The sequence below is a fragment of the Carcharhinus amblyrhynchos genome, chromosome 16, assembly GCF_965287045.1.
Source record: "Carcharhinus amblyrhynchos chromosome 16, sCarAmb.v2.hapA, whole genome shotgun sequence".
Lineage (NCBI taxonomy): Eukaryota > Metazoa > Chordata > Chondrichthyes > Carcharhiniformes > Carcharhinidae > Carcharhinus > Carcharhinus amblyrhynchos.
The window spans coordinates 7,677,743-7,749,831 of NC_137339.1; the positions used below are offsets into that span (position 1 = coordinate 7,677,743).

The 72,089-nt window shown below is 45.5% G+C and overlaps 1 protein-coding gene across 1 annotated transcript; it reads right to left on the reverse strand.

The window, feature by feature from the left end:
• Positions 1-1,323: 1,323 nt before the first annotated feature.
• LOC145353616 (transcriptional repressor scratch 1-like) lies at positions 1,324-38,470 on the reverse strand. Its single transcript, XM_080204381.1, has 2 exons — positions 38,219-38,470; positions 1,324-3,533 (listed from the first exon to the last, which is right to left on the reverse strand). The coding sequence occupies exons 1-2, from the start codon at positions 38,376-38,378 to the stop codon at positions 2,830-2,832; spliced, it is 864 nt and encodes a 287-aa protein (XP_080060507.1). The 5' UTR covers positions 38,379-38,470; the 3' UTR covers positions 1,324-2,829.
• Between the last annotated feature and the right edge of the window lie 33,619 nt (positions 38,471-72,089).

Sequence of the window (72,089 nt, forward strand, 5' to 3'; positions counted from 1 at the left end):
CCATCTGTCTGCAATGCCAAAGTTATCCCCAGTTGGTCACTTTGTCTGGGTCCAGCATACAGTCCGTTCCGTGTGGTTACTGTAAACTCAGCTGCTCCACCAAAGAGCGGGGTCTAAAGTTCGGAACGCACCTGCACAAGTTATATTCATCTTGACGGTAAGAATTGTACAAGTAATTCAAGAAAGCCGATCCAATTACCTGCTGCGTGACGGGAGAGCTGACTCAAAAGGGCGGCATGGTGGCACAGTGGTTAGCACTGCTACCTCACAGTGCCAGGGATCTGGGTTCAATTCCGGCCTCAGGTCACCACCGCCTGTGCGGAGTTTGCACGTTCTCCCGGTGTCAGTGTGGGTTTCCTTCTGCAGTCCGAAGATGTCCAGGTTGGGTGGATTGCCCCTTAGTGTCAGGGTGATTATTAGAAGGGTGGGGTTAGGGCCTGAGCGGGATGGGGCCTGTGGTCGGTGCAGACTTGATGGACTGAATAGCCTTCTCCTGCACTGTAGGGATTTCTCGTGTCTGCGTGGGTTTCATCCGGGTGCTCCGGTTTCCTCCCACACTCCAAGGATATGCGGATTGGGTTAACTGGCCATGCTAAATTGTCCCTTAATGTTAGTGGGACTAGCTAGAGTAAATACATGTGTTGTAGAGATAGGGCCTGGGTGAGATTGTGGTTGGTGTAGACTTGATGGGCCGAATGGCTTCCTTCTGCACTGTAGGGATGCTATGAAATACCAGAAAACATGGGATAAGTGTTCAAATATTGAAGGAAATTGAATCGATTACTGGGAGGTTCTGCATTTTGGTAGGCGGAATAAGACCACAAACTCTAAATCAAAGTCTACATGGGTTCATGGGATTTAGACATTACTGTACACATTATTGAAAATAGGGATACAAGTTCAGAAGGCCATAAAAACTTCAAACACAGCACTGGAGTTCATTTGTAAAGGGATAGAATTAAAAAGCAGGGACAGTTTGTTAAATTTGCATAGAACCCTTGGGTAGACTAAATTTGACGCACACAGCTCTGATTTCCAGGCTATGAAAAGTTTAAAGTTTATTTATTGGTGTCACAATTAGGCTTACATTAACCCTGCAATGAAGCTACTGTGAAAATCCCCGAGTCACCACATTCCGGCACCTGTTTGGGTACACTGAGGGAGAATTTTAGTATGGCCTTGAAAGATGAATCAATAAAATGTTGAGAGGTATGGATAGGGTAGATTCTCGGAGGCTATTTCCCAGGGCTGAAATGGTCGCTACGAGAGGACACAGGTTTAAGGTGCTGGGGAGCAAGTACAGAAGAGATGTCAGGGGTAAGTTTTTCACTCAGAGGATAGTGAGTGAGTGGAATCGGCTGCTGTCGGTGGTGGTGGACGCGAACTCGCGGGGGTCTTTTAAGAGACTTCTGGATGAGTACATGGGATCTAATGGGATTGAGAGTTATAGATAGGCCTCGTAGGTAGGGATATGATCGGCGCAACTTGTGGGCCGAGGGGCCTGTTTGTGCTGTAGTGTTCTGTGTTCTAGTAAGAGTAATACTGATGTGGTTTGATAAATTATGATTAGAGAATGCTGGTATGGACATGAATGCTGTTTACACCAGCTGGGCTAAATGGCTTTCTCCTGTAACCAAAAGAGGAAATGCTGGAAAAATCTCAGCAGGTCTGGCAGCATCTGTAAGGAGAAAAAAGAGCTGAAGTTTCGAGTCCAGACGACCCTTTGTCAAAGCTTTCTTCAAGGCTTTCTTCTGTGTTGCAAATTCTACGTTGAGATGAATATAACTTGCAACAATATGTCTTTACTTTTACTCCATACCTGTCGCTGACTAATCAACCGCTTAAGTTGCTAGTTAGCTCTGGGTAGCACAGGATTCCAGCACCAACTGTTAAGGTTGTATGCGTGTAGGAGACTCCATTCACTTTTGGCAGCCAATCTACATGGTCACTGTAGATAGATTCTACTGTAGATCAATTCAATGAAATGGCACAAAGTGTTACTTCATGAAAAGAAATGGTCAGCCTTAACACTCACTGCTGGCTGACGGGCCAGTCCTGGGAACACACTTGGAAATGTTGCATTGTCTTCGGATCAATGAAAAAAAGTTACCCTTTCGAAAAAGTCGAGTACAATTCAGTCGCCGTGGAAGATGCAATAAATATATCCCGTCCAGTAGCAAAGAGCAGCATAAAAAATACAGAGGTCATCTTTGCGTGTTTGTGTGTGTATGTGTGTGCATGCATCCGTAAGCACGTGTTGTTGGCATGTTCTGGAAGAGTGGCTATACCTGTGCGTGCATATGTACCCATGTCTGTGTGTGCGGGTTGTATGTGTGGGTGCATACATGCCTTATTTGTAAATGTGCATGTATCTGCATGCGCATGCATATGCCTGCATGTTCATGCACGGGTGCATGTCGCACTTGTTGTTGGCGTGTTCTGGGAGACTGACTATACCTGCGTGTGGCATACATGTCCCTTTTTGTACAGGACTGCGCACAGAGGGGTTCGCCACAGTCAGCAACCATCCCAGTGCTTTTGTTTCATTCCTTCTTTCTTCCATTGTTGGTCGAAGTATGGAAAGAGCAGTCCCACAAAAAAATGTGCATGACGAAAATATAATCTTCATGTCATGTCAACAGTTCTGAAGTGGTTGCAGTTTTCTCTCTTTTTTCGAAAAAAAAGAGCAAATCCAGCATATATTTATTCTTTTTTCTAAAAAAACAAGTTTGTAAGTAATCTCAAGAAGTATTGCTTTGAGGTGGAGAGAAGTTTTTGTTTTCTCGCCTCCCCACCCTTTAGGAGGTTTGTCCGTCTCTCTTTTACCTTTCAGGAATCCCCCTCCTGGGGGCCCTTAAAGCAGGCAGACTCATAGTGCTTGTTCAGGTAGGACTTCAGGGCGAAAGTCTTGTTGCACCGCTTGCATCGGAAGTGCTTGAAGGCGGAGTGGGTCTGCATGTGCGCTCGCAGGTTGGAGCGGTCAGCGAAGGCTTTCCCGCAGTGGGCGCAGCCGAAGGGCTTCTCTCCCGTGTGCGAGCGCAGGTGGCCCTGCAGCAGCCAGGGGCGGCTGAACGCCTTGCCGCAGGTGCCGCACTTGTGCTTGAGGTCGTGGGTGAGGACGTGCATGGCCAGGGCCGGCATGGAGACGTAGACCTTGGCGCAGGTCGGGCACTTGCGGGCCAGCTGGCTGTCCAGGCTGCGGTGGGTCTGCTTGTGGCGGCTCAGGTTGGACGAGGTGGCGTAGGTCTTGCCGCACTCCCCGCAGCGGTGGCGTTGGGCAGCCTGGCGGCCGCCCCCGCCGCTCCTCCTCGACCGGCCGTCCGTGATGAAGAAGGCGTCCATGCTGTAGCCCTCGCTGACCGCCGCCTCGCCGCTGAAGTAGCCGCTGGCCAGCCCCGATTGCGGGCTGTCGGGCCCCAGACCCTCAGGCTCCCCATAGACCTCACCGACTTTGGTATAGACAGGCTGGGGGGCTGCCAGACTCTCCCCTCCGCTCTCATACACCACGGGGCTGATGTAGCTGTGAATGTAACCTAGAGACAGATAGGCAACAATATCGATTAATTCACACAGGAATAATACTGCTAGAAATAACCACAATTCCCGGCTTGGGTCACTGTCTGTGTGGAGTTTGCACATTCTCCTCGTTTCTGCGTGGGTTTCCTCTGGTTTCCTCCCACAGTCCGAAGATGTGTGGTTAGGTTGATTGGCCATGCTAAAATTGCCCCTTAGTGTACTAGGATGCTTAGGTTAGAGGGATTAGTGGGTAAAATATGTGGGGATGTGGGGGTAGGGCCTGGGTGGGATTGTGGTCAGTGCAGACTCGATGGGCCGAAGGGCCTCTTTCTGCACTGTAGGGTTTCTATGGTTCGATGATGTGGAGATGCCAGCGTTGGACTTGGGTGGGCACTGTGAGTAGTCTCACAACACCAGGTTAAAGTCCAACACGTTTATTTGATGTCACAAGCTTTCGGGGTGCTGCGCCTTCCTCGGGTGAGTCATTGTCCCTAAACTGATGAAGGGGCAGTGCTCCGAAAGCTCATGCTATCAAATAAACCTGTTGGACTTTAACCTGGTGTAGTGAGACTTCTTACTGTGCTGGAAATAACAACAGGGAATGCTGGAGACACCCAACAAGTCTGACAACACCTGTCGAGAGAGAAACAGAGTTAATAGGTGAGATTCTCTGGCCATTCACACCAGCAGGATTCTCCAGTCCCGCTGCATTGAACAGAGAATGAGTGAACGGGGTGGCAGAGTGGTTAGCACTGCTGCCTCACAGCACCAGGGACCCAGGTTCGATTCCCAGGTTGGGTCACTGTCTGTGTGGAGTCTGCATGTTCTCCCCGTGTCTGTGTGGGTTTCCTCCGGTTCTCCAGTTTCCTGCCACAATCCGAAAGACGTGCTGGTTAGGGTGCATTGGCCATGCTAAATTCTCCCTCAGTGTACCCGAACAGGTACCGGAGTGTGGCGACTAGGGGATTTTCACAGCATCTTAATTTCAGTGTTAACATAAGCCTACTTGTGACACTAATAAATAAACTAAACTTGACTTTAGATTTGACTGAGCACCAAATTTTCCATCCTCTCTGATAGCGCCGGCAGGGAGTGAATGGCCAGAGAATTCATTCATGTTTCAGGTCGATGACCTTTCATCATCATAGACTTCCGACAGTCTCGCTCCAAAAGGACATCTCACTCAAACCCTCTCCCACACCTTATCCCTGTAACCCATACATTTACCATGGCTAATCTACACATCTAGGGACATCAAGGGGCAATTTAGCATGGCCAATCCACCTAAACTGCACATATTTGGACTGTGGGACAAAACCGGAGCACCCGGAGGAAACCCACGCAGACACAGGGAGAACATGCAGACTCCACACAGCCCAAGCTGGAATTGAACCCAGGTGCCTGGCGCTGTGAGACAGCAGTGCTAACCACTGTGCCACTCAGTACTTCAAAACTGGGAGAAAGTAGACATGTAATAGCTTTTGAGCAAGTGTGTGGGAGGGTGCGGTGGTGATGGTGGTGGGGGGAAGGAAGTGGGGTGGGGGACAGAATGAAGAACGAAAGGGAAGGTCTTTGATAAAGTGGCAGGTTGGTGAAATTAAATGACAAGAGGGTTCATGATGTGAGGCGACTGGAATTGGTAACGGGGCTAATAAAGAGACAAAAAATGTACCTGGACGAGGTGTGAATGGCAGGATATCCTCCCATTGGCCAATCTGTCATTCAGGCCTCCTCAAGACACACTCGGCTCAGTTTTGGTGAAAGATCACGAAAATATCAACTCGGCAGATACTGCCTGAGCTGCGGTACATTATCTCATTTTTAATATTTCACTCATTCACACTGAAACAGGGTTAATTACTTGTGTTTCTGTGGCCGCACAGGATCTCCCAGTGGGCTTGAAACCAACCTTCTAAACTGTTGTAATGTAGGAAACTCAGCAGCCACTATTGTACACTGCAAACTGCCACCACAGCAATGTGCTAATTACAAGATAGTTCTTTTGTGGGGTAATTGAGGGGTAAACATTGGCCAAGGAGTGCTCCCCCTGCTCTCCTCCAAAACAGTGCCCTGGGACCTTATACATCCCCCAAAGGAGGCATACTGCACTCCTTCAGAACTGAGTTGGAAATGTCCACTTAGATTAAGTGTTGGAAGTTCTGGAGCATGCAGTGATTGTTCCTTGAAGTGCAACAGAACAGATTATGGGGTCACCTGGCCAGGGGAACCGATAGGGAACTCCCCCAGGGGGTGGACCCCTCTTAGGCAAGAGACATGTAAGGAACAAGCTGCAGCCAGAAGGTTGCTGCACAATTCTTAATTAATAAATCCTTCCTGTGTTTGTTAATTGAGTGAAAGTGCACTTTGCAGAGTGGGACTTGAACCCAAAACCTTTAATCTGCATATAGATTGGACAAATCAAATTAGTGGCAATGCTACAGAGGAGGAATTCCTGGAGTGCATATGGGATGTTTTTCTGGACCAATAAGTTAAGGAACCAACTAGAGAACAGGCCATCCTAGACTGGGTACTGTGTAATGAGAAAGTAATAATTGGCAATCTAATTGTGAGAGACCCCTTAAGGATGAGCGACCATAACATGGTAGAATTCTTCATCAAGATGGAGATGATGTCGTTGATTCTGAGACTAGCTTAGTTTAGTTTTAGTTTATTAGTGTCACAAGTAGGCTTACGTTAACACTGTAATGAGGTTACTGTGAAAATCTCCTAGTCGCCACACTCCGGCGCCTGTTCAGGTACACTGAGGGAGAATTTAGCATGGCCAATGCACCTAATCAGTACATCTTCCAGACTGTGGGAGGAAACCGGAGCATCCGGAGGAAGCCCACGCAGACACGGGGAGAACATGCAGACTCTGCACAGAGAGTGACCCAAGCTGGGAATCGAACCTGGGCCGCTGGCGCTGTGAGGCTGGAGAGCTAACCATTGTGCCACCTTTGAGGAAACAATGATGGTATGAGGTACGAGTTTGCTATGGTGGGTTGGGAAATATTATTTAAAGGGACGATGGTGGATGGACGACAGCAAAGGTCCAAACAGCACATAGGTGAACGGCAACATTTATTTATTCCTGTTGGGTGCAAAGATAAAATAGGAATGGTGGTTAAATCAGGGCCTACAAGGGAAATTCGTGATAGTGTCAGATCCAAGGAAGAAGCAGACAAATTGATCAGAGAAAAACAACCTATCTGAGAAATGGAAGCAGTTTAGAATTCAGCAAAGGAGGACCAAGGGGTTGATCAAGATGAGGAAACTAGAGTAAGCTTGCAAGGAACATAAAATCTGACCGTAAAAGTTTCTCTCAACATTTGAGGAGAAAAAGATTGTAAAGTTTATTTATTAATGTCATAAGTAGGCTTACATTAACACTGCAATGAAGTTACTGTGAAAATCCCCTAATCGCCAAACTCCGGCGCCTGTTCGGGTCAATGCACCTAACCAGCATGTTTTTGGACTGTGGGAGGAAACTGAAGCACCCGGAGGAAACCCACACAGACATGAGGAGAACATACACACAGACAGTGACCCAAGCCGGGAATCGAACCCATGTCCCTGGCGCTGTGAGGCAGCAGTGCTGACCAGTGCTAGCTACTGGTTGGCACTGGCGTTGGCACCGGTTTCAGTAATACATCACTGATGTGTGAGTTTGCTGATACAGCCAGTTAAAGAATATAGTGAATGTTATTTGGCATTTTGGTACAGAAGTGCAATGTGAAAAGTCACCGGAGCCAACGAGGTTTATTGCAGTGACAGTACAGCTCTCAGTTTAAATAACTCCCACTGTCACCATCATCAACAACTGAGTGTAATACATATCAAAATACTTTCTCCATTGATGGGTGGGATTGATAAATTGTCATCCATCACCTCATTAAAGGGCAAATTAATCAACCTGGTTTTACTGGAAATAACTATTATTCCTTCACAACCGCCTCCTTACTCCCTTACACATTCCGACATCACTGTGTACAAACCAGTACCCCAGTGACATTGCTCTAATTACCAAGTGCTGTCCTGCACCAACTCCCTCCTACTCCAATAGCATCTTCATTTTAACCTTCCTCTGACCCTTCCACTCTCCCATTTGACCCACATCACCAAAACATCACCAAGACTGATACTCTGGACGTTTACAACTGTGTCCACTTAATTAGCTCTAATTTGCTATTGTGTGTCCTGAGGGTGTGAAAGGTGCTACATAAATGCAATACTTTCTTTGGTTCATTTTTTAGTTAAAATCATTATCATGGATTCCCTCTCAATTTTAGTTTTGTAACCGATATTCCCTCCCTCAGTTTCTCCACTTGATGACTTCAACTTATTACCTTCTGACCTATGACCTTTCTGTCATAAAATCATAGAATCGCTACAGTACAGAGGGACACCATTCGGTCATCGAACCTGTACTGACCACAATCCCATCCAAGCCCTATTCCCATAATCCCACACGTTTACCCTGCTGATCCCCCTGACACTAGGGTCAATTTAGTCAAGCAACTTAACCTGCACATCTTTGGGGGGAAACTGGAGCATCTGAAGGAAACCCAGGCAGACATGGAGAGAATGAGCAAACTCCACACGGACAGTCACCCGAGGCTGGAATTGAACCTGGAGCCCTGACACTGTGAGGCAGCAATGTTAACCATTGCGCTATTGTGCTGCCCTCACTATCTCCTTTTACTGAACTTTACTCTTTCCATAACATCTACCACTCTATACCTAAGCACACCCTCACAACCTCACTAACTTGCTGAACTTCTAACTTGCAAGGTCACAATCAAACATGACTATCTCTGTCTAACTCATTGTTGCCTTACCAACCACATTATCCTTTATTCTGCCTCCCAACTCTATCAATGCTCACAATCTGCCCAGTGGGAGAAAACATCAATTGCCCAGTTCCCCTGGAAAAACACTTTCAAACTTGCAGCTCCCTCTCTCCATCCTTACCTCTGGCACCATTATCCTGTTTAATGATCTCTGCTTTGGGAATTCTAGTTTCTGCTCATTGTTCACTGTCTCCCAACCCTGCAACTCACTTCCTACATTCCCCATTTTCACTCTCTTAATCCTGAGGCTTGGCTCAGTCATGCATGATCTGACTTGCCTTAAAACTGAGAGATTTGCACCTTTCGTGACCACACAACCTCCATAAACCTGAGCTCATCCAAAACTCTGCTGCCCCTCTAGTAACCAGTGGACTGCACGGTGGCACAGTGGTTAACACGGCTGCCTCACAGTTCCAGGGTCCTGGGTTCAATTCCAGCCTTGGGTAACTGTCTGTGTGGAGTTTGCACGTTCTCCCAGTATCTGCGTGGGTTCCCTCCGGGCAGTCCTGTTTCCACCCACACTCCAAAGATGTGCAGGTAAGGTGGATAGGCCATGTTAAATTATCTGTTAGTGTTCCAAGATGTGTAGGTTAGATGGATCAGCAGGGTTGTGGCACAGTGATGAGCACTGTTGCCTCACAGCGCCAGGGGCCCGGGTTCGATTCTCGACTTGAGTCACTGTCTGTGTCGAGTTTGCACATTCTCCCTCTGTACGCATGGGCTTCCTCCGGGTGCTCTGGTTTCCTCCCACAGTCCAAAGATGTGCAGTATAGGTGCATTGGCCATGCTAAGTTCTACCTCAGTGTACAAGTGGAGAACGTTGTTAGGAAGGCTTATGGGATGTTAGCCTTTATAGGAAGGGGCTTAGAGTATAAAAGCTGCCGTCTAATGCTTCAGTTATACAGAACGTTGGTTAGACCGCATTTGGAGTACTGCGTCCAGTTCTGGTCACCTTATTACCGGAAGGACGTGGAGTCTCTGGAAAGGGTGCAGAGGAGGTTTACCAGGATGTTGCCTGGCATGGGGGGACTGGGTTACGAGGAGAGATTGAAGAGACTGGGGCTATTCTCCTTGGAAAGACGGAGATTGAGAGGGGACATGATAGAGGTATATAAGATACTGAAGGGAATAGATAGAGTTAATAGTGAGAGACTGCTCCCTAGACTGGGTACGAACACGAGAGATCATCACTTAAGGGTGAGGGGGGGGAGGTATAATTTGGAGGTAAGAGGAAGGTTCTTTACGCAGAGAGTTGTGGGGGTCTGGAATGCGCTACCGAGTAGGGTGGTGGAGGCAGGAACGTTGGACTCGTTTAAGATGCAGTTAGATAGGCACATGAGTGAAACGAGAATGGAGGGATATGGTAGGGGCTATTAAATAGGGTTAAATCTCGGGAGACACCGGAAGGGCAGGCTGTATGATTAATATTTTTTGTCTTTATTCCGCAGGTGGAGGTCCACCTCGTGTCAAGCGAGGGGCATGCACACGGCGGGTCGTGCGTGGGCTGCTCTTGGAAGTCCAGGAGTGGCCTAGTACTTCATGTCGGTGTGTGTGCTTGATCCTGGACCGATAGACGGGCTCCACAACAGCTCAGTGACTAGCACTGCTAGCTGTGCAGATGCATGGATTTGGGCCTGTGTCTGTGGGAGTTTGCGCATTCTCCCTGTGGTTGCGTGGGTTTCCTCCGGGCGCTCCGGTTTCCTCCCACACCCCAAAGATGTGCTCTTAGGCTAATCGGTTTCCACCAAATTGACACTATTTCTTCCCTGAATCTGACTGAGTAGGGTCCCATTCGTAGACATGCAGGGTAGAATAGGTGTAGGGTGATGCGGCGGCGTGGGCTCGTTGGGCCGAAGGGCCTGTTTCCCGTGCTGGGTTGTTCTTTGTTCTTTGTTCTTTGTACCCAAACAGGTGCCGGTGTGTGGTGACTTGGGGACTTTCACAGTAACTTCACTGCAGTGCTAATGTAAGTCTACTTGTGACGAATAAAAAAGCTTTAAACATGTGCGGCTACAAAGATGGGGCCTAGGTGGGATGCGTAATGTTGATGCAGACTTGATGGAATGAATGGCCTCCTTCTGCACTCTAGGGATTCTAACTTGTACTAAATCCTGCTCAACGATCATGTCTGCTCACTGACCTTCATTGGCTCCCAGTCTGCCAATGCCTCACTTTTAACAATTTCACCTTTATTTTCAAACTCTCCCATTGTCTCCTTCCTGCGTTATTCTGTAATCTCCTCCGATCCTACAGCCCTCTGAGATATTGGCACCCATCCAGTCCTGCCCTCTTGAGCATTCCCAATTTTAACCCCACAACTTCAGGTGGCCCTGCCTTAGAACATAGAACATTACAGCACAGTACAGGCCCTTCGGCCCTCAATGTTGTGCCGAGCTATGTCCAATCCCAAGATCAAGCTATCCCACTCCCTATAATTCTGGAGTGCTCCATGTGCCTATCCAATAACCACTTGAAAGTTCCTAAAGTTGAAAGTTCTTAAAATTGCGGGGCTGGCCAGTGATCACACTTGCCAGCAGTTGAGACACCAGGCTCTGGAGTTCCATTCACAAAATCCTTTCCACCTCTCCATCACATTCTCCTCCATAAAGAGGGGGTTAAGTCCAACCACTTTGACCTGTCTTCTTGTTATCTGCTCCAATAACCCTTTATGTGGCTCAGTGTCAAATTTTGTTTGGCCCTGTTTCTGTTGTGTGAAAGGTCATGGGGTCTTTTACTGCAATAAATGGAATGTAGCATTGCTGTTATTGTATTGCAGAAGGATCTAGATAGGCTGGGCGAACGGGCCAGGAAATGGCAAATGGAATTTAATGTTGGCAAGTGTGAGGTGGTCCACTTTGGTAGGAATAATGGTAGGAAGGACTATTACTTACGGGGCGAAAAACTGCAGCAGGCGACGGTGCAGAGGGACCTCGGGGTCCTTGTGCATGAGTCGCAAAAACCCAGCTTGCAGGTGCAGCAGGTGGTCAGGAAGGCGAATGGGATGCTGGCCTTCATAGCGAGGGGGATTGAATATAAAAGTAGGGAGGTCTTGCTGCAGCTGTATAGAGCATTGGTGAGGCCGCAGCTGGAGTACTGTGTGCAGTTTTGGGCGCTGCACCTGCGCAAAGATATTTTGGCCTTGGAGGGAGTGCAGAGGAGGTTTACTAGGCTGATACCGGAGTTGAGGGGGTTGAGCTATGAGGAGAGGCTGAATAAACTAGGCTTGTACTCGTTAGAGTTTAGAAGAATGAGGGGAGATCTCATTGAGACGTATAAGATGATGAATGGGATGGATAGGATAGAGGTGGAGAGACTCTTCCCGCTCAGAAAGGACAGTAGGACTAGGAGGCACAGCCTCAAGATAAAGGGGGGGCGGTTTAGAATGGAGTTGAGGAGGAACTTCTTCACTCAAAGGGTGGTGAATCTCTGGAATTCTCTGCCCGTTGAAGTGGTGGAGGCTGCCTCGCTAAATATTTTTAAGACGCGGGTTGATGGGTTTTTGATAAGAGAGGGGATTAAGGGTTATGGGGAGAGGGCGGGAAAGTGGAACTGAGCCACGACAGATCAGCCATGATCTTATTGAATGGCAGGGCAGGCTCGAAGGGCTAGATGGCCTACTCCTGCTCTTATTTCTTATGTTCTTATGTTCAAACACTTTACAATCGACGGATAATCTGGGTAACATATTGTCTGACCAGATATGATGAAGGTGGTTGAGGGGAGGCTTATGTGGAGCATAAGCATGGACCAGTTGGGCCGAATGGCCCGTTTCTGTGCTACAAATAAGATATACAATACCGCCCTCTCCTTCTCCCGATCATCATTGTTCATGTAACTCCCTGTTATCAATATAACAGTTTAAAGTTTATTTATTAGTGTCACAAGTAGGCTTACATTAACACTGCAGTGAAGTTACTGTGAAAATTCCCTACTCGCCACACTCTGGCACCTTTTCAGGTACACTGAGGGAGAATTTATCACAGCCAATGCACCTAACCAGCACTTCTTTTGGACTGTGGGAGAAAACCGGAGCATCCAGAGGAAACCCACGCAGACACAGGGAGAATGTGTGGACTCCATATAGACAGTGACCCAAGCCAGGAATCGAACCCAGGTCCCTAGCGCTGTGAGGCAGCAGGGCTAACCACTCTGCCACCATGCTTCTCTTCATCTTGTCCTCCAGAGATTCAATAAAGAAAATTGTTTGTGGTTTCTACAGAGTAGATAACAAGAAATCGTTCACAGTGGCAGAATAATCAGAAACCTGAGTACACAGAGGTCAGCACTGCAGGGTCGTGGGGGGTGGGGGGGGGGTGGTCGGCACTGCAAGGAGTTGGGGGGGGTGGTCGGCAGTGTGCGAGGTTGCGGGGGTCGGCACTGTGCGGGGTTGCGGGGGTTGGCACTGTGGGGGGGGTTAACTGTTGGGGGGGAAATTGGGGTGAGTGCTGGATGTCGGGGCGAGCCGGGTCAGGGGTCAGCAATTGGGCCATGGGGGGGCCAGAGGACCAGCGTTGTGGGAACTGCGGGGCTGACCAGTGATCACGCTTGCCAGCAATCGGGAGGCCAGCAGTGCAGGTCCACTGCGCGTGTGCTGATCTCGGTACTGACAGATCAGCACATGCGTAGTGGCTCACTCAGCACTATGCTGCCGGCCTCTCCATCGGGAATAGGTCCTACCCACTAACTTACAATGATATACATGCCAGACACCTCTGCAGTGCACAGAGTTTGGGCGAATCGAGTCTGAACACCTACTGAAAAACCAACATGAATTACTTCAGTTTTTACTAGAATTCGGGGTGGTGTAGACATAATTTGTTGAGGTTGTCCTTCTCCGCTCAACAGTACAGCCTCATATCCACAACTATTGTTGCCAGGAACTGTTCACAAAAGAGCAAAAGGCTTCATCTGTGCAGGACAAGTATTGGATATAATTATACTAGCACAACTGCACCCGATCCAGATTTTATTAATGACCCCACTCAGAAGCCTGAAAAGTAAACCAAACAGCATGATGCTACTGTCAAAGACAGGTCGGACCAGGTGAGGGGATGTAAGAGGTTACTCCCTCTCCATTCCCCTCCCCTGCCAAGTCCATGAGTTAACCTGTCGGATTTTTATTATACTGTGATAATGTTTTTTTTAAATGTTCCTGCCCCTTGCTCACAGTTGGCCACCAGCTGCTATGGTGGGATTTGAACCTGTATTCGTCTGGATTGTTAACCTCTACCAAGAGAATTGGTTCCTGCTTGGACCACAAGATGTGCTGATTGCAACTTAGTAGCAGTATTTTATCCCATGTCTGGTTGTCCTTTCCCTGGCAGTCAGTGTAACGTGGAGTAAAGCCAGGGAACAATCTGCTACTGGCTTGTTTCGTGGTACCTGGAGAGCAGTTTTACCCCTTATCTGAGATTCAGCTTCATAGAATCCCTACAATGCAAAAGGTGGCCATTCAGCCCATTGAGTCTCCACTGATTTTTTTTTTATTTAAACTTTATTCCAATCCAATCAAGTCAAATTAAACCCAATTCAGAGTCCCAACAAGTTGGGACATTCCCGATCCAAGCTGACAAGACAGGGCTCTCACCTCCTATCTTGGGCTTGATCTACATGATCCAAGCTGACTGGAGTAGGTGTAGCTCCTCCTCCAGGGCTTGATCTTATTTGCATCTTAGCCAAATGGCCGAGATGCCGCTTTAAAAAATTGCTTCAAATGAAGCTGAAATGTAACCTAATGACTTCAACCAAGTGCAGCATGTCGATACTACACTTGATCTTAGCCAAGAGTCTCCACTGATTTTTTTTTTCCAAAAATATACTTTATTCATAAAAATCTCAAGTAATCTATTACAATGTACAGGGCTTCGAGTAGCAAAACAATGCGGAATCAAAACATTTTTGCAGATCTGTCCAAACTACAGTGACTACATTTCAGTACTTAAAAAACTATGTACATGTCTCAATATTTACATATTTGTACTAATTACCATGATTACATTTCAATACTTAAAAACTATATACACGCCTCAAAAGATTACTGTGTGCCGTTAGTGCTCAGATTGGCTCACAGTTACGCAGGTTGAGGGTATTCTGCAGTTCCTGGGCCCTCGGTCTGTCTCCGTTAAAAGGCCTCACAGTGTGGCCTTTCCCCATTGTGCCTTTGCGGCGGCTGCCCCAAGCTTCAGCCCGTCCCTCAGCACGTAGTCCTGGACCTTGGAATGTGCCAGTCTGCAACACTCGGTCGAGGACAGTTCTTTCAGCTGGATGCTCCAGAAGACTACCTTACCCAAGTCGACCCCCTCACCCTATCCAAGTAACCTGTGCATTTGCCATGGCTAACCTACACATCTTTGTGACACTAAGGGTCAAGTCCATCTAACCATCTATTGCGATCTGTTACTATGGCAAGTCCATCTAACCATCACACCTTTGGACTGTGGAAAGAAACCGGAGCACCCGGAGGAAGCCCACGCAGACATGGGGAGAACATGCAGACTCTACGCAGACAGAGACCCAAGGCTGGAATTGAACCTGGGTCCTTGGTGCTGCGAGGCAGCAGTGTTAACCACTGTGCCACCATGCTGCCCCCCTGTGCTACCATGCCACCCCACCTTGAACATTCTTAATTGGTTGAATATTTGGCACGGTGGTTAGCGCTGCTGCCTCACAGCGCCAGGGACTGGGGTTCGATTCCCAGCTTGGATCCGTATGGAGTTTGCACATTCCCCCCTGTGTCTGTGTGGGTTTCCTCCAGGTGCTCCGGGTTCCTCCCACAGTCCGAAAGACGTGCTGGTTAGGGTGCATTGCCCATACTAAATTCTCCCTCAGTGTACCTGAACAGGTGCCAGAGTATGGCACTAGGGGATGTTCACAGTAACTTCATTGCAGTTTTAAAGTAAGACTACTTGTGACTAATAAATAAAATAAATATTCCTCATTTAGTTTCAGCATACAGCCACATAGTGCAGTGTGTCTTCATGCTTAAATATTTCTAAAAGACATTAACCCATTTCATAAAAAGAGAGGCTTTCATTTATATAGCACATTATCACATCTTTCAAAGCACTTGATATGCAGTGAAATGCTTTCAAGTGCGATGAGTGCTGTTACGCAGGATTGTGTTATTCACCTGTGAAAGCAACAGCCAAATGAATATAAATATACTGGTTACTAATATCACACTGTGTGATTTAAGCCTCTAAGACTGTATTTAGCAAACTATCAATGTGGATCCCGCTACAGCTCCAGCATCATGATTGATTAGTTTTATTTTTAGCCCTCGTGACGCACGCTGTGTCAAGCTGCAGGTTCCCTCCAGTTCTCTGCGGAAGCATTGTCTTGCAGTTATCCACTTTAAGAGTGGGGCAGTCTACTGCTTGTGATACCAGGGAGTGTGGATTCCAATCCCAGCCCGGCAGTTTGAGCCTAAAATAAGATGGTGTCGGTTAAGGTCCACCGTGAGTAACGTTGGATTGTCATTCATAAACCTGAGTGCTTCACTGATGTCCTTTAGGGAGGGGAACCTGCCGTTCTCACCTGGTCTGGGTTTATATGTAACTGCGGTTTCATACCAGCGTGATTGACTCGTTATCGCCTCTGAAGTGGCCAAATTAGTCACTCAGTTCTGAGCTGTCAAGGGATGAACAATAAACATTGGCCTTACCGGTGAGGTCCTCATAATTAATTTGTTTATAACTGTACTGCAATGGATAGACGTACAGGAACAGTGAAACAACTTGAATTCATATAGCACCTTCAAAACATCCTTAGGCACCTTACGAGTGCACTTTCAGACATTTGACACCAAGCCACATAAGGAGATATCAGAAAAAAAGCCCCAGAAAATGCTGGAAAAACTTGGCCAAGTTTGGCCGCATTTTTGGAGAGAGAAACATGCATCCCAGACATACTAGAGGGGAAATTTTCCCATCCCATCTATGATGGGAATCGTAGCTGGCTGATGGGGGGATGGAGGGGCTGAGGGGAGGGAAACACGAAAAAGTCTGTTGACTTCAGGCAAGATTGTCCGGTTTTGGGACACGCGCAACTTGAAAATCCCATCCGCTCACTTCCACCTTCTTCCGCCGGGAAAAAGATGCAAAAATCTGAGAACGTGAACCAACAGATTCAAGAACAGCTTCTTCCCTACTGTCATCAGACTTCTCAATGGTCCATTAAGCTGATCTTTCTCTTCACCCTATCTGTAACTGCAACACTATATTCTGCTGCCTATCCTTTTCCCCTATATACTCTATGAATGGTATGCTTTGTCTCTATAGCGCGCAACAAAAAACTTGTCACTGTAACCAAATACGTGACTATAATAAATCAAATCAAGAGTTGACATTTCAAGTCCAATGTGACTTCTTTGGACTGGCCCAACATGTCATGTGACTTGGTGTTAAATTTTGTTGGATAACACTCCTGTGAAGCACCTTGGGACGTTTTTCAATGTTAAACCTGCTGTTTATGTACAAATAGTTGTTGCTGACTAATTCCACGTTCCTGAAGGAATGTGGACAAGAGATGTTAAAGTTGGCTTGCATATAAACACATGAATTAGGGGCAGGAGGCGGCCACTCAGCCCCTCAAGCCTGCTCTGCCATTTGATAAGGTCATGGCTGATCTAACTTGGCCTCACCCCCGCGATGCCCTTCATCAGTCAACAATCTATCAAACCCAGCCTCCACTGTTCTCTGGGAGAGAGTCACACAGACGCTAGAATGTGATGCAGCCGGAGGACTTGTTCAGTGAAAGAGCTGCAAGCTCTTTGACTTCCCCAGAAATTAATAAAACCTGGGGTGGATGCTTCCACGCTCTAAATCTTCCCTCATTTTGCTTTGTACGTATAGAATCACTGGGTGTATCTATGATCTCTCTCATTCCGTTTCCCCCATGTTGTTCAGTTTGCGAATTGAGTGAGCTCTGCCAAGGTCACTCAGATAGCGCGATTAAAGAAAAACCTGCAATTATCCAGCACTTTTCAATGTCCTCAGGACATCTCAAAGGACATCACAGCCAATGAAGCATCTTTGAATTGTATTCATTGTTATAATACAGGAAACACAGCAGCTAAATTGCGTAGTCACCTCCCTCAGAGATGAGCTACAGACCAGATAATTGATTTCTTAGTGTTGCTGCTTGAGGGATCAATGCAGCCTCAGGACGCCTGGGGAGACGAGCCCTGCTTTTCGAAATCTTGCCATGGGATCTTTTATGGCCTCGATTGAATATCTCAGCTGAGAGATGGCACATCTGACAGTGCGGCACCCCCTCAGTACTGCACAGGGGAGTATAAGCTTGGGTTATGTGCTCAAGTCCCTGGGATTGTTGGAGAGAACAAATGGCAGTAAAGTGGTGGCATCTTGGATTAAAGTTTATTTATTAGCCAAAAGTAGGCTTGCATTAACACTGCAATGAAATTAATGCGAAAATCCCCTAGCTGTCACACTCCGGCACATGGAGGGAGAATTTAGCATAGCCAATCCACCTAGCCAGCACATCTTTGGACAGCAGGAGGAAACTGAAGCACCTAGAGGAAACCCACACAGACATGGGGAGAATGTGCAAACTCCATACAGGTAGTGACTCAAGTGGGGATGTGAACCCAGGTCCCATGTGCTGTAAGGCAGCAGTGCTGACCACTACACCAGCTCGCCACCTGATCTTCAGTCAGTGAATCAAATTCTTAACTGATAACCAATCCACAGGGGAAGACAATGGCCTACTGGTGCTATTGCTAGACTATCAATCCAGAAACTTAGCTAATGTTCTGGGGACCTGGGTTCGAATCCCACTGCGGCAGATGGTGGAATTTGAATTCAATTAAAAATATCTGGAATTAAGAACCTACTGACAACCATGAAACCATTGTCGGGAAAACCCTTCTGGTTTATTAATGTCCTTCAGGGAAGGGAATCTGCCATCCTTACCTGATCTGGCCTACATGTGACAGCGATGTGGTTGGTACTCAACTGCCCTCCAAGGGCAGCTACTGATGGGCAGTAAATGCTGGCCCAGCCAGCGATGCCCATGTCCCATGAATGAATAAATAAAAGGTTCAATTTACATCTCTTAAAAAAGCCCTTTAAAGAACTGCCTCATCTTTCACAATAAAAGCTTTGGAGGCTGAAATGGGTGGGCAGGAATAACTCAACGTGGAGAGATCATTAGGTTCACTTTAATCTTTGTATAATACTACACAAGTCCAATTTATATAAATCACCTCTTAAAATTGTAGCAAGAAATTAATTTCAATCATTTCAGGAGGACAGGGTTACTATCGTCAGGTGGAATATCCCTAAATTGGTCACTGATGTTTTTAATTTGATCTCGCAAGACCTTGTTAAGTGACAAATCCTCACTTGCTGAAATATCACTGGCGTTTTACAACCAGGGACTTTCAGAGTTTATTTAGAACAGTAACATTCTGCAGTGTGATGCAGCGGTGAGTGAGTTTACGAAAAGAGTTACAGGCATTACAAGTGCTGCTCTGTCAGAGCACTCAACCTGCTGGGTTAGCACCGGACGTGGGTTTAAGTGATGTAATTGCAGACAAATGAGAGAATCTGCATTTATAAAGCAACTATCACAACCCCACCCCCCGGACATCCTGAAGTGTTTTGCGGCCAGTTAAATATGTTTTGGAGTCTGGTCGAGATGGCAATGAAATGTAGTTAAAAGCTGCAGAGTGATTTTTTTTTGCAATAAGACTTAATCTGGATCCCAGTGTCTGCACACTGATTGTTTGTGTCAAGCATCGCAATCCCAGGCAGTGAAACTGATTTCTCTCCCTCACCCGTCATCATCCGAATTCCATGTGCTTACATTGTTTTTTTTTAATATCCTTGTTAAGTGACAAGCACTAACTGCTAAAATGTCGCAGATGTTCTGCAGTCTGGGATCTGCAGTGTATGTTTAACACAGTAATGTACTGCAGTCTGGTGCAGCAATACATGGAATCATACAATCCCTACAGTGCAGGAGGAGGCCATTTGGTCCATCGAGTCTGCACCAACAACAATCCCACCCTGGCCCTTTCCCCATAACCCCACGCAATTACCCCACTAGTCCCCCGACACTAAGGGTAATTTAGCATGGCCTAACCTGCAAATCCTTGGACTGTGGGAGGAATGACTGTGTTGATTTCTTTTTAAGTGAGATGTTGCAAGTTTAGGCAAGTCATGGGGGTCACAGATAGTGTGATGTGACATAGCCAAGTTCCGCACACATGAGGACGGCCTCAACAGGGATCTTGGGTTCATGTCACACTATCTGTAGCCCCCATGACTTGCCTAAACTTGCAACATCTCACTTACTGTCCTGAATGGAGACAATACACATCTCTTTAACCTATGCTTAATGCTATCTCCACTCTCATTGTCTGCATCTTTAAGACTTGATTAGCTGTACAGACTTGCATTCTAATCAGTATTCTGTAAACTGTGTGTGCCTTTATATGCCCTGTTTGCGATCAGAACTCCCCACTCACCTGACGAAGGAACAGCGTTCCAAAAGCTAGTGGCATTTACTACCTAATAAACCTGTTGGACTTTAACCTGGTGTTGTGAGACTTCTTACTGTGGGAGGAAACCAGAGCACTCAGAGGAAGTCCACGCAGAAAACTCCACACAGACAGTCACCCAATGCCGGAATTGAACCCGGATCCCTGGCACTGTGCTAACCACTGTGCCACCTTGCCGCTGTACATAAGAAGGGTATTGTCACTAAAGTGGTGAGGCAGTCGGGTTAATCCACCTGCGAACTTGAGTTCAGAATCTGTTCCTGCAAATTTTTTCTGAGGAAGGGATTTACGGAGAAACCCACCACATGTTTTACGGTGGCAAAAGGCATTGGCCAGTGGTGGGATGTTCTGGTCTCACCCTTGTCAACGGGATTTCCCATTGAATGTACCCCTAGCTGCTGGGAATCCTGTGCACCATCGACGGTACAGAAAGATCCCGTCAATCTGAATGGCCCAGAATTCTTTCTCTCTGTCTTGCCCCATTCTTTTCCTGAATCCCAGCTGCAATGATACGCCAGAGCTGGCATAATGTCCAGGAATATGTACAGGGGATCTCCGAGAGAGAGGGAGAGGAGAAAGGGATAGACAGACGAAGAGAGAGAGAGAAATGGAATCTGTAGATATTTAGTCTATTACTGTACCAAAGATAGGACATTGGAACAAGGGGAGAATTGAGAGACACCTAGAATAACACCCTCTGTGCCTTTATTGCTTTAATTGAAGAACGTTTGGACATTTTTACATTGAATTATATAGAAATTACAGCACAACAACAGGCTATTTGGTCTGTATTGTATTTTATGTCCCATATGAGCCTTCTATCCCTCTTCATCCAACCTCATCAGCTATTCCTTTCCTGTCTCTAGTTTTCTAGTTCCCCTTAAATATATTTATGGTATTCACCTCAACTATTCCCTATGTTGACAAATTCCACATTTCAATGTCTTTCTGTGTGAGGAGGTTTCTTCTGAACTCCCTGGATTTATGGTGGCACAGTGGTTGGCACTGTCACCTCCCAGTGCCAGGGACCCAAGTACAATTCCTGGCGCGGGTCACTGTCTCTTGGGGAGGGTTTGCACGTTATTGTGGGTGTGTGCATGGGTTTCCTCTGGGTGCTCCAGTTTCCTCCCACAGTCTGAAAGATGTGCTGGCTAGGTTCATTGGCCATGCTAAATTCTCCCTCAATGTACCTGAACAGGCGTCGGACTGTGGCGACTAGTTGATTTTCACAGTAACTTCATTGCAGTGTTAATGTAAGCCTACTTGCTACACTAATAAATAAACTTTAAACTTAATACTGGCCTTACATGCAGATGGAAATTATAGAATCCCACAGTGCAGAAAGAGGCCATTCAGCCCACCGGACCTGCATCAATAACAATCCTACTCAGGTTCTATCCTTATAACCCCGCATATTTACCCCACTAACCCCTCTAACCTACACATCCTGGATGACTAAGGGACAATTTAGCATGGCCAATGCACCTAACCCGTACATCTTTGGACTGTGGGAGGAAACCAGAGCACCCGGAGGAAACCCGCACAGACAACATGCAAGCTCCACATGGACAGTGACCTAAGCTGGGAATCGAACCCAGGCCCCTGGTGCTGTGAGGCAACATTGCTAACATCTATGCCACTGTGCCACCCATAGCAGCCATAGTTTGAGGATAAGGCGTATCTTTTAGAACTGAGGTGAGGAGAAGTTTCTTCCCACAGAGGGTGGCAAATGTGTGGAATTCACTACCACAAAAGTAGTTGAGGTCAAAACATAACCTGATTTCAAAGAACAAAGAAAATTACAGCACAGGAACAGGCCCTTCTGCCCTCCAAGCCTGTACTGACCATGCTGCCTGACTTAACTAAAACCCCTTACCCTTCCGGGGACCTTATCCCTCTATTCCCATCCTATTCATGTATTTGTCAAAATGTCCCTTAAAAGTCACTATCGTATCCGCTTCCAGTAGTTTCCTTGACAACGAGTTCCAGGTACCCACTACTCCCTATGTAAAAAATCTGCCTCGCACGTCTCCTTTAAACCTTGCCCCTCGCACCTTAAACCTGTGCCCCCTAGTAATTGACTCTTCCCACCCTGGGAAAAAGCTTCTGACTATCCACTCTGTCCATGCCTCTCATAATCTTGTCAACTTCTATCAGCTCTTCCCTCAACCTCCGTCGCTCCAGTGAGAACAAACCAAGTTTCTCCAACCTCTCCTCATAGCTAATGCCCTCCATACCAGGCAACATCCTGGTAAATCTTTTCTGTATCCTCTCTAAAGCCTCCACATCCTCTGGTAGTGTGGCGGCCAGAATTGAACACTATATTCCAAGTGCGGCCGAACTAAGGTTCTATAAAGTACAACATGACTTGCCAATTTTTAAACTCAATACCCCGGCCAATGAAGGCAAGCATGCCGTATGCCTTCTTGACTATCTTCTCCACCAGCATTGCCACTTTCAGTCACCTGTGTACCTGTACACCCAGATCCCTTTGCCTATCAATACTCTTAAGGGTTCTGCCATTTACTGTATATTTCCTATCTGTATTTGACCTTCCAAAATTCATTACTTCACATTTTTCTGGAATAAATTCCACCTGCCATCTCTCCGCCCAGGTCTCCAACTGATCTCTATCCTGCTGTATCCTCTGTTGACCTTCAACGCTATCTGCAAATCCACCAACCTCTGTGTCGTCTGCAAAGTTTCTACTCAGTCCAGTCACATTTTCCTCCAAATCTTTTATATATGTTACAAACAACAAAGGTCCCAGCACTGATTCCTGAGGAACACCACTTGTCACAGCCCTCCATTCAGAAATGCACCCTTCCACTGCTACCCTCTGCCTTCTTTGACCGAGCCAGTTTTGTATCCACCTTGCCACTCACCTCTGATCTCATCTGACTTCACTGTACAGAAGGTGAAGTCGCATTTTGAATTTCAAGAAGAAATTAGATATAGCTTTTGGGACTAAAGGAATTAAGGGGTATGGAGGGAAGCGGGGATCAGGATATTTAATTCGATGATCAACCATGATCAAAATGAATGGTGGAGCAGGCTCGAAGGGCCAAATGGCCTCCTCCTGGGACTAGTTTCAGTGATTCTATGTTTCTAAATAGAGATGGGCAATAAATGTTGGCCTAACCAGCAACACTTACATCCAATTAAATGGTAGCATAGTGGTACTATCACAGGGCTAGTAATCCAGAGACTCAGGCTGCTGTTCTGTGGCAATGGGTTCAAATCCCACCATGGAAGCTACTGGAATTTAAACTCAATTAATAAAATTTTGAATTGAAAGCTAGTCACTGAAAAACAGAATTGTTACAGTGCTGCAAAAACAATGTTCCCATCATATCTGCACTGGTTCTCTGGGTGAGCATCATTGCTTGGTGCCATTCCAAAACAAAGGAGATTGTCATCGACTTCAGGAAGTGTAAAGGGGAACACACCCCTGTCTACATCAGCGGGGACGAAGTAGAAAAGGTCGAGAGCTTCAGGTTTTTAGGTGTCCAGGTCACCAACAACCTGTCCTGGTCCCCCCAAATGCCGATACTATAGTTAAGAAGGCCCACCAACGCCTCTACTTTCTCAGAACACAAAGGAAATTAGACATATCAGCTACGACTCTCACCAACTTTTACAGATGCACCATACAAAGCATTTTCGGGTTGTATCACAGCTTGTTATGGCTGCTGCCCTGCCCAAGACTGCAAGGAACTACAAAAGATCATGAATGTAGCCCAATCCATCAGACAAACCAGCCTCCCATCCATTGACTGTGTCTACACTTCCCACTGCCTCAGCAAAGTATAATTAAGGACCCCACACACCCCGGACATTCTCTCTTCCACCTTCTTCCATCGGGAAAAATGATACAAAAGCCTGAGATCACGTACCAACCGACTCAAGAACAGCTTCGTCCCTGCTGCTGGACTTACCTTGCATTAAGTTGATCTTTCTCTATACCCTAGCTTATGACTGTAACACTACATTCTGCACCCTCTCGTTTCCTTCTCTATGAACTGTATGCTTTGGATAGCACGCCAGAAACAATACTTCTCTCTGTGTGCCAATACATGTGACAACAATAAATCAAATCAAATCCCCTATCTTTTCCCCATACCCCTGCACATCATTTTCTACTGAAGCAATCATCTAATGCCCTCTTGAATGCTTGGATTGAATCTGCCTCCACCACACTTCCAGACAGTGCATTCCAGACCCGAATCACCCGCTGTGTGGAAAGGTTTTCCATACATCACATTTGCTTCTTTTGCCTATCACTTTAAATCTGTACCCTCTCATTCTTGATCCTTATATGAGCAGGAGCAACCTCTCTCTAGCTACTCTGTCCAAACCCGCCATGATTTTGAACATCTCTATCAAATTTCCTCTTAGCCTTCTTCTCTCCAACTGAATATTCCCATCCCTGGAACCATTTTTGCAAATCTCCTCTGCACTCTCTCCAATGTGTTCACATCCTTCCTCTAGTGCAGCGCCCAGAATGTTACACAATATTCCAGTAACCCCGGTAACGGTGGCCGTGACAATTACCATTAAATGTCATAAAAACCCATTTGATTCACTAATGTCCTTCAGGGAAGAAAATCTGCCACCCTTAGCTGGTCTGGCCATATGTGACTCCAGACTCACAGCAATGCGGTCAATCCTTAAAATGCTCTGAAATGACCCAGCAAACCAGTCAGCTCAGGGGCAATTAGGAAAGGGCAACAATTATCCCATGAAAGAGTAAAGAAAAAAAGAAAGTGTTTCCAAAAGCCTACTCCAAAGTTAAAGTAAAGTTTTATTTATCAGTCACAAGTAAGGTTTACATTAACACTGCAATGAAGTTACTATGAAATTCCCCTAGTCACCACATTCCAGCACCTACTCAGGTCAATGCACCCTAACCAGCACACCTTTCAGACTGTGGGAGGAAACCAGAGCACCAGGAGGAAACACACGCAGACAACGTAAAAACTCCGCACAGACAGTGACCAAAGCTGGGAATCGAACCCAGATCCCTGGCACTGTAAGGCAGCAGTGCTAACCACTGTGCTACCATGCCGCCCAATATGCCACTGTGCCACTCCAAATGTTAATAGGGAAGGCTTCAACTGTTCCTGTGCAAAAAGATTCAGCTATTTTTAAAAATCCTTCTTTCCAATAAGGCCAGCATTTCTGGAAAGCCATCCGACTGAAAAGTAGCAAATATAAGCTCAAGAAGGAAAAGAGGTAGAAAATCGGAAACTTTTTGCTAGTTAGCTTGACATCTGTTGTGGGGAAGTTGTTAGATTCAATCATTAAAGAGATTATAGATGGGTTCTCAGACAAGCCCAAGATAATCCGGAAGATTTAGCATTGTTTTAAAAAAGGAAAATCATGTTTAACTAATTTATCAACATCCTTTGAAGAAGCAACATGTGCTGAGAATAAAGGGGAACCGGTAGATGTACTGTACTTAGATTTCTAGAAGGCATTTGATGAGGTGCCACATTAAAAGTCATTTCATAAAAATAAAAACTCATGGTGTTGGGGGCAACATGTTAACCTGGATCGAAGATTAGTTGACTCGAGTATGCATAAATGGGTCTTTGTCTGATTGGCAGGATGTGACAATTGGAGTTCCACAGGGGCAGCAACATTTTACAATATCAATGATTTAGATGAAGGGAGCGAAGTGACGTTAGCTACATTTGCAAATGACACAAAGATAAATAGGAAAGCATGCTTTCAAGGAGAAAACACAGAGTTTGTAGGTGTGTGACATGGGAAAGTGTGGAATTGTTCACTTTGGCAGGAAACAGAGTACAACTGCTGGAAAAATGGAGAATGACTGCAGAATTTCAAGGTGCAGAGGGATCTGGGTGTTCCAGTGCATGAGTCACAAAAAGGTTAGTATGCAGGCACAGCAAGTAGTCAAGAAAACCAATGGAATGCTATCCTTTATTACAGGAAGAATCAAACAGAAAAGTTAAGATGTTGTGCTTCAGTTATACAGGACATTGGCGATTGGTGTGTGCGGTTTTGGCCTCCTCATTTATGTAATGATTTAAGCGTGTTGAAGATAGTTCAGAGAATGTTTACTAGATTTATGCCTGGAATGAGTTGGTTGTCTATGACGATAGGTGAGGGGTGACTTGACTGAAGGATATAATATCCTGAATGGTATAGACTAGGTGGATGTCGAAAGGATGTTTCTTCTTGTGGGTGAGTCAAGAACTAGGGGGCACTGTTTTCAAATTAGGGGTTGCACTTACAGGACAGAAATGAGAAGAACTTCTTTCTCTCAGAGGGTTGTACAGCTTTGGAGTTCCCTACCTCGGAAAGCAGTGGGAGCGGGGTCATTGAAAATTGTTAAGCTGGAGATAGATACATCCTTGCTGGATACGGAAATCAAAGGTAGATGGGGAAAGTGGAGCTCAACACAAACTAATCACCATAGACTTATTGAATAATGGAACAGACTCGAGGGGCTGAATGGCCTACTTCTGCTCCTATTTTGTATGTTAGTATTTGTTGTCCATCCCTAGAAGGTTGGAGTGAGCTGCCTTGACAGAGGTTTGCAAACTGATCAGAAAAAGACAAAAGCAGTGGGAAAGATCACAGCTTCACCCGTGATTATATACATAGAAAATAGGGCAAACATCTATAAAATGATATAAGACACGAAGAATCTTCCCCAATTATTAGTAATTTCTGGGGAGGTGGTATAACTTACAGTCTTGGCACTGAAAATATTCCTCCAGCTATATCACTTTCCTGTGTCTGCAGAACTCTGTTCCCCAGGGAACAGTGGAGGTAAAATGATAAAAATATTGAATATTTTTAAGGCTGGGTTAGATTCCTGACTGGCCAGATAGTCAATGAGTATCAGGGATAGGAAGGAAAACAGAGTTAAAGGTGTACTGTTTTTATTTAAACTTCATAATGTGAGCAGGAATCCTGGCTGATTTACTTTTTATCACTACTTAGAGCATTGAGACCAACTTCGTAAACTATCACTCACTGAGACCATAACTGGAGGCCATGGTCCCCTGCAAAATATTCGATTGTTAACTTGGCCATTGCACAGAGGATGAGGAGCTGCAAAAGGTCAACAAGAATCAGATGCAATAAGAAAGCCGAGGATGAGAACTGGCAGAGATAAGCGCCCAAGGGTGAGTGGCAGGTCCTGTCTGTCCTTGAATGACCCTGAACACCTTCCTAACAGGAGATCCTTTTACATCTATTTGAAGATCTGTCCAAACCGAAATGCTTCACCACACTGGTGGATATTTCTACAATAGTATACCGGGAGTAACCGTATCTAAGGGCAGGAGGGTCAGTAACCAGAGTACAGAGTGTTGCTGTGCCCCATGATACACTGTCTAAAAGGACTGTGGAATCATAGAATCCCTACAGTGCAGAAGGAGGCCATTCGGCCCAACAAATTTGTGCCATCTCTCCGAACAGCATTTTAGCCAACCATGCCCATACATTTATCATAGCTAATCCCCCTAACCAACATACCTTTGGACATCACGGCACGATATAGCATGGCCAGTCTATCTAACCTGCGCATCCTTGGACACTGGGAGGAAATGGGAGCCCCCGGAGGAAACCCATGCAGACACGGGGAGAACGTTCAAACTCCATGGGGAGAACTCCACACAGACATTGACCTGAGCCGGGAATTGAACCCAGTTCCTTGGCGCTGTGAGGCAGGAGTGTGAACCATCAGATGCAACATTAACTTTCAAAAGGAAATTGGAGAAATGTTTTAAGGGAGAACGTTGCCGGGCTATGGGGAAAGAGCAGGAGGGGGTATGACTGACTGGAGAACTCCTTCAAAGAGCTGGCACAAGCACAATGGACTGATTGGCCTCCTATTGTGCTATCAGGGTCAATGGAGCTACCATAATATCTGCACAGCCAGTTCAATGCAAGGGGAAGTAATCTGGTCTAATCCAGGAAGAAATGGCAATATGAATTTCACTGATGCACCACCCGACCGCCATCCCTTCCTCCAGCCTATAAAGTCCGGCACCTCCTTGTGGCCAGATCAAAAACAGCGTTGCCAGTGCCTCAATCAGAGTTAGCTTCTTGGCTCATGGAAACACTTATTCTTGAAGAGTGGTTTCCATTAATTTTTAAAGTTATTTTTTGTTAAGTTACTGAGGCCTGTTCTGGATTGTCCTAGTTTCACTATTGAAGACTATGCAATGTGATTGGATGTCCCCAGATTAGGTCGATAAGAAGTCAGGGAGTGCAGGATGTATTGGTTTAGTGAAAGGTGCTGTAAAAATGGAAGCCTTCCTTTATTCCTAATGCAACAGTTACCCTATGCTTTCTTTGGTATTAAAAATAGCTTTTAAATTGAGCCCTATTTCCAAAAAGAAAGTAGTTCTTTACATAAATTTGAAACACTCAGCTGTTCAGCCACAGCCTAGGGCTGTGGGGATGAGAAAATGAAGTCAATCAACAGTAAGAGGTTAGAAACATAGGAATTTCTTGATAAAAGTACATCTAATTTGTCTTCTATCATCCTGGGAGTCACAAGGTACAATAATGATGAAGCTGTTGACTAATCATAGAACATAGAACATAGAACATAGAACATTACAGCGCGGAACAGGCCCTTCGGCCCACAATGTTGCGCCGACCAGTCTTATTTTTAAAAAAAAACATTGACCCACTAATCTAAACCACTCCTTTTTCGTCCATAAACCTATCCACCAATCTCTTAAACGCCCCCAAACTAGGCGCATGGCAATTGCTGACTATCAGTGGTGGAAAATCTTGGGAACCACAGGTTAAATCATAGAATCCCTACAGTGCTGAAGGAGGCCATTCAGCCCATCCCATCTACACCAACAGCAATCCCACCTAGCCCTGATCTCTGCAACCCCACATATTTACCTTGGTAATCCCTCTAACATACACACCCCAGGACACTGAGGGGCAACTTAGCATTGTCAACGCACCTAACCCACACATCTCTGGACTGTGGGAGGAAACTGGAGCAGACTCCCCACATCTGCGTGGGAGAACGTGCAAACTCCACTCAGACAGTGACCCAAACCAGGAATCGAGCCCAGGTCCCTAGAGCTGGGAGGCAGCAGTGCTAACCACTGTGCCACTGTGCTGCCCAAGATAGCCATTCCTCCTGAGTACATAACACTCATTGTTATTTATTTCTTCTTAGGATGTGAGCAAGGCCAGCATGAATCATTCACATTTAATTACCCTTGAGCAGGCAGTGGCAATGAGTCATATACAGTGGAGAGATTACTTAAAAGCGTCAACAACATTGCTGAGGACCCAGAGTCAGGCACAGGCCAAACCAGGCAAGGGCAGCAAATTTCCTTTTCTAAAGGACATTAGTGAACCAGATAGGTTTTTAAACAAAAAAATTGCAGTTTCATGATTATTACTTGAATGGGTGTAAATTGAGAGAGGTGGATACTCAATGAGGCCTTAGACCATTAGACCATAAGGCATAGAAGCAGAATTAAGCCACTCAGCCCATTGAGTCTGCTTTGTCATTCAATCATGGCTGAAATTTTTCTCATCCCCATTCTCCTGCCTTTTCCCCATAATCCCGGATCCCCTTATTAATCAAGAACCTATCTATTTCTGTCCTAAAGACACTCAATGACCTGGCCTCCACAGCCTTCTGCGGCAAAGAGTTCCACAGATTCATCACTCTCTGGCTGAAGAAATTCCTCCTCATCTCTTTTTTAAAGGATCGTCCCTTTAGCTTGAGGTTGTGCCCTCTGGTTCTAGTTTTTCTTACTAGTGGAAATATCCTTTCCATGTCCACTCTATCCAGGCCTTGGAGTCCTTGTGCATCAGTTGCTGAAAGTAAGTGCGCAGGTACAGCAGGCAGTAAAGAAGGCAAATGATATGTTGGTCTCCATTGTGAGAGGATTTGAGTGTAGGGATAGAGATGTTTTGCTGCAATTTTGTAGACCATTGGTAAGGCCACACCTGGAGTATTGTGTGCAGTTTTGGTGTCATTATCTGAGGAAGGATGTCCTTGCTACAGAGGGAGTATAGCGAAGGTTTACCAGGCTGATTCCTGAGATGGCAGGTCTGTCATATGAGGAGAGACTAAGACAGTTAGGATTATATTTGCTGGAGTTTAGGAGAGTGAGAGGGGATCACATAGAAATGTATAAAATTGGAACAGGGTTAGACAGGGTACATTCTGAAAGAATGTTCCCAAAGATGGGGGAGTTCAGAACTAGGGGACATAATTTGAGGGTAAGGGGTAAATCTTTTAGAACTGAGGTGAGGAGAAATTTCTTCACCCAGAGGGTGGTGAATGTATGGAATTCACTACCACAGAATGTAGTTGAGGCCAAAATGTTGTCTGATTTTTAAGAAGAAATTAGCTTTTGAGGCTAAAGGGATCAAGGGATTTGGGGAGGGAGCGACGGTGGGGGACAAGTGGGTGGCAGGAGGTTGGGGATTAGAATATTGAATTTGATGATCAGCCATGATCAAGATGAATGGCGGAGCAGGCACGAAGTTCCTGCTTCAAGTTTCTATGATAACAAAACACTCTACCTCCAATGGTAGAACTTGAGTTCATGTCGACTGAGCACTGTTCCAGGTTTGTGGTCTATTACTGCACTAACTTTGTCACGAAGCTACAGCCCCTGTCATGGGACCTGTCTGATGTTACACGTCTGCCACCTTCCACCATATTATTTTCTGATAGAAATCTTCTCATTCGCACGAAGCAATATTATTTTCTTCCTGATTCCATGCATTGTCCACTTACTCCAACGAATTGAAGTGAGTTGACGCCTAGGATTTGAATGTTTTTTTAGACGGGAGAAAGGACTGAACTGCTCCTTATGTATTAGAAGCGAGCTCAATGAACCTTGTCTTGTGGGTGGACAGAGTCAGGAGCAACTGCCCCCTTCAAAGGCAGAAAGAGGAGAGTTTTCCAGCAGTCTCATGTCACATGGCAGCAAAAAGAAAGGAAACAATTTTCTTGTGTCAGACAACTGGCAAGTCCAGTGGAAAAAAAAATTAAACATCGACTATTTGTTGCTTTGTAGTGGAATGATCAATAAAGCACGCGGGCACCACACGTCGGGTATGGTTGACAACCATGACTGCATGTGTCTGGACACTGTTAATTGAATGCGGTTGACATTTTGCAGCAAGTTGGATGTAACTGCGTTAATGCTGCACCTTGCTGAGTAGGAGAACAGTACCACAATACTGCTGTGTACAGGACTTGACCTGGCCTCAATTCTAACTCCACAAGAATGTGACTCCTAACACCAGATCTTACGGTAATCCCCTTCAAATGCAGCCAAGTCAATAAATAAAGCTGGCAGGGAGTTACTCAGGGGTTAACCAAATTGGGCAGAAATCATCAGGATACAGCTGGGCAGTTTGTGATACGCTCGAACCTTGAATCTCAATGCTCACTGTCACATACTTGTTTTTATATTATGTATCTTCTGGTTCATTTTAAAGCAATACTCCCTATTCTGTCTTGCCATTAGGAAGCAGAGCATGCTGAGAGTACGAGAGGCTGGTTAACATAAGGTGAAGGGTTATTCTGAAGGTCTTCAACAGCAACCCTGAATTCCCTTTGTAATCTCAAGATGTCCCCAAAACAGCTTACAGCTGCAAAGTATTTTTGAAGTGTGGTCACTGGTGAAGTGCAGGAACCAGGGCAGTTACACAGCAAATAGCAGTGTTGGCTGGATGGCTGGTTTGTGATGCAGAGCAACGACGCGGGTTCAATACTCATAGCGGCTGAGGTTATCCATGAAGGAGAAGCCTTCTTAACCTTGCCCCTCACCTAAGGTGTGATGACCCGCAGATTAAATTGAGGTGTGTTGTTGCCAAGGATATGAATGTTTTTTTTCAGTTCAGGAGGAAGAAAGGACTGCAAGGAGTGAACTGCTCCTTACATATTAGAAGTGAGCTCAATGAACCTTGTCTTGAGGGTGGACAGGAGGAACTGCCTCCTTCAAAGGCAGAAAGAGGAGAGTTTTCCAGCAGTGGGAGACTATGGCCTAGTGGTATTTTCACTAGGCTATTAATCCAGAAACTCAGCTAATGTTCTGGGGTCCTGGGTTTGAATCCCACCATGGTAGATGCTAGAATCTGAATTAAATAGAAAATATATATAGATATATTTGGAATTAAGAATCTACTGATGACCATGAAACCATTGTCGGGAAAAACCCATCTGGTTCACTAATGTCCTTTAGGGAAGGAAGTCTGCCATCCTTACCCGGTCTGGCCTACATGTGACTCCAGAGCCACAGCAATGTCATAGAGGTCACAGAATCCTACACTACAGAAGGAGGCCATTCTGCCCATTGAGTCTGCACCACCCATTATCCTGTGCTTTTTATGCTACTAAACTCCCTGACACTAAGGAGCAATTTATCATGGCCAATCCACCTAATGCACAAATCTTTGGACTGTGGGAAGAAACCGGAGCACCCAGAGAAAACCCATGCAGACACGGGGAGAATGTGCAAACTCCACACAGACAGTGTCCCAAGCCAGGAGTCAAACCCAAGACCCTAGTGCTGTGAGGCAGCAGTGCTAACCACTGTGCCACCGTGCCACCCCAATGTGGTTGACTCTCAACCACCCTCTGAACAAGGCCAATTAGGAATAGGCAATAAATGCTGGCCCAACCAGCGATGCCCATGTCCCATAAATGAATTTTTAAAAATCCACATCAGTCAGCTCTCCCTCTGGAAAAGGGAGTGAGCAGCCTAATGTCCTCTAGGCCTTTGGCAACATTCAGTGAGCAGATAGTTACATTTCTTTTCATGTTGATTGAGGGATAAATATGGACCAGCCAGAACATCAGGGTTAACACTGCTCCTGAACAGTGTGAAAGGATCTTTTATCCATCTGAAGGGGCCTTCTCATCCAACAACCAGAATGGGATTATAATAGTTCAAAAGTAATCCGAGGGGGCGTGGTCAGGAAAGTAGAGTTGAAACCGCAATCAAATCATCCATGATCTTACTGAATAGCAGAAGGTCTCGAAGGGCCGAGTGGCCTACTTCTGCTCTTAATTCAGACGTGCATTCCTATAAAGCAGCAGTATGGAATTGGCAACCTTTACTTACACAATGTTTTTAATATAGTGAACATTCCCAAGTCAAAAAGAGGGATTGGGCACCTGGCATGATTTTGGAGAAGAGGTTTGAGAAACTGATCCAAGTCACATTTGAAAATGTATGTTTTGAGGTGTTTGTCTTTTATGTATCGTTACACACGCACGGCAAGTGTTGTGTAATAACTGCTGACCTTTGAAGGCATAGTTCACAGTGATTTAGAGAATGCGTTGTTTCAGTATAATCGTGTTATCATTGCAATGTGATAGGGTATGTGTGATGGGAAAGTGGTGACAGGAGGTAAGTGTGATACTTACAGCAACCTTTAACATAGTATCAGATGATATCACCTAGTAATCGTGGGAGAGGGGGGATTTTAACAGTAACTTCATTGTAGTGTTAATGTAAGTTTATTTGCAACGCCAGTATATAAACTAACTTTACTAATATAGGTTTGACCTTGTAAATTGTGTGATAGAATCTTGCACCCTCCAAATGTTATGGCCTATCAATGCTCAATCGCCCCTGTTATTCCATCACACAAGATCAAAGAAACTCGAGGGTTTGGTAAGTATAGATGTGATCGGCACAACTTGTGGGCCGAAGGGCTTGTTTGTGCTGTAGTGTTCTATGTAAATGTTGTAAAGCATGTTATGTTCTATGCACTGAGGGTCATGTTCTGCATTGACGATTGGTCATCATACCATAACATCCCAGAGGGCACATCCTGGTTTTCTGATATGTGCTGACATTGGGGCCGGATTTCCTCTCCGCTGCTCCTTTTCCTTAATCTACACCGTGTACAAATAATAAAGAGCTCCCTTGCCCCTAACAGTAGGACGAGGGATTCATCTTTGCTACACTCTGTGACAAGCAAATCCCTTCCGAGGAATTCACCTTTTTTTTAATGTTTTATTAAGAAAGCACATCAGATTATGAATACAGGATGTGCAGGACATACAAGAACATGTTGGATTGTTGTATATCAAATAACGGCTTGGTAGATCAAAGCAACACATTGCAGATTACTATTTAAGTGGCTCAAGCAGGGGAAGGGGCCAATATAGGTGGTTCATTGTGTGTATGGGGGGGGGGGGGGGCGGTGGGGAGGGAGTGTTTAATACCACTCTCCTTATGTATGTTCAACAAAACCTCAGGGCACAGTGGTTGTCCTTGGACTATTATTTAGCTAGAAGCCTGGACCAATGACACAGTGGTGAGATTTCACATCCCCCCTTGACAGCTGGGAATTTATTTTTTTTTTATTATTAGCAAGTCGGCTTACATTAGCACTGCAATGAAGTTACTGTGAGAATCCCCCAGTCGCTGCACTGGGGCACCTGTTCAGATACACTGAGGGAGAATTTAGCATGGCCAATGCACCCTAACCAGCGCATCTTTCAGATTATGGGAGGAAACCGGAGCACCCAGAGGAAACCCATGCAGACATGGGGAGAACGTGCAGACAGTGACCCAAGCCGGGAATCGAACCTGAGTCCCTGGAGCTGTGAGGCAGGAATGCTAACCGCTGTGCCACCGTGCCCTCCTTAAATGCCAATGATAAAATATCCGCAATTTTAAAAATTGTGGGACAGTTGAATTAACTTGAAAGGCCAACTGATTCCTTCATGTCCTTTTAGAAAGGAAATCTACCACCCTTACCCTAATCTGGTTTCTACGTGACTCCAGACCCATAGTCATGGGACTGATTCTTGACCAACTTCTGAAATGGCCCAGCAACCCACTCAATTGTGTTCAAAGACATGGCCCATCCACTTGCAACAGGGGGCGGGGTAATAAGCGATGACCTTCCCAGTAATGCCCACACCCTGTGAATGAATTAGAAGCAGAGTGGGACTGCTCCATGAACTGAGCTGAACACACAGCCAGAAAAGGTTTGAAGGGAGGAAGGGGTGAGTTTTAAAAATTCTGACGGCTTAATGGGGGGGATGGGGGGGGGCGGATTCCTGACTGAGTAGTATAGGTAGAACATTGAATAATATGACAGGTCAAATGGTGGAACAGGTATAAGAAAACATTAGCTAAAACTGGGAGACACTGCTGTTTCAATATTCCAGAGGGGAAACCAACATCCTCCCTCTCTCTTACAGTGTAATTATATATTATTATCTAACACAACTATCTATAATATACTCTTTTGTCGCTATTCTTAGTTTCCCCTGGGCTAGAGGTTACCTCAAGCAGTCTGTAAAAGGTTGATTTTTTTTCAAATCAGCAGGAATTATTCAGAAATTGAAAACTCAGTATTTTTTCTCCCACTCCCCCCCCTCCGGCTTTGTTCTCTCCTGGAGAAACTGATTTATATTTCCTGGGATATGGTTCCACAGGTTCAGAGAACCCTCCGATACACAAAATGAGGAGCGAAATTGGTCTTTGACAGTTGTCCATAATGGACTCATAGCCAATGGCCAGCCCCATTACAGCTCATTTTCTGTTCCACTTAGGGCAGCACGGTGGCACAGTGTTTAGCACTGCTGCCTCACAGCGCCAGGGACCCGGGTTCAATTCCGGCCTCAAGTCACCATCTGTGAGGAGTTTGCACATTCTCCCCGTGTCTGCGTGGGTTTCCTCCAGGTGCTCTGGTTTTCTCCCACAGTCCAAAGATATGTGGGTTAGGTTGATTGGCCGTGCTAAAATTGACCTTAGTGTCAGAGGGATTAGCAGGATAAATGTGTGTGGTTACGGGGATAGGGTTTGGGTGGGATTGTGGTTGATACAAACTCAATGGGCTGAATAGCTCTTTCTGTACTGGAGAGATACAATGATTCTATTACTGATACGAAACAAATGTGTCGATTGACTAAGAGACCATTTGGGTCAATTGCCAAAAGACAGTTGCCCCAACAAATCACTCAACAGTCCAGGTGAATGTACTCCTTGCCCAGTTTCTCCACACACACTCAATCAGGGCTCACCAGACAGTGATCAGCAGCAGGAACCCTCATTGTTATCCTTCCACCTCTATTAGCAAGAGGATGAACTGAAGCCAACTGTTGCAGCTGTAGTGTGTGTCCAGCAGAGATCAGCTAGCTCGGCAGACTGGGACTTTAATTAACCCTTGGACCCACTTGCCTCAATGTTACAATCAGGAGTTGCATTATAGAATCAACCTGGAGCAGGCCACCCAAACAATTATCAAACAAAATTTGATACTGAGCCATAAAAGGAGATCCTAGGTCAGGCTGGTCCAAGCAGCAGGTTTTAAGTAGCATCTTAAAGCAGGAGACAGGGTGGTATGATTGCTAAGTTTGCCTGGGGAGCAGTGGGCAATCTGCTCCAAAGTTGCCATTCCAGACTCTCCCCCGCTTTGCTTTTCAGAGTAACAGGATATACATGTGGTTTCTCCAATCTCACCCACTATCCAAGGAAGCAAGCTATCAGAGAATAAGATACTATTGCTTCCCCGGGGAATGAGGGAGGATTGAGGGGAGGATAAAGTTAGAGAAAAATCCAAAGATAAGTCAAATGTACAGCAAACTGACACTGTCACATCAGCCGATGATAATAGTGGGGTCTGGGGGATAGATACCTTCCAATAACACTAGTTAAGGAATGGAAGCGACATTATAGGCTGGCATGGGGTGGGGGGGAGGAGGGTACCAAGGGGTTGAGAGCAAATCGTACAAAATAAATTAAATAATAAATCAATACATGGAAAGGGCTATTTGATCTGTTTAAACCAAATGGCTTGTTCTCAAAATCACATTCAGTAAATCAAGTGCAGGCTCCAATCCAAAGGCAAATCCATGCATGTCATAAACAGAGACAGGATCCCGGTTTGCAAATAAGTTGTCTGTCAGTTTTCCAACATAAGAGTTTTCACTGAGAAAGCTGGGAGAGGACAAATTGAATTTCCATGCATTTCAATTCTAATATTGAAAATTATTGCTCAGAGAGAGACATTAGCAAGTTCGAAATGTAGACATGAAACATTCTGAGGACAAATAGATAGATAGATGAACAGACAGACAGATAGATAAACAGATAGATAGTTCGAAATTTGTACATTAAACATTCTGAGAATAGATAGAGAGATAGATAGAGACATAGAGAATTAGATAGAAAGTTCGAAATGTAGACATGAAACATTCTGAGTACAGATAGATAGATGAACAGATAGATAGATAGTTCGAAATTTATACATTAAACATTCTGAGAATAGATAGATAGAGAGATAGATAGAGACATAGAGAAATAGACAGAAAGTTTGAAATGTAGACATGAAACATTCTGAGAACAGATAGATAGATAGGTAGATGAACAGATAGATAGATAGACAAATAGATAGATCGAAATTTACACATTGAACATTCTGAGAATAGACAGATAGATAGAGACATAGAGAAATAGATAGAAAGTTCGAAATGTAGACATGAAACATTCTGAGGACAGATAGATAAACGGATAGATAGTTCGAAATTTATACATTAAACATTCTGATAATAGATAGATAGATAGATAGATAGATAGATACATACATACATATTTCTGGGATGTCACTTTAACACTGTCTTCTCAAAATATACATTTTCCTTTTAAAGGAAATACTATTATATTGTAACCCAATATGAAGAGTCAGCAAGTTCGACGCTCTGTTAGGGACATCCTCAGCTAATTTTAAAGGAAACATTGCTCCTTTGTCTAACGGGGCAGCTACTGGCGTTTAGTGTGGGTCATTGTGGAAAATCTCACACTGACAGATCAACAAGTTTTTTAACTGATAAATCTCAATAAAACTCGGCCCTCCCCCTAACAACCTTATCCTAAGACTACAAAGCAAAACAAAAAAATAAATAGACCCAGCGACCCCCCCCAACCCACCCATACACACACCCTCGCCTTTCTCCACCATCAACAATCCCTTGCTCCAGAAGTTTCACTGTAACAGATTTTCTGGGGGGGTTGGACAAGAGAGGATTATTCTCTGTGTGAGCTCTGATCTCTATAGGCGTACAGATTGGCATTATGTAAGGTGCAGAGACTACAGCGAGAGAGGACTAGTGCACACGAATGCATAAAGAGAATCTCTCTGCCCCCCCCAACCCCCTCCACAAACACACACACACACACATACATAAATACATACAGACATACAGTACACATATGAAATCAGCACAATACAATGAAGGAAGCACATTTTTTTTCTTTACACATTTAGGGTAGGCTATTTAATATAGATTACAGATAAGGAAGCTGATCTGTGAACTCACCGTTCTCACTGACCCGGACTCCTAAACTCCCCACAGTGTCTGTGACAGATCTGCTTATTGCGTACGAGTTATCAAGGCGCTGCTCAGAAGCTGACACTGCAGTCGAGGGAGAGTGAAAACCATCCAATTTCACCTTCTTGACGAGAAACGATCGAGGCATGTTTTTTTAAAAAGAAAGCAAAACGGGGGGGAGAAAAAGCACCAAACGATAATACTTAAAAAAGAAAAAAAAAAGCCCCCCTCCCCAACACACACACACACACTCTCCCTGTGTGATTCCTGTATCGTTTTATTGTTCTGAATTTTCAGTACCAGGACAGCTCCAGAATGGTGTTGCACAAACCCTGTGTGGAGGGGAGGGGAGGGAGGAGGGAGGGAGGGAGGGATTGCCAAGAGAAGCTGAGGTCAGCAGACAAACAGCATTTATATGGAGCGCAGCCTCTGATATCAGGTGGTGCGTGCAAACGGGAGCTGCTTAAGTTTAATCCATCAAATGTCTCGGGAGACACACATCAAATTGCAACTGAACAGTCTGTGCATACGCGAGGCGCACACAATGCAAGTGAGCCCGAGAGAGAGAGAGAGAGAGAAAAAAATAGTCCTTGTGGAGAGAACACACGGCCAGTGGGAAAATCCCATGTCCCAACATTGTAAAATGTACACGGCCAATGTTGTGAGCAGGAAACTCACCCCCTATCCCCCCAAACACATAGCACCACCCCCCACCACTACACCTAACAGACTTTCACTTTTCTCTCCCTCTCCAAAGACTTAAAAATAGGAGGCGTGGGTTTCTCCGATATTATTTGAAACTGGCAGCTTTAGAAACAAAACGCCGCTATCAAGAAATCTCAATGTGCACTTGGAAAGCTGTAACCCTAATTAATAATCACAATTAATTATTAATGTGTTGTCTGATATGGTAACAACAACCTCACCCAGCCCCGGCCCATCCCTTAGGATTTTAAACTGTCCTTGTAGGATGATATTAGATGCTGGAATGTACAGAGGGGAATGGGATCTATCCGGATCTCTTAAGGTTCAGGATATATCCCTGTAAGATTTGAAGCTCGCTGGCTCTTGAGTCTTAAAAGGAAAATCCTCTGAAAGGTCCCAGATTTGTCTATTCTAAGTTGGATTCCGACTGGGACAGCTGGGGTTCTGACAATTGCTCCCAGCGCCTGCAGGTCAAACAAGAGGGGTGGGGGTGAAATTAGCTCCTGTTCCTCTCTTCTGATTGTTAGACATTGACCCCTGCTGGAAGTCTGGGTCAATGGATGTTTGATGAGGAGAGGTTTGGGGTCAGTAATGACGTCCTCTGCAGTCACACACAGCCTGCCAGCGTCCATTGTGCAGACTGACAGTTCAATGAATAATCCGCTCCTGGGTTAGATAGGGGAGGATGCCGGGGCCGCCTGTAGTACTGCACTCCAGTGAGGGAATCGAACCTTTCACGGGAGCCCCGCAGACAAAAGAAAAAGGGAACTGTCCCCAGCACATCCTATGGGGTCATACATGATTCACCGGTTTAAAAGATCACTCGTCTGGCTGTCCAGAGAACGACCCTCCAAACAGTGAGTCTGGAATCTGTGTCAATAGGACCACCTGTTTTACAGTGGTCGGCCGTGGTCACCCCCAGAGGGGTTTTAAGAAACCCATCCCCGCCACCCCAGGGTTATCCTGACCCGAGTTGGTGGGGGGGGGGGGGGGGGGTTGCGGTGGGGAGGTGGACAGTGAGGAGGCGAATTTTCAGCCTGCTGTTTGGTCAAACTGTTCTTGGACACCAAACTGTGGAACGTACTATACAGCCAGGTTTGATAAAGGTTACACGAAAACTGATTGTACGGCTGAATCTTACATAGCTCACACCGACAGGCAACAGATCACTGACCGACAGCAGTAGCCATGATGTGGTGCCAGTTTTGGACTGGGGTAGGCACCTGGTAAGGCACAAGCTTTTGGGGCACTGCCCCTTCTTTGGGTGAGTGAAGGAGCAGTGCTCTGAAAGCTCTAACCTGGTGTGGTGAGACTATTTACTATATAGTATGCTCCACAGTTTGGTGTCTAAGAACATTGAGTCTGCACTGACCACAATCCCACCCAGGTCCTATCCCCGTAACCCCACATATTTACCCTACTAATCCCGTAAGGGGCAATTTAGCATGGCCAACCAATCCAATTCGCATGTCTTTGGACTGTGGGTGGGAACCGGAGTACCCGGAGGAAACCCACGCAGACACGGGGAGAATGTGCAAACTCCACACAGACAGTGACCCAAGGTCGGAGTCAAACCCGGGTCCTTGGCACTGTGAGGCAGCAGTGCGAACCACGGTGCCACTGTGCTGCCCATAGGGCGATGGAAATGGGGCATGAACAAAAGGCCAAGAATTTGAAGAGCGCAAAATTCTTGGGAGGGTTGCAGGACTCTGTTAGTGAATGGGACATGATAACATAATACAGCAGTTGTCATTCTTGTCTTGCTCAGCCTGAAGTGCCTTAATGATAAAAGGATTGAATCACAATGTAGTAGATTTTCTTTCAATTTACTAAGTAGAGTTGCTACGACAATAAAGAGCATTTCTCAAACTTGCCAGTGTTTAATGTCTGGAGCGCCATTAATCAAGGAACACTGGTGACACTATTACTTCAAAGTTTGCTTAACTCCTGTTTCACAGGAACACAGATTTTCAGCTCAGTCCAGTTGCGATGTCATAGGATTCAGTTTCACATTAGTTGCCTAAAGAAAAAGTCGCATTGTAGAAGTGGCCTCAGTAATTTGCAGATGATAGAGGAAAATGAATACATTGCAGGTTCATTCAAATACATTGGGTGATTGATGGCAGCATTGACAGTGGCACAGTGCTTAGTACTGCTGCCCCAGAGAGCTAGGGTCCCGGATTCGATTCCAGCCTCGGGTGACTGTTTGTGTGGAGTTTGCATGTTCTCCCCGTACCTGCGTGGGTTTCCTCCGGGTACTCCAGTTTCCTCCCACAGTCCAGAGATGTGCAGGTTGGCTTTGCTAAATTAGAATCCCAAGGTGTGTAGCTTAGATGGATTAGCCATGAAAAATGTGCGGCGTTACAGGGAAAGGGCGGGAGGGGGGACCTGGTAAGATACTCTGTCAGAACATCAGTGCAAACATGATGGGCCAAATGGCCTCCTCTGCACTATAGGGATTCTATGATTCAATGATTGGGTCCATATGTGCCAGATGTTGTTAATAATAAGAATAAATGTTGCATCATGTAGATCAGCCCTGGACATATTTATACCTTACATTGTGTAGCATGGTGGGTTGAGTTTGTAGCTGGATTCTATTTGAAGGGGACACAAACGGGTAAAGGGAGAGCAAACGAGATTTTAAGTCCACTGCTCGGATCACTGAGTATGAATGGAAGAATGCTGTACTTAGGCTATGTAAGACTTTGGCACATAAGCACTTGGAAAATTGTGTCAAATCCTGATCTGCACAGATGGCGAATGATGACAAAGACTCTGGAGAGAATATTGGTAATAGCAACCAAGATAATAACAATGCCTGTTATTATCTCTTAATTATTAGCTCTGAATTGAGAGGGTAATCTCCGAAAGTTGGGGCTATTTACTTTGGAGACGCTCAAATGAGAGGTGAAAAGATTGAGGATCTGAAAATGATGAAGGGATTAGATGCAGTTTGGTTTGATAGGTTATTTGTAATAAAGAAGGATGGTGAAGGTTAGAGGTCGTGCCTGTAAAACCTGTCAGTGAAACTCTAGATAAAAATACAAAGGGAAAGGCTTGCATTTATCTAGCACCCCATGGCCACAGAACATCCCAAAGCAGCATTTTTTAAAATTAATTTACGGGATGTGGGTGTCACTGGCTAGGCAGCATTTCTTGCACATCCCTAATTGCCCTTCAGATCGTGGCGGTGAGCTGTCTTCTGGAGCTGCTGCAGTCCCAGGGGCGTAGGTACACAGTGCTGTTAGGGAGGGAGGTGGTCAAAAGCTCAGCTCAAGATTGTGAAAGGATTAGCGCAGTTAGTGGTCAGTTGCCAGGGAGTGGTTTGAATGAGTAGATATGGAACGGAGTTTGGATCACAGTGGCTTCCATTTCCCCTACACTTAACTGAGGGAAATTTCAGCACATCCAGTATCTGGTGTCAGTACAAGCAGCCTGATTGTTTAGTCACAGTAGAGGAGGTGAGAGATGTGGTTGTGAGGTAGAGCTGGGAACCCACTGGTGCATAAATGAAGACTAACGTTACATTTAAGGGGCGTCTTGACAAATACATGAATAGGATGGGAATAGAAGGTTAGGGGGTTTTCATCCAGTCAGGCAGCATGGTTGGTGCAGGCTTGGAGGGCCAAAGGGCCTGATCCTGTGCTGTAATTTTCTTTGTTTTTGCTCTTTGTTTTCGGATCATGTTGCCCGAGGGGCAGCAGACAGAAGAGAAATGGGACAGGCCAAGGCCACCAGAAGTAACGGTACAAGAGTGGAAAGAGAAGCCATTGCAAGCTGATTAAAATTAAAAGTTTATTTATTAGTTTATTTATTGGCTTACGTTCACACTGCCATGAAGTTATTGTGAAAATCCCCTAATCGCCACATTCCAGTGTCTGTTCAGTTACACTGAGAGAGAATTTAGCGCAGACAATTCACCTAACCCGCACATCTCTGGAAACCGGAGCACCCAGAGGAAACCCACAGAGACACAGGGAGAATGTGCAAACTCTGCACAAACAGTGCCCCCCCCCCCACCAATGTCTGTGTGGGTTTCCTCCAGCTTCTTCTCACAGCTTGAAAGGTGTGCTGGTTAGGGTGCATTGTCCATGCTAAATTCTCCCTCGGTGTACCCAAACGGGTGCTGGAGTGTGACGACTAGGGTATTTTCACAGTAACTTCATTGCAGTGTTAATGTAAACCTACTTGTGACACTAACAAATAAATAAGTAAATAAGTACTGGGCGGGGGGGCTGGTAGAGATGGGGCCAAGGGGATCATGGATACCATCTGTGAAACCAAACCCTGCCACGTAGACTACAATGACCCCAGCAGAAGGCCCAGCACCACCTTTGTATGAACAACCAAGACTGGGACAAGAAATGATGACCTTGATGATGAGATTGAGCAATAATTTGTTTTCTTTTTATGATCGGAAAGAGGTCAAGGTATTGAAAAATAATTGGAAGGGATGGGAGGGGTGGAACAAAGAAAATGAAAATATACGGTTTGTTAAATATCTGAGCAAAAAAAAACCATGAGAAAATGTTTCTTCCTTTATGTTTGAGAGGTGAAAGTCAAACAACAAGATATTAAATTGCTGCAAGCTAATAATTACTAAAGCCAACCGCACAGATAATGAGAAGGAAACAACAAGGTGCTGAGCAGAGCTTAATTTCTATCTGAACTTGTGAAAGATTCAGTTGACCTGCTGATGGGTTCATGATGTTTCGATTACAAAATACATATTGGATATTTTGCTCCCAACTGTCTGGTTTGAAAACTCAGCAACCACATTTCTTGTACCTCTTACTGGACCTACTTGTTTCATTTTTTTGTTTAGTTTATTATGTCGGTACATTTATACAATTTTAAATGGAATTCCACTGAAGTGGTTGGTACTGCTGTCTCACAGCGTTGGGAATCCGAATTCAATTCCAGCCCTGGGTCACTGTCTGTGCGAACTCTGCACATTCTCCCCATGTCTGCGTGGGTTTCTTCCAGGTGCTCTGGTTTCCTCCCACGCTCAAAAGATACGCAGGTTAAGTTTATTTATTAGCGTCACAAGCGGGCTTACATGCACACTGCAGTGAAGTTACTGTGAAAATTCCCCAGTCGCCACACTCCAGCACCTGTTCAGGTACACTGTGGGTGAATTTAGCACGGCCAATGAGTGTATCCAGACTGTGGGAGGAAACCAGAGCACCCGGAGGAAATCCACGCAGACACGGGCAGAACGTGCAGACGCCACACAGACAGTGACCCAAGCTGGGAATTGAACCTGGGTCCCTGGCGCTGTGAGGCAGCAGTGCTGAGCACTGTGTCACCTTGCCACCCCTAGATGGATAGGCCATGATAAATTAACCATTAGTGTCAGGGGGATTGACAGGGTGGGGTTATAGGAATAAGGTCTGGGTGGGATTGTTGTCAGCGGACGCTTGCTGAGCCAAATGGCCTCCTCCTGCGCTGAGGCATTCTGTGAGTACTTAAGAATTCCTTTTCAGTAATGTGTGTGTGAGTGTGTGTGCATGTGTGTGAGTGTGTCTGTGTGTGTGTGAGCGCGAGTGTGTGCATGTGAGTGTGTGTGTGTGTACATGCGAGTGTGTGTGAGTGAGTGTGTGAGTGTGTGTGTGTATGGGTGAGTGTGAGTGTGTGTGTGTGTGAGTGAGTGTGAGTGTGTGTGTGAGTGTGAGTGTGAGTGTGTGTGTGTGTGAGTGAGTGTGTGTATGTGTGTGAGTATGTCTGTGTGTGTGTGAGCGCGAGTGTGTGCATGTGAGTGTGTGTGTGTGTACATGCGAGTGTGTGTGAGTGAGTGTGTGAGTGTGTGTGTGTATGGGTGAGTGTGAGTGTGTGTGTGTGTGAGTGAGTGTGAGTGTGTGTGTGAGTGTGAGTGTGAGTGTGTGTGTGTGTGTGAGTGAGTGTGTGTGTGTGAATGTGTGTGAATGTGTGAGTGTGTGTGTGTGTGAGTGTGTGTGTGTTTGTGTCTGTGTGTGAGTGTGTATGTGTATGTGTTTGTATGTGTGTGAGTGTGTGTGTGAGTGTGAGTGTGTGTGTACATGTGTGTGTGTGTGTGAGTGTGTGTGTGAGTGTGTGTGAGTGTGTGTGTGTGTGTGAGTGTGTGTGTGTGAGTGTGTGTGAGTGCGTGTGTGTGTGAGTGTGTGTGAGTGTGTGTGTGACAATGTATCACTGGTGAGCAAACAAAAGGCGTCACATTCAACATGATCAGCTTCTCAATGCGCTGTGATTGTGAGATTCCATCTCCTCCCACCCCCCTCCCCCCTCCAACCCGCCACCTTTTTTCAACAATTGCTATTGTTACTCTACTGAATGTTATCATGGGCCAGGGAGCAAAAACTGTGTTAACACCACATCAAATAAAGTTTTAATGATGTAGTACTTCACTGCCGCGTGTCTTCTGATGCACCACAGGCGTCTGGCAAGGTAGGGAGGAACATGGATATAGAGAGTGGGGTGGGGAGGGTGGCCACATGAGTAGGTTTGGGGAGAGCCCTTGATCATACAGGGCTCTTGTCATCTGTCACCACAGCTTCTATCATATATTCATGTGGCCATGCATTATTCAACCTTCATAAATCAAAAACTCACCCAGCTCAGCAGAGTGGTTGGAGACCGGATTTATTCTGATAGTTGGGAATTCAAATTTGCTCATCATCCCAATTCAACCTAGAAATCTTGCAGGAAAAGTGTCGCATATTTATTTGTCAATCTATTTATTTCCCAATAGGGTGCAATATGCTATTAGCAGAAACTGATGGGACAATATCATATCCAATGAGCACTGCAGTAAGGTTAAATGTCATCCCTGCACCCTGAACTAACATGCCAGTATTTCCATAATGTCCATCCTGTAATTCTGCCTCTGTCTTTGCCCCTGACTCTACCTCTGCCCCCATCAGTATCCCCGCCTTCCCATATCCCTATCCCTATCTGTCTCTTCCTTCCTTCCATGCTCCCCTGCCTCCCTGTCCCTACCTCCTTGTTGCTCTACCCCAGAATGATTTTGATTGGGATAGCTTGTATATATATTGTCTCCCTGTCCCTTTATCCTAGTATGTATCGCTATCCCCTGTCTCCCTGTCCCTTTATCCTAGTATGTGTCTCTATCACCTGTATCCCTGTCCATGTACCTCCCTGTCTCTCTATCCCAGTATGCGTCTCTATCCCCTGCATCCCTGTCCCTCCCTATCCATCTATCCCATTATGTGCCTCTACCCCTTGTATCCCTGTCCCTGACTCCCTGTCTCTTTATCCCAGTATGTATCTCTCCCCCTGTCTCCCTGTCTCTCTATCCCAGTATGTGTCTCTATCCCTTGTATCCCTGTCCATGTACCGCCCTGTCCCTCTATCCCAGTATGCGTCTCTATCCCCTGCATCCCTGTCCCTCCCTATCCCTCTATCCCATTATGTGTCTCTACCCCTTGTATCCCTGTCCCTGTTTAACTCCCTCCAGTTGTGCTCCTTGCATCTCAGTCTCTGCTCTCGCCTTTGTCTCTCCCTCCCTTGTATTCCTGCCCAGCCGATATCCCTGTCTTTATCTCCATATATTATGTTTCTATTGGTCTATTGCTAACTCTCTTAAATCCAACAAGAAACGAGAGTTATTTTTAACTCAAACAAACTACTTGCTCAGTTGATCAGAAATTAAACTGTAGATTGATGAAACAGAATTGTAGCAAACTACTTGTGATTTATATTGAGGCTCAGGGAAATCAATTCATGGAATTTAACACTGCATAAGTCTGTTTCCATTGCATCATTTATAGATAATTGCCTCAAGAATGCCTGCAAGACTTGACAATATCTCAATCAAGGACTTGTGATTTTTAATATTTTATACGAAAGTTGATTATCCTTATATTGTCCTGTAATTTGCTACATGGTTTTATTTGATTCAATTTATTATCCTCACATTCATTGGGATACAGCGAAAAGTATTGTTTCTTGTGTGCGATACAGACAAAGCATACCGTACATAGAGTATATAGGTTTAAGTTTATTTATCAGTGTCACAAGTAGACTTACATTAACACTGCAATGTGTAAATCCCCTAATCGCCGCACTCCAGCGCTTGTTTAGGTACACTCAGGGAGGATTTAGCATGGCTAATGCATCTAATCAGCACATCTTTCGGACTGTGGGAGGAAACCCACACAGACATGGGGAGAACGTGCAGACACCACACAGACAGCGACCCAAGCCAGGAATTGAACCCTGGTCCCTGGAGCTGCGAGGCAGCAATCCTGGCCATCGAGAGTCATACAGAGCTGCTTATAAGCAATGTTCATCTTCTTCAATAAAAGGAAAAAAAAACAATGTAGGAGAAAGAGCTGTGAGAATAATTAGATAGCTTTTTGAGAGCTATCATAAGCAGGATGGACCAAATGGCCTCCTACATAGTTTTGAGATTCAATGGCCCCAGCGGGTGCAGAGAGGCTGAGTGTTCAGTAGGAAGGTCTGCAGTGCCAGGCTACTGACTGGGAATGGGCAAGAAGGAGGGAGAGATTGTTGGTTCGGGGCCATAGCTCAATCAGACTGGGGTGGGGTGGGGTGGAGACAGTAGAGTTGTAGGGGAGGGGGAGGGTAGAGGCTTATCTGGAACCTACAGACAATGTTGGTGGTTGGGGTTGAGGGGGGGCAGTTAGGTAGGGGGGGGGTGGCAGGGGGAGGATGGTGGGGGGATGAGTGAGAGCATCTGTCAGAGAAAACAAGTTGCATTTGTACGGCAACTTCCATGCAGCAAAACGTCCAAGATGCTGAAGATGGACATTATCAATAAAAATAACACTGAGCTACAAGAGGCAGTAACAGGGGTCAATGAGGGGGCACAGCAGTGGGCTGGAGAGATGGGGTGGCTGGAAATATGGGGGAAAGAAGGAAATCGGAGGACAGGGGAAGGGCAGCGATCAGGAAATGGGGCTGGGATTGGGAGGAGGGAGACGGTAGCTAGTCCTGAGGGAGGTCGGCAGCGTTAGAGGGGAGGTTGTAAAGTCGGGAGGGAAACTGGAAGAGTTGGGCTGGCTGGAGATTGTGGCTCCTGTGGGTTTTGAATGATAGGGGGGGACACCAGGTGAGAGAAAGAGGGTCAGCTGGATTCAACAGGCCAGTGGGAAGAGGCTCGAAAGGCTGGACCCAGTAATTCTCACCTGCCTTTCATGAAGGCCCAGCATCCTTGGTTGGCAGGGGTAAAATTTAAAATGGAGATAATATTTGAGGTGTGCAGCCTCTCCATAAAATGTAAACGTCCAGTCTCCTCCTGGGAATGGGTTATTCACTCACTCGGCAGTAAATCCAGAACTGGGTGGCTTCAAAATGAGTATTTGACTTTTACATCCCACCTGTCCCAAACCGCCCCCATTAAGGTCTGCCTCTCCCCCACTCATTCACAGCGGGGGATGGGGGATATCACACCTAATTTCAACCCTTCTTAAAAATTATTTTATGGAATGTGGGCATCGCTGGCAACATCATTGTTTGTAGCCCATCCCTAATTGCCCTTGAAACGGAGACAGCTGCATTGTTGTGGGTCTGGGGGTTACATCTTGGTTAGACCAGGGTAAAGATGGGAGATTTCCTTCCCTAAAGGGAACCAAATGGGTTTTTACAACCGTCAGTGATGGTTTTCATGGTCACCATTATGGAGGCTAGTTTATATGGTGGGATGTGAGGGGACCAGAGAGGCATCTGAGAAGAGGGGACCAGGCCCCAGAGAATTGGCCAACTCCTATGGATTACAAGTCGACCGTACTACCAGCTCCTGTTAAGGTTCAAGTTTAGAAACTTCAAAGTGTTTTATGAAGCCCGCCTGAATCATTAGTTTTACATCTTGAATTTGGATAGGGTAAGCATGAGATGTTCCATTTCAGGTATGATTTGAGTGACCCACTAGGGAGTTTTTATCAAACAAAGTTTATTTAAGAATATGCCAAGAAAATTAGCAAGACCTTTTATCAATTACAAACAAGAAACAAACAATCATGATAATATATAACCTTTAATAAATATATATATAAGCTATCCCAATCAAAACCAAAACCTCCCAAAGCCAAAATACCCTTTTACAGGCTTAACACAGCTTAGGCTACTGCTCACATGATACTGGGATCGAGGCCGTTAGTTGAATTCTGCAGTCAAATACTCTTGTGACTCAGAATAGTTTGAAGACAAGACAGCTTCCCAAAACATCAGAGAGACTCTGGTCCAGCCCTCCAACAACAGTAGATTTTCACACTTCGGTAAACAAGATCTTGTTTTCAGCTAACCAACAAGGAGAGAGGGAAAACATTTCTTTTTAGCTCGCTGTCCCTCCTAAAACTAAAAACTCAACCCTACAGCCCTACCCTGAAACTGAAACTGAATTCCCGGTTACCTGACCTGGCCACAGTTTTTTTTCCTCTTCCCCACAATGACATCACCTAAGGCTGTGAGCACGAATTAAAAAAAACCCTTAAAGATACACTGACATCACACCATCACCATAAGGATTTTCCTTTTTGGATTCATGCTGTTCGAAATGCCTCACAGTGCCAGGGACCTGTGTCTGATTCCTGGCTTGGGTCACTGTCAGTGTGGATGTTACACGTTCTCCCCATGTCTGCTTGGGTTTCCTCCGGATGCTCCAGTTTCCTCCCGCAGTCCAAAGATGTGTGGGGTAGGTTGATTGGCCATGATAAATTGCCCCTTAGTGTAAGGGAGACTAGCAGGATAAATGTGTAGGGCTATGGGAATAGGGCCTGGGTGAGATTGTGGTCAGTACAGACTCAATGGGCTGAATGGTCTCCTTCTGCACTGTAGAGATTCCATGATTCTTAAAGGTACATTCCCCTTGTACTGAGCTGTTCCTTAACATGAGAACACGTTCCTTATATGATCAGTCTAACAATCACAAGGGAGAGTCCTGTCTGATTTTTACTGCAGGCTATTGCACCAACACTCCCACCTCGGGTACAATCACTGTTAGTTCAGCAACAGAGCACATATGCCTGAGACCATCCTGGATCTGTATGTGTTGGAACCACACCTCACATGGGAGTGTCAGCCTGAAGAAAGTTCTAAGAAGAAGAAGGAAAGGAAAATTTGAATGAAATTCTCAAAAAGAACTACATTCTTTAAACTAATAATCCCAGCCTTTGAAACACAAATTGCTTCCCCCTTTTTTTACCCATTTAATTGACACACAGCAGGACTTGGCACATTGAATAGTTCAAAAGACAGGGGTCAACATGGGAATGGTTCAAGTGGGGGAGGGGAGGGAGAGGAGATCACTGGGTTGGCAGCTTTTAACACATTGATAACATTTACAAATGTCAAGATGCAATGAAGGTGAGTGAACATTCCAGTAAAGACTGTAACATGATTTGTTCAGTGATTTCACATTGTAGAGATGTTTCCACTTTTGGGCGACAACAGAACTAAGAGCCCTAAATATAAAATAATGACTAATACATCCAACAGGGACACAAGGAGAATTTCTCTTACCCAGAGAGTGGTCAGAGTGCAGAATTCGCCGTCACATGTAGTGGTTAAGCAAACAGCCTCACTGCATTCAAGGGGAAGTTAGATAAACACATAAACATAAAGGGAAGCACATACAGATATGCAGCACACACAGATATGCAGCATACGCAGATATGCAGCATACACAGATATGCAGACACACACAGATATGCAGCATACACAGATATGCAGCATGCGCAGATATGCAGACGCACAGATATGCAGCACACACAGATATGCAGCACACGCAGATATGCAGCATACACAGATATGCAGCATGCGCAGATATGCAGACGCACAGATATGCAGCACACACAGATATGCAGCATACGCAGATATGCAGACACACAGATATGCAGCATGCACAGATATGCAGACGCACAGATATGCAGCACACACAGATATGCAGCATGCACAGATATGCAGACACACAGATATGCAGCACACACAGATATGCAGCATGCACAGATATGCAGACACACAGATATGCAGCATACGCAGATATGCAGCCACACAGATATGCAGCACATGCAGATATGCAGCACACACAGATATGCAGTATACGCAGATATGCAGCATGCACAGATATGCAGACACACAGATATGCAGCATACGCAGATATGCAACACACAGATAAGCAGCACACACAGATATGCAAACACACAGATATGCAGCACACGCAGACATGCAGCACACACAGATATGCAACACGTAGATATGCAGCACACACAGGTATGCAGCATATGCAGCCATGCAGGACACACAGATATGCAACTCGCAGATATGCAGCACACACAAATATGTAACATACACAGATATGCAGCACACAGATATGCAACACACAGATATACAGCACACACAGATATGCAACACCCACAGTTATGCAGCATACACAGATATGTAACACATGCAGATATGCAGCACGTGCAGATGATGATGGGTAGGAGGAGACTCAAATGGAGCAAGAATGCACATGGACCTCTTGGGTTGAAAGATCTACTCCTGGGTCCTAAACACTTTACAAGTTGGAATCTGTGCTGTCTACAGTCAGGAATAATTGAGTTTTATATATCTGTGCAGTTCTGTCAGTCTACAGCTGGCCATTCGGTCCAGCCAGCCTATGCCAGCTTCCTCCCAAATCTTTTATCTAACCTTATTAATAATTCCTTCTGTTCTCTTCTCAAACACCCCGTATGGTAGCAAGTTTGATATTCTAGACACTATCTGGGGGAAGTTTCTCCTGAATTCCCAGTTGGATTTATGGGCGACCAGCTTACTAAACCAGAAGGCACAACCTCAGGATAATGGGACCATTCTTTAAAACAGAGATGAGGAGGAATTTCTTCAGCCAGAGAGTAGTGAGTCTGTGGAACGCTTTGCCACAGAAGGCTGCGGAGGCCAGGTCATTGAGTGTCTTTAAGACAGAGAGAAATAGATTCTTGAGTAATAAGGGGATCAGGGGGTTATGGGGAAAAGGCAGGAGAATGGGGATGAGAAAAACTTCAGCCATGATTGAATGGCAGAGCAGACTTGATGGGCCGAGTGGCCTAATTCTGCTCCTATGTCTTATGGTCATACGGTCTTATATTGGCGGTCCATAGTTTTGTCAGCTCCAGGAGTGGAGAAATCTTCTCTCCCCCACTGTGAAATACCTTTGTCATCTTACAGACCCAACAGGCCATGGTCCTCAGCCCTCTCTTTCACACAGAGAGAGAGAGAAAATAAAAGAGGTACAGTCTCTTCAGCCTCTCCCGGTGTGTAGAACCTCTCAGCTCCTGATTTATACATTTCACCAGAGCCCTCAACTTCTGAATGCCCCAGAATGACTGAAGTCGGAGTACACTAGATCATATTTTCTCTCGCAAAAGAGAAAAAAAAAGCAGCTTTGTAATTACAATTATCGATAGCTCTACATCCAAATGCACTGTTGTTCTCTTCATTACAGTTCACAGATTATACATTACTTATGCCCTATTTGGCTCACAACTGCCCGTCTGTTGTCCCTATTCTATCCTCTGGCAACAGCCGAGTAACTACGGTAATTAAGTGTGAAGTAAGGGAAACCTAATGTGTTCCTTTCAGGATGGTTGGGGGTGAGGGGGGGGGTGGAGTTGAGGGTGGGGGAGATAATTTATGCTAATAACACACAATCACACTTGCTCTGCAAGGCTAATCATGATTACTGCTTCAGCCTATTTTTATATTTATATAAAAAAAAGCAGAGGAGATTGCTCTTTTCTTAAATCCCAGGGCCCTTTTATCTCACTCTCTAAGTCTGCTACTTTTATCTGGGCAGCTGTATGGAAATGAACAAGTCTAGTTTCTTTGCCTTTCTCATTCTCACCACCCCCCCCAAACCCAATCACTAACCTCCTCCCATTCCACCCCCCCTCCCCCAGCCCCCCTTCCCCACTATTGTTCCCTCTCTCACACACCAGATTTCTCTGGCTTCATATTTGAGGGGGTGTGAACACACAAGTTCCTTCCCCTTCGGAGCTCGAGGGAAATACTTCCCCAGCAAAGTGGCAAAGCATTTCCTTCCTAGAGGCCGGTCTGACTCACTGAAAATGCCAATCGCACTTACTGGATAAGCAGTGAAGACGCCAACTCCTCTGGACCCTCTGGAGATTGAAGATAGGTCTCTGCGACGCTGCTAGGGGAAAACCAGAAGAAAAAGAACACTTTTTTTTTATTCATTCATGGGACACGGGCGTCGCTGGCTGGCCAACATTTATTACCCATCTCTAGTTGCCCTTGTTCAGAGGGCAGCTGAGAGTTGGCCACATTGCTGAGGCTCTGGAGTCACTTGTAGGCCAGATCAGGTAAGGACGGCAGATTTCTTTCCCTAAGGGACATTAGTGAACCAGATGGGTTTTTCCCTGACAATCTACAATGGTTTCATGGTCATCAGTAGATTCTTAATTCCAGATTTTGTTCTATTGAATTCAAATTCCATCATCTGCCGTGGCTGGATTGGAACCCGGGTCCCCAGAACATTAGCTGAGTTTCTGGATTAATAGATGAGCGATAATTCCACTAGGCCATCACCTTGCCCCCACCATTTCAGTAAGAATAGGAAGTTGACATGGGCCAAGCTTGTTCTCCCCATTCAACAAAGTCACAGTTGGTCAATCCTTAGCTGGAAACGTATTGAAAGTAAGTGGTGAGCGCTGTTTGATTGGAAGGCCAGAGAAACCTCCAGGAATACATCAATCTGGAGTTGGCAACTCTAATAAACAGGTGGCTGATGGACATGGCAGGGGTTCAGGACATTTGGTTGGCATGCCAGCCATACAGAGACCATCATTTTCTTTCCTCCAACTTCTCTTTGGTTTCTTCCCACAAGCCTTAGTCAGGGCCTTACCCAAGTGACCATTCTGCATGTGCGGACCCTGGCCAGGGAGTGTTCATTGGGCCATTTCTCCAAAGGTCAGTCAGAGAAACGATGCAATTGTGGACTGAGAGTGCGTCACCTAATTTCGTCTGTCCCGTCATCTGTCGAGAGGTTTGCTGGAGCTTCCCCCAAATTACAGGCATGAAATTGGCATTGAGGCAGCAAGTTTGGCAAGCTAGTTGCACGTGCTCATTAGGTACTGGAAGCACGCCATCTGCCATATTGGTAAAGGCTGGGGAGAAAAGAGAGGGATCCAGGGCCTGTTCCTGAAAGACATTAGGCTCTTTGCCAAATTGGGGTGCCCCAAGAAGGGCTTCGGGGAAGCATAGTCTACATGTCATCTAACCAATTATTCTTAAAACTTTTCTGTAGTTTATTGCCGTGCTGTCTGACACAGCCTTATTTTTAAGCTGGTGCCATTAATAAAAAATCAGCAATAGCTTAATGAAATAGTGTTCATGGGGTTTGCTTCTGAGCCCATGATGTCAACGTCACATTGCTTGGACAATATTCAAGCATTGGTTTCTTATTTCTCGAAGCGTCCAAACAGTTTGTCAAAGCGAATCATTTTATCATAGAACCCCTACACTGCAGAAAGAGGCTATTCGGCCTATTGAGTCTCCACCAACCATAATCCCACCCAGGCCCTATTCCCATAACCCCGCACAGATACCCTGCTAATCCCCTGACACCAGGGCCAATTTAGCACGGCCAGTCAACCTAGGGGCGGCATAGTGGTTAGCACTGCCACTTCACAGCACCAGGACATGAGTTCAATTCCAGCCTCAGGTCACTGTCTGTGTGGAGGTTGCACATTCTCCCCGTGTCAGCGTGGGTTTCCTCCAGGTGCTCCGGTTTCCTCCCACTGTCTGAAAGGTGTTCTGATTAGGCGCATTGATCTGAATAGGTGCCAGACTGTGCCGACTAGAGGAATTTTACAGTAACTTCATTGCAGTGTTAGCGTAAGCTTTACTTGTGACTAATAAATAAACTTTAACTTTAACATGCACATCTTTGGAAGATAATGGCCCTTTCACACTTTTTGACATTTTGTTTTATCGTATGTCCCTGGAACTTCCAAAACCAAACCCCTTTCCTGTTCTACCTCCCTCTCCTCATTTAAGACTCCCCTCCCTTGAAACCTACACATATCCATGGCAAGATAGGCCATTCTCCCCATGCCATTGTCAAATGGCTTAGCTCAGTTGGCTGGTTGGTGACGCCAACTGCACAGTTCAATCCCCGTACCAGCTGAGAAGATCCCATCTTCTCAACTTTGCCCCTTGCCTGAGGTGCGGTGGCCCTCAGGTTAAATCTCTACCCGTCAGCTCCCCCCCTCAAAGGGGAGAGCAGCTTATGGTCAACTGGAACTATGGTGAGTTGACCTTATTATTATAGACTGAGTTTCTCACAGTCTCTCCATGCTGATTAGAAGCTGAGAAAGAGTAGGACTTGCTCTTACATAGCACCTTTCACAATTCCAGGATGTGCTTTCCTGCGAAGGAAATTTATTTGAGGTGCAGCCAATGCTGTAATGCAGGAAGTGCGGTAGACAATTTGTACACAGCAAGCTCCCACCAACAATGTGATAATAACCAGATACGATCATTTTGTTTCAGCGGTGTTATTGGAGGGAATAAAATCCTCGGTGCTTTTTGCAATAGTGTTATGGGATTTATTTGCCTTTACCTGAACAGGCAGATGAAGAACCAGCAATGAACCAGGGGACAAAAGGAGAGTTTTCCCTGCCCTCCGCTGAAATAATAGCATGAGATCTTTTATAATTATTAGTGTCACATTACATTAACATTGCAATGAAGTTACTGTGAAAATCCCCAAATACACTGAAGGAGAATTTAGCATGGCCAATGCACCTAACCAGCACGTCTTACAGACAGTGGGGGGAGACCGGAGCACCTGTAGAAAACCCATGCAGACATGGGGAGAATGTGCAGACTCTGCACAGACAGTCACCCAAGCCAGGAATTTAACCCGGGTCCCTGGCGCTGTGAGGCAGCAGTGCTAATCACAGTGCCACAGGCTGAGAGGGCAGATAGAACATTGCTCTTAACTTACCACCCAAAAGGCTGGTGCACTCCCTCGGCACTACACTGAAGTGCCAGCCTAGATTATGGGCTTCTGTCTAGAATAGGACTTGAACCCTCAACTTTAGAGATTAGAGTGGCTGCAAAGGCTGACAAGTGAACAAGTAATAATGCAATGTAATAATATATGCTAATTTATAATATGAGGCATTGACCTTTTTTTATCTACAACGGGCTAGCATCTCTATCAAAATTAACGGTCAAAGCAATATTATACAAAGCTGTTAAGTGTTCATTCAGCGTTTTCGATCTTGTGCCTTGGGCTTCTGCTGCTACAGACAGAAACCCAAAATCCAAGTTGCATTTTCCAGGTTGAGTTTTCTTTACTATACCGCGGGTGTTTCAGAGTGACATGTAGAAATTGAAATTCACGCGCGTTTTGGCTCCTGTTTTCAATGGGATGTAAGTGGACATAAACTTGCTGGGAGGAATTATTGAGTCTGACAGCGTGATAGAGTTGAATTAACATCTGCACAGATACAGTCATTAACTCAGCAGCAACGCTGCTTCAAACTGTGCTCGCTAATTCAACTCGCTCACATTGTCAGGACGGGCAACACCAGCTCTCACAAACGGGTTGAGAGGCCAGAATGGCTCATTCAGTCTGCCAAGCTCCAGCCATTACTGAGAGCCTGACATAGGGCCTCCTCAAAGCCTCTTTATCTGGTAGTATCTGTGGAAACACGCTGTTGCCCCATGTTGGACAATTTCACTGTTGGTTATCATTGTCGCGCAGTGAAGAAAGACAGCCCTCCTTGTTGGACCAGGGAGGGTATGGTCAGATCTTACTGAACGGGATAGCAGGAGTAACCTCAGTGGATTTAAACTTCAAAAGGACGTTCGCAGTTACTTGTGATTAAATGAGTTGGACTCTGGTTACCGACCCCGAACTCTGCTATTCTGCTCTAACCATTTACAGCTTCACTAAGTTTATGCATTAGTGTCACAGGTAGGCTTACGTAAACACTGCAATGAAGTTAATGTGGAAACCCCCGAGTCGCTACACTCCGACGGCTGTTCGTGTACACTGAGGGAGAAATTAAGAATGGCCATTGCACCTAACCAGCACTTCTTTCGGACTGTGGGAGGAAACCAGAGGAAACCTATGCAGACATGGGGAGAACATACAGACTCCACACAGTGGGGTGCCCCAGGGGTCAGTGCTGGGGCCTCAGCTATTTACCATTTATATAGATGATCTGGAGGAGGGAACCGAGTGCAGGGTGTCGAAATTTGCTGATGACACCAAGATTGGGGGAACGGCAAATTGTGCGGAGGGTGTGGAGAGTCTGCAGAAGGATCTAGATAGGCTGGGCGAATGGGCCAGGAAATGGCAAATGGAATTTAATGTTGGCAAGTGTGAGGTGGTCCACTTTGGTAGGAAGAATGGTAGGAAGGACTATTACTTACGTGGCGAAAAACTGCAGCAGGCGACGGTGCAGAGGGACCTCGGGGTCCTTGTGCATGAGTCGCAAAAACCCAGCTTGCAGGTGCAGCAGGTGGTCAGGAAGGCGAATGGGATGCTGGCCTTCATAGCGAGGGGGATTGAATATAAAAGTAGGGAGGTCTTGCTGCAGCTGTATAGGGCATTGGTGAGGCCGCAGCTGGAGTACTGTGTGCAGTTTTGGGCGCCGCACCTGCGCAAGGATATTTTGGCCCTGGAGGGAGTGCAGAGGAGGTTTACTAGGCTGATACCGGAGTTGAGGGGATTGAGCTATGAGGAGAGGCTGAATAAACTAGGCTTGTACTCGTTAGAGTTTAGAAGAATGAGGGGAGATCTCATTGAGACGTATAAGATGATGAATGGGATGGATAGGATAGAGGTGGAGAGACTCTTCCCGCTCAAAAAAGACAGTAGGACTAGGGGGCACAGCCTCAAGATAAAGGGGAGGCGGTTTAGAACGGAGTTGAGGAGGAACTTCTTCACTCAAAGGGTGGTGAATCTCTGGAATTCTCTGCCCGTTGAAGTGGTGGAGGCTGCCTCGCTAAATATTTTTAAGAAGCGGGTTGATGGGTTTTTGATAAGAGAAGGGATTGAGGGTTATGGGGAGAGGGCGGGAAAGTGGAACTGAGCCACGACAGGTCAGCCATGATCTTATTGAATGGCGGGGCAGGCTCGAAGGGCTAGATGGCCTACTCCTGCTCCTATTTCTTATGTTCTTATGTTCTTATGTTCAGACAGTGACCCAAACTGGGAAGCGAACCCGGGTCCCTGGAGCTGTGAGGCAGCAGTGCTAACCACTGTGCCACCATGTCACCTCTGGTTTCAGTTCTAGCTTTGGGTGACTGTTAGGAATTTGTACATTCTCCTCATGTCTGCGTGGGTTTCCTCCGGGTGCTCACCGATTTCCTCCCACAATCCAAAGATGTGCCGGTTAGGTTTATTGGCCATGCTAAATTGCCCCTAGTGTTAGGGGGATTAGCAGGGTAAATGAGGGTTATGGGGATAGGGCCTGGGTGGGATTGTGGTTGGTACAGACTCAATGGGCCAAATGGCCTCCATCTGCATTGTAGAGATTCTATGATCTGATGCTGTGAAACCTTTGTCCCTTCACAACATTTCTTCTAAAGGCTGTTACTGGGGTATGGTTCCACAGGTGCTGACCCAACTTGTCTGACATGACCTGTGGGACTCAGTTTTCTTCTGGACACCACATTCAGCCAATAAGCTGGGTCATTATAGATCATTTCAAGTGATACAGGGAATCTTGCATACGTCTCAGAGTATAAGCAGTCTGAAAAGTCAAAAATACTGGCAAAACTCAGCAGTCATGATGTGGAGATGCCGGCGTTGGATTAGGGTAAACACAGTAAGAAGTCTCAGAACACCAGGTTAAAGTCCAACAGGTTTATTTGGGAGCAAAAGCTACTAGCTTTCGGAGCACTGCCCTTTCGCCAGGTAACTCCCTCTTACCTGATGAAGGGACAGCGCTCCAAAAGCTAGTGCTACCAAATAAACCTGTTGGACTTTAACTTGGTGTTGTGAGACTTCTTACTGTGAAAACTCAGGCAGCATTTGTGGAGGGAGACAGAGTTAATGCTTTGGCCTGAATCGAAAGGTAATCGACCTGAAAATGTTGGCCAGAATTCTTGGGTTTCCCGCCAGTGCGGGGTGACATCAACGGGAATTCCCATTGACAGAGGCGGGACCAGGGAATCCCGCCATTAGCAAACCGAGCGCCACCTCCCACTGGCAGGAACCTCACGGCCGGGAGGCTGGTTTCTCTCCACACCCACACACTGCCCGACCTGCTGAGTTTTCCCAGAATTTTGTGTTCTAATTTCAGGTTTGCAGCACCTGCAGCATTTTGTTCATGGACAGTGTTAGAACCGGGCGTTAGGAAGGGTCTTTTATATGGTTCCGTCGGAGCGAGGGGGCCACTGTGTTCCAGTTCACGGTGTGTTAACTGCTATAATGAGGATTGCACGTACAAAGAACACTTCAGAGATGGAGGATGTAATGTGCATCGGGGAGCGTGGTGTATCAGAGAGAATCGGTAGCTAGGGACTGCCTGTTCTACCTCACAGCTGTGAGCTCCAGACACTACTCTGAAAATCTGCAAGTCATTAAGGCTGCCATGCACCGGGCTGCACCTTGGGAACGTGCAAGATTTGCATTTTTATTGAGAACATAAGTTTCGCTTTATTACCAAGGGCTGTTCAGTCACGGGCTGGCAAAGGCTGTGTCACCTGCTCAATGATCAGCCCTAGCAGACATTGGGATAAACAATGTGAGGAGGGTTTGAGCCCCAGGACAGTGCTGAGCATATTCGCCTATATCTGCACACTCTCCTCCAACTACTTTCAACATGGTGGTTAGCACTGCTGCCTCACAGCGCCAGAGACCAGGGTTCAATTCCTGGCTTGTCTCTCCGTATCTGCATGGGTTTCCTCCCACAGTCTGAAAGACGTGCTGGGTTAGGTGCACTGATCCGAAGAGGCGCCAGAGTGTGGCGACGAGGCGATTTTCACAGTAACTTCATTGCAGTGTTAATGTAAGCCTTACGACTAAAAAATAAACTTTAAAACTTTTAAACTTCAATAAAGGTTAAACAAAGTTACGCCTCAAAGTCATGTTGTTTAATTTGTGAATGAGTCACGGCTACTGTGTTGAACTGCCCCAGAAATACATACCCATGGTCTTTTAGCTTTAAGCCATTCTGGATGGAGAATGGCCATTAACTATGTAGCTGAAACCAGTCTCTGTTACTCAATTCCTTTATCATTCCAGGATCCAGGAATCTTTCTGGGGCAGTCTGCAGAAGACACTGAAAGAGATGGCGTCTGCAGGAAGGACAGGGCGATATATGCCTTTTAAGGGGCTGGGGGCTGTTTCTTAATTGTAAATGTTTGAAGAGCGGGAATGGAATGGGGAACTTGCTCTTTTGGGGCTGTCCATTGCTGGTCGCAAGATGGCCCCTTTTAGGTCAAACAACCCCTTCCTTTCCACTTGCTCCTTTCTTTAATTCCACCTCCACCCCCACCCATCCCAGCTAACATACCCAAACCCTCCTGGCCCAAGACCCCGGATCTACCTGCTCCGGTATTCCATGGGCTTCGATTGTCTTTTCCCTCTGCAGTCCCTGCAGCGGCCACTCATGCCCTTGTGGCGCTGTTGGGACTAATGGAGCTGCCAGCCAATTGGATTGGCCGGAAGCACCAGAAGATGGGACATCCACCCCAGCGAGGGGCCGAAGTCCCACTCGGCCCTTGTCAACCCGTCCCACAGTGCTTTACGTCGGCTCCATGCCAACATGGTTTTAATATCTCGCCCAAATCACATTTGTCCAATTCCTTCATCCTCACACAGCTGACACTGAAGTTAAAATTCCTCTTGTCTTCAAATCCTTCTCCAATCTTCAACCCTCTCCAGAACCGAGACCACAGCTTTGATCTTTCATGTATCTTACATCACTTTTCCTGGCTGTTGGATTATAGATTATTGGGATGGCAATGGCCTAATGGTATTATCCCTTGACTATTAATCCAGAAACTCAGTTACTGTTCTGGGGACCTGGGTTCAAATCCCGCTACGGCAGATGGTGGAATTTGAATTCAATTAAAAAATCTGGAATTAAGAATCGACTGATGACCGTGAAACCATTATCAATTGTCGGAAAATACTATCCTTTAGGGAAGGGAATCTGCCGTCTTTACCTGGTTTGGCCTACGTGTAACTCCAGAGCCACAACAATGTGGTTGACTCTCAACTGCCCTAGGGCAACTTGAGATGGGCAATAAATGCTGGCCAGCCAGCGACACTCATCCCATGAATGAATAAAAATAATCACAGAATGGTTACAGCACAGACAGAGGTGATGCTGGCATTCCGAATGTTCACCTGGTGTCATTCCTCCACCTTCTGTCTGTAACCCTGCACATTCTCCCTTTTTATTGGATAATAATCCGATTCCCACTTGAATGTCTTGACTGAATCTGCCTCTACCGCACACTCTGGAAGCACATTCCAGAACCTAACCACTCGCTGTGGGAAAAGGTTTAGCTTTCAGGCACTTTTCCCACATTCCCTCCAATTCCCACCCCATCTAAATCCTCCACCTCCCAACTACTGTCTTCGCCTCTGAAAAACCTTGATCTAATTTTTGGCAATGCCAAATCTATCTTTCGCTCTATAACTTGGATATCTGGGAAAGGGATTTTCCGACTGTGCCTGCCCCCAGACCGGAAAATCCTGCCTGTGGTCAACAGATCTTTACATGGTCTGCCTCCCCACCCGCTATGATTCCCATGGCTGGCAGGATGGGAAAACTCCCCTGTTCTCCTGAAGGCACCTTCGGCATCTGTCCAATGTAAGACATTGTCATTTGTTGTTACTGAAAACACACAAAAGAACAATAGGGTAAACAGCTCTTCCTCTGGTAACTGCACTCTTAAAAAAAAGACAGTGGCCCTGATTTTACTGGCACGCCCAGCCCCGAAAGGGGGCAGATGAGGCTCGCAAAACAACATCCTTTGTTGGTCCCGGGCACGATCTTACGAGCCTTGGGCAGGCGTGCCAGCTCTGGGAAGATAAATGTGGGTCTACAAACTTGTCGTTGGATTAGGTTTGTGTTGGATTGCACTTAGGGTCGTTCTGTTGCCCAATACACGGATAGAGACAAGTTCCCAAGAAGTAGAGAGGCAGAGAGGTTGAGGGACAGAATTCCAGAGCTTAGCGCCCTGGCGGGCTAAAGGCAGTGCCAAGGAGCAGTGAAAAATAGGGTTGCGTAGGAGAGTTTTAGAGCATGGAACAAAAGAGCAGCTACGGTAAAGAAAGAGACTAAGTGGTTTGAGAGGAAGATTAGCAACCAGCTTGTGTTCTGGTTACCACTGCATTAATTCCTGCAACTGTAAAGCCATGTTACCATAATCCTTGAAGGGGTTAAAGAAAAGATTTGGAAGCTGGGGGATGAACATACAAAATCAAAGACAGATCACACAATTACAAATGACTTTATTGAAGTCTGTTCTTTATCTATTAATGTGCGTGAAATTAACGTGCTTCACTCACAGTTGCGTGGCACTCTGTTATCAGTACAGCACCTGCTCCTCGTCTGATCTGACTAACAATTTGAGCCCTGTATGGTTAAAAAAAATGTTTAAAAGAGCAGTGCCTGGTTTGATAATGAAAAACTAATTCCAAATAGCTTAAATAAATGGCAATCGATCAAGCCCCCCTCCTGTGCAGAGTGACAGATCAGCTTAGACCTGGGTCCGTGGTCACATGTGGAATTCAGGATCTGTGCAGTTATGTTTAATGGTCAATCCTTAGGCCCAGATGAGCAAGATGCCACTGGTATGGGTGATAAATTATAGTCGTCTCCCTTCCTGTAGGGGGGAAGCTCAGCCTTTCCTACTAATTGCGCACCCTCTTTGTGATGTTCAGCACACTGAGTCTGGTTTAATGCAGCACCTGTATTCAAGGGACCTCAGATCAAACCCCACAAACAAACCCACTAGAGGATGCATTGGCATATGCTGTGGTAATGGCCAGTGTAACAACATAGGCTATCCATGTAAAGTGCTCCAAGTATTCTCACGATTTTACGCATGGAACGTTTTTGCACCGGTTCAAAATATTGCATCTTGCGGTGGGTAAATTCTTGTTAGGATTCTCATTCTTTCCAGCTCGAATTCTTATTCAGTTTCAGGCTGCTATTTGGCGAACAAAATAACATTAATGGCAATTTCATCCCACGAAAGATTGAATCTTTTCAGAACTGCTAATAGCCAAGCTAAGCCTTTCATATATTCGGTTCTCTTTTATTTTTCCAAACGTCAAAATTTTATTTCAAAGGAGAAGGATCCAGTTAGGTCAGACTCAATGCTAAATTTGTAACTTCAATCAAACCTCCTCTTAGTCTTGGCTACTCCAGTGAAAATAGTTGCCAATCTCTAAAGCTGATGATATCCCTGATGATATCTTGGTGAATTTGTGATGTCTCCTGTTTATGGCTTTGATGCCCTTTCTGCAGTGGTGTAGTCAAAAAGACAAATTGTGCTGAAGCCATCCCAACTGACCATCAACCCTTTACCCTTGTGCTGCCAGATTATAAAACCCGAAATTCTTTGGTCCCTTTCAAAAACAGCTTACGCTTGCTGTACGCTTTATTTTACAGTGGCACAGTAGGGACCCGGGTTCGATTCCTGGCTTGGGTCACTGTCTATGCGGAGTCTGCATGTTCTCCCCATGTCTGCGTGGGTTTCCTCCGGGTGCTCAGGCTTCCTCTCACAGTCCGAAAGATGTGCTGGTTAGGTGCATTGGCCGTGCTAAATTCTCCCTCAGTGTACCCGAACAGGGGCTGGAGTGTGGCGACGAGAGGATTTTCACAGTAACTTCGCTGCAGTGTTAACATAAGCCTACTTGTGACATTGACAAATAAACTTTCAACTTAAGCAAATTGTACATCTGAACTTCATAACATCTCTGCTTGTATCGATCCTTCAGTGCTTTCCCATTAAGCACTCACTCACGTTCCTGTTTTGTCTCCTCAAACTGTGCTTGATGGTCAATGACACCAGCAGGAAATCCTGCCAGTGCAAAACACATCAGGAGCAACACGGCATGTAGAAGTGGGCACTTAACTTTAAGAAGCCTGATTCTTCCTCTGGAGTTTGGGATTGAGATCTTAGGCAATGATAGCCCCTTGAAAATGCAGCTGTGGGTTGGGGGGGGAGTAGTTTGGTCATCCATCAGGCAGATCTTCCAGCTTTAGTGTCTTCATGGAGATCCATATTCCAGCTTCAGAGTGTTCCTGGAGTTCCACCTCCCTCCTTCAATGATGGGTTAGTTATGTGACTCAACTCTTTTTAAACAGATATGATGGGAGAGTGTGAGCTATCTAGCTCACACTGCAGTGCGAATATGCCCGGAAGCCCCCGACTATATAGTTATTGAGGCCAAGGACGTGCGATACAGCGCAAATTCTCAGTGGCCACATTGGGACCCTGACCTCAACCCCATCATGGCATCTGAAGTTTTTTTTAAAGCTTGTTTATTATTGTCAGAAGTGGGCTTACATTAACACTGCAATGAAGCTACTGTGAAATTCCCCTAGTCGCCACACTGTGGGGAAATTTAACATGCACCTAACCAGCACATTTTTTGGACTATGGGATGGGACCGGAGCACCCAGAGGAAACTCACGCAGACACGGGGAGAACGTGCAAACTCCGCACAGTCAGTGACCCAAGCCCGGAATTGAACCCAGGTCGCTGGCGCTGTGAGGCAGCAATGCTAACCACTGCACCACTGTGCCACCCTCTAGTCCTGGGTGGAAAAATTCTGCCCAAAGCTTTGCATTTTTACAGTCCCCTTCACGATTTCAGCACATCTCAAAGTGTTTTGCAGCCAATGAAGTGCTTATCCAGTGTTACGATGTAATCAAGATTGCAAAGATATATAAAAAAAACGAAATTTTGAACAATTTCATTCTTTCCCGTTCTCCTCTATATCAGCTCTTCTATTGGCTGTCACTTGCTGAATGTTGATTGGTAGTTTTCTAAATTCCTTTCACCTCCCTCGCCTCAAATTAATCGTTCCCGCTTCATTCCCTGTTTAGATGTGTTTTATTCCTGGGAAATATGCACCAATCGGGTGCAAGGGTGACACAAAGAAATTGCATTGGAAATAGCACCACACCCGAGGCATGACACAGATGTGTATTAAATGTTTATACAGGCCACATAATTAATAAGTAATATTTGCATTTATAAGTGGAGACCTTTTTTTATTGTTCGAGGTTTGCGAGCAGTGCCTCGTGTCTAGGGAGAGTCGTTTGGAGTCAGTCCCCTTCTGGGATCGTCAGACACTATCTGATAAGTTACAGTGACAAAGCAGCATGTGGTATGGGATGATAAGGTTAAGTCTATTGCTAACAAGACACAAGAGTAAGCCTCGTCAGCTGGTAGACAAAGCTACGTGCACACAGCAACAGAATGATTCAATTGTCATACAGAAGCCATCGCATGCCCTTGCTCAGCAGAGTTTCAGCAGAATTGCCATTATCTTCTTAGTGGATTTTGCCTTCTCTTTTTAAAACATTTCCACTTGCCATTCTTTTTCTCTTTTAAATCACTTATTTTTTTTACGAGTGTAGCTCTATCTGATTTACTTCCATGAAAGAAGGAATTTATCTTTCACGACTTCAAGCTTCAGAGTCAGAACCTTCAGGAGCCACGCCAGAAACGTCAGCACAAAAATCTAAGCTACTACTCAAGTGCAGCACTCCAGGAACACAGCACTCTCAGATGTGTCCTCTTTCAGATAAGACATTAAACTGAGGTTTTGTCTGCTCCCTCAGCTGGGGGTTAAAGATGCCCTTGTTGTATATTGCGCCAAGGAAAATCAACCGCAGTCAGCCATTACTGATTTATTTTATCAACACCTCCCAAACAGAGAGGGCAGTGTAACAAAATGCTCAGTTATTACAAAATAGTACACTCCCACCCCTCTTAAAAAAAATTATACATGTACCAGTTCATATTTGAATCAATAAGTTTCCAGAATACAACAAGGCTAAACAAATATCATGGTGGCACAGTGGTTAGCGCCAGGGACCCAGATTCATAAGAAATAGGGGCAGGAGTAGGCCATCTAGCCCTTCGAGCCTGCCCCACCATTCAATAAGATCATGGCTGATCTGTCGTGGCTCCGTTCCACATTCCCGCCCTCTCCCCATAACCCTTAATCCCCTCACTTATCAAAAACCCATCAATCCGCGTCTTAAAAATATTTAGCGAGGCAGCCTCCACCACTTCAACGGGCAGAGAATTCCAAAGATTCACCACCCTTTGAGTGAAGAAGTTCCTCCTCAACTCCGTTCTAAACCGCCCCTCCTTTATCTTGAGGCTGTGCCCTCTAGTCCTACTGTCCTTTCTGAGCGGGAAGAGTCTCTCCACTTCTACCCTATCCCTCCCATTCATCATCTTATACGTCTCAATGAGATCTCCCCTCATTCTTCTAAACTCTAACGAGTACAAGCCTAGTTTATTCAGCCTCTCCTCATAGCTCAGCCTCCTCAACTCCGGTATCAGCCTAGTAAACCTCCTCTGCACTCCCTCCAAGGCTAAAATATCCTTGCGTAAGTGTGGCGACCAAAACTGCACACAGTACTCCAGCTGCGGCCTCACCAATGCTCTATACAGCTGCAGCAAGACCTCCCTACTTTTATATTCAATCCCCCTCGCTATGAAGGCCAGCATCCCATTCGCCTTCCTGACCACCTGCTGCACCTGCAGGCTGGGTTTTTGCGACTCATGCACAAGGACCCCGAGGTCCCTCTGCACCATCGCCTGCTGCAGTTTTTCGCCACGTAAGTAATAGTCCTTCCTACCATTATTCCTACCAAAGATTCGATCCTCAGATTAGGTCACTGTCTGTGTGGAGTTTGCACATTCTCCCTGTGTCCGTGTGGGTTTCCTTCGTGTGCTCCAGTTTCCTCCCACAGCCTAAAAAACATACTGGTTAGGTGGGTTGGCCATGCTAAATTCTCCATCAGTGTATCTGAACAAGTGCCGGAGTGTGGTGACTATGAGATTTTCAAAGTAACTTCATTGCAGTGTTAATGTAATCCTACTTGTGACACTAATACATAAACTTAATGTCAACAATATTTGGGATTTTAACAGGTATGGTTGCTAATTCATTACATGTTTTAAAAATAATAATTTTTCTTTAGCACTAGTGTGCATTTAAAAGATGCCATAATTGTACAATAAACAATGGAAAGAATAATTTTGTTCTTTTTCCTTCCAACATACTTGCAATTAACGTATCTGCCTCCTTTCTCTTTCTGTCTGGGTATCTTCCCAGTTTTCATTTTTGCTGTGGGTGCTGGAATTATATCTTCAGCCCTATTGCACTCAACTTCCATGCATTGTTTTACTTGTTCTCCAATTGAGGACAACTCTTGATCTTCTTGCTCAATGACATCAACTTCTGTTTCCACATCCACCAAGTGGACATTTGAGGATTTCCAGGCTCCTAAACTGGCTTTAGATCTACCACAATCTTGGCCTCATGCATGGCTGAGGTTGGCTGTTACTGTTACTGGGAGCATTACCTCTTCCTCTACCCCTCCACGTCATCTGGGGGGATGACCAATTTCCCCACAGGTATGGCACCTGGATTGGGAGTGGTTGGTGGTTGCCCTGGCAATGGTAGCATCTAAATTTCTGATTCTGAGACTGGGGACTCGGCTGTATTTTGGGTCTTAGCTGAAATAATAATCTAAATAATCTGAAATCTGATCCTGGATCTTGCTGAAATCCAGTGGATCAAGGAAAAGAAAGCCCTTGAAATCTGCAACCATCTCTTCCTGCTATATCCATAGCTCTGGACCTATTGGAGACCTCTTGCCATGTCAGTTTGCTGCCTTTGCTCCAAAGCTTGGTTTGATTGTTCTTCAGGCCTCTTACAAATGTGTCTCTGAGAATTCTAAGTTTGCCACATACTGACAGAGGTGAGACAGTTGCTTCAATTTAAGAACGTAATACAACAGTTTCACTTAGCAACTGCCTCCTTTCACGGAATCCAACTCTGTATACTGTGAGTCACACCTGAGTAAGAGCAGATCTTCATTAATTTCAGCATATTCCATCAACCTGTGGGCAATATTGGTTAGATGCAACCTCAAAAATATCTGCCCCAAACACATTTATTTGATCCTTGTAATGATCTCAATGAGGCCCATGAGGTGGGCCTCTCGGAGTATGAGCTCCCTGATTGGGTCAATGATTGCCCCAATATATATAATCGGGCACGTCAGGGGCACTGACACTCCAGATTCTGACTTTGCATCTGAACCACTCTTAGGAGTGGAGAAATGTCTGTAGTGAAGGGATGCCGGCTTCTAAGGAATCATTTCAATCCCCATCTCCTGTGTAGACAAAGGTCATGGGTAGAGGAGAGCACTCATAATGTTAAAATGGCAGTGTGGGCTCGTTGGGCCGAAGGGCCTGTTTCCAGTGCTGTGTTGTTCTTTGTTCTTGTTCTCCTGTTTTATTCACTTTCAGTCAATTGTGTAACCTTTGTTTTGATATTGTGCCAGTCCACTCGGTGAGAGTGAATTCCTCAAGATGGACCACTCAAGATGACACTGAAGCGAGGTGACTTCTTGCCAGCTGTGCCCAGCATATCTTCTAATTCCATCTTTTACTCTTGTCCTATGCTTCTAAAACTTCATTCTAATTCTTTTAAACTCTCTATTTCTTTATACCCTAGCCAAGACTCTAACACTACATTCTGCACTCTCTCCTTTCCTTCTCTATAAATGGTATGCTTTGACTGTATAGTATGCGAGAAACAGTACTTTTCACTGTATACTAATACATGCGACAGTAATAAATAAAATCAAATCAAATTGCCCCGTTTTCCTCAAATATCTGTAATTAAACTGCTTTATTTACACTTTGCCACAAAAGAGCGCAGTATATGCTTGGCTATTGCAATATACAGTATACCCTGTGCTACACTAACAACAGTATTGTGAAGTCCAGCAGGGCAATTCTCCCCAGTGATTTGACAAAAGCTTATTCCTCAAACCAGTATCACTAAAAAAAATACAAATTACCTGGCCGTCATAATGCTGTGGTTTGCAGTATCTCGCTGCTCATCACTTGGTTATCATGTTCCCTACATTACAGCAGTGACTACAGCAGAGGTGGCACGGTGGCACAGTGGTTAGCATTGCTGCCTCACAGTGCCAGGGACCCGGGTTCGATTCCCAGCTTGGGTCACTGTCTGTGCGGAGTTTGCACGTTCTCCCTGTGTCTGCGTGGGTTTCCTCTGGGTGCTCTGGTTTCCTCCCACATTCCAAAGATGTGTGGGTTAGGTGGATTGGCCATGCTAAATTGTCCCTGAGTGTCAAGGGGACTAGCATAGGCAAATGCATGAGGTTATGGGGATAGAGCCTGGGTGGGATTGTGGTCAGTGCAGACTCGATGAGCCGAATGGCCTTCTTCTGCACTGAAAGGATTCGAAAGTTAAAGTTTCTTTATTAGTCACAAACAAAGCTTACATTAATACTGCAAGGAAGTTACTGTGAAATTCCCCAAGTCTTCACAGTCTGGCGCCTGTTCGGGGCAATGCACCTAACCAGCACGCCTTTCAGAATGTGGGAGGAAATTGGAGACCAGGAGGAAACCGGACCACCTGGAGGAAACCCACGCAGACACGGGGAGAACGTGCAAACTCCACAATGACAGTGACCCAAACTGGGAATCAAACCCATGTCCCTAGCACTGTGAAGAAGCAGTGCTAACCACAGTGCTCCCATGCAGTTATGGTTCTATGACTAGTGCTTTATTGTCTGTGAAACGCTTGGGATTTCCTGAGGTTGTAAACATAAGGTTTTCTTTCAAACATTAATCTACCAGTTACTTCCTTCGCAAGTTATAGCCATAAATATAAGACATGGCATTAGGATATAATTGCTCAGTGCATGCAGCGGTGAAAAATGAAGAGTCAAGTTCCACTCTACTCACCTCCCAGTTTAAGTGACAGCTTGATTTAGTAATAGCACTCCTGCCCTGGTGTCAGAAGGTCATGAGTTCAAACCTCACTCCAGAAACCAGCTCATAATCTAAGCTGACACTCCAGTGAGGTATTGTATTACTGACAGTGGCGTCTTTTAGATAAGATCTAAGGATGTCAAGGATCACATGACACTACTTGAAGTTGGGTTCTCATTGCTGGATTGGGGACCCTAGTAAGTGTAGAAGGACAGTCAGTGTGCTTGAAAGAATAATTCTTTGTCTGAAATGCACTAAGTGACGCTCCAGGGACACGGAAGAAGTTGTGGAAATGTGAGTTCTTTCTGAGCCATGTGGAAAGGGAAATGTCCAGTGTTTTCCCAGCAATCGGAGCAGGGAGAGGGTGAGTGGGACAGAGGATGCAGTGGAGGGAAGGGAAAAGAGGTCAAATCAGAGGGGAGAATGAAGTACGAGCAGTCACTGGTGCCCAACCACAACCTGCATTTATATAGCATCTTAAAAATCCCAAGATCACAATATCTGTATAGTGCACAAGAAACAATGTTCTTCACTGTACGCTAATACATGTGATAATAATAAATCAAATCAAATCAAATCAAATGGGAAAGGACTTCATACAGAGTCAGTGATAGAACAGTTGCATTGGGAGTAAGCTTAGAGGCAGTCTTTTTAAACCTGGGCAGTTGAAGAGATGTGAAAATATTCACATTAAAAAGAGAATTCACCCATACATCTACAGTTAGTTTACATGTGGCCAATCAGGAGCTTTTCTTACCATTGTTACTGTTCAGGTCAGAAGCTCCAAAGTGTTTTATAAAGCCCACCTGAATCATAAGTTTTTACATTTGAATTTGTCTGAGATAAGCATAAGATGTTTCACTTCAGGTATGATTCAAATGACTCACTGGGGAGCTTTTACCAAACAAAGTTTAGTTAAAAATATAGTTAACGTGTATAGGAAGAAAATTAGCAAGAACTTTTATCAATTACAAACAAGAAACAAAACAACCACGATAATGTACAACTTTTAATGAATATATATAAGCTGTCCCAGACAAAACAACTTCCATAAACAACCCCTTTTCACAGGTTTAGCACAGCATAGACTAAAGCTCATGTGATATTGGGATTGAGGCTAATAGTTGAATGAGGCAGCATGGTGACACAGTGGTCAGCACTGCTGCCTCATAGCAGCAGGGACCCGGGTTCGATTCCCAGCTTGGGTCACTGTCTGTGTGGAGTTGCACATGCGACCCATATCTGCGCGGGTTTCCTCTGGGTGCTCCGGTTTCTTCTTGTAGTCTGATAGACATGCTGGTTCGGTGCATTGACCCGAACAGGTGCCAGACTGTGGCGACCAGGGGAATTTCACATTGCGGTATTAATGGAAGCCTTATTTGTGGCTAATAAATAAACTTTGACTTTAACAACGCTCTTGAGGCTCAGATCTGTTTGAGGACAAGACAGGTTACCAAAACACCAGAGAAGCCCTGGTCCAGCCCCCAACAATAAACCACAGAAGCACAGTGCTTAGAGAGAAAATGATAACAATTTTAAAGATTTTATAGTAAGTTACTGGTCTGTAGATGAGTGGTAGATACCCTTCAGCAAAACAAGATCTTGCTTTCAGCTAACCAACAAGGAGAGAGGGAAAACATTTCTTTTCAGCTTGCTGTCCCTTCTAAAACTAAAAACTCAAACCTGCAGCTCCAAACTGAAACTGAAACTGAATTCCTGGTTACCTGACCTGCCCACAGTTTTTTTCCCTCCTCCCAACAATGACATCACCTAAGGCTGTGAGCATGAATTAAAAAAAACCCTAAAGGTACATTAACATCACACCATCACCACAAAGATTCATGCTGTTCGGAATGAAGAAAGAAAAAAGTTAAATTTTTCTGTCACTTAGAACATAGATCATAGAACATTACAGCACAGTACAGTCCCTTCGGCCCTCAATGTTGTGCCAAGCTATGCCTAATCCCAAGATCAAGCTATCCCACTCCCTATAATTCTGGTGTGCTCCATATGCCTGTCCAATAACCACTTGAAAGTTCCTAAAGTGTTAGGAACTTAATTACCAGGACATGTATAGTCTCTGCAAACACGTATCCAGTATGTTATCCTGAGTGGTCATGTATGAGGGAAAAGCAATCATGTT

Excerpts from the sequence above, each read along its gene's own strand:
- LOC145353616 (XM_080204381.1), bottom strand. The coding sequence starts at position 38,378 with ATGCCTCGATCGTTTCTCGTCAAGAAGGTGAAATTGGATGGTTTTCAC. Across the intron at positions 3,534-38,218 it reads AGTCCGGGTCAGTGAGAACG|GTTACATTCACAGCTACATC; the intron begins GTGAGTTCACAG and ends ATCTGTCTCTAG.